The sequence below is a fragment of the Brachionichthys hirsutus genome, unplaced genomic scaffold (genome assembly GCF_040956055.1).
Source record: "Brachionichthys hirsutus isolate HB-005 unplaced genomic scaffold, CSIRO-AGI_Bhir_v1 contig_839, whole genome shotgun sequence".
NCBI lineage: Eukaryota > Metazoa > Chordata > Actinopteri > Lophiiformes > Brachionichthyidae > Brachionichthys > Brachionichthys hirsutus.
Window position 1 is genome coordinate 1 of NW_027180565.1, and position 72089 is coordinate 72089.

Consider the following 72089-nt stretch of genomic DNA (forward strand, 5'->3'; position numbering starts at 1 on the left):
TGTTGCCATGGAAAATTCTAGTCATGATGGAGCAAATCTGTTTTTTGCAGATCAGATCTTTTTCCTTGTTGCTTGCTGCTGGAAACAAAACATAACACTGTAGTTACTGAAATAATCTAATATTGAATTTAATCAAACTGAAAGTGAATTTATTGAACATTTATTATTGGATTTCAGTAAGGCAGAATCATTATCTTAAGTGCTTTATTCTTCTCTATTTATGTACATAGGATAAACTCAAACACCAAAGTGATCCTATTAATTAAAACAATTAATAATTCAAATGATTAAATAATCAAATGGGCAAAAAAATAAATCCCAGGAGGAATAACAGGCCAAGAACAGCTCAAGTACGAAAAGGGGAATAAACACATTAAAAAAATATTTTTATTTGTAAAGATCCATGCTTTCATTCATTCCCATCAGCAAGGATTCTGTGCTTTTATACCCATTTTCTTAAGTTAGAATGGAAAACTGCAAGGTAACAAGGAAAAAATCCCGGGGATCAACCATAAGTCCTTGTTTCAGAAAGTCAATTCAAGGTCAGTTGCTGGTTCAGGTAAAGATGTGTCTCACAAGCCTGGATACATTTCCTGTTCCTTTTTTTTTGTCTTTTCATTTTAAAACAGGCTAACTGATATGACTGTTTGTAGTCTATGCCAAGATTGATAAAAAAAATACACAATTTGAAATGCAATTTAAGACAGTTATTTTCTTTTATAACCCATATTGCCACCTATTTTTCAATGGTATTATTGTCTAAGTCACAGTTCCGGAAAAACGAGGTGCAAAAAAATCCTGGAGGATGAGTGCACATGATGAAAACATGTCCACTAAAACTGCATGACTTTTCCTTTGACAGACACAGTAAGTATAATTTCTGTAATGTCACAAAAAGGGGGTGTGACATTACAGAAATGATCCTTACTGAGATAGCTTCAGCATGCCAACCTAGTCCTATCACCATTCAGGACTTTGGTGGACACCAATTTGTGTTTGTCATCCACTGACAAGTTGTTTTCTGTCAGTATTACGATTTGAATTTATTTTAAATAAATGTCATTACATGCCCATAATAATACATATGATCATATTTACGGAACAATTCCTCCGTTATATCAAATTAAACAATAATAAATGAACCCTTAGAGAAATATGTGAAGGACAGGATCTGACACAGGAGGAGGGAAAGCACTTAATTAGTCAATATGACATGCTTATAAACGGATGGCAAGAAAAAATTGTGCACAGTAAACAAATCAAATTATACACTGGTAAAATAAATGCAACTGCAAATGGAAATTGGTGGCTTTATCAAGATTGATAGGAACTGTTTTGAGTTAAAGAAGAGGAACCTCGCTGCTAAACTAAAGAGGAATCATCCAAGTTGTTTGACATTCATATGAATATGTGCATGGATGGAATGGCATAGCACCATGAGTGGATTTACTCATGGTATTCTAGTCTTTGCAAAACCAAGAGGTCCCTATTCACAGCAGACTGGCTCACTCTAATTGTATTAATGGAGCAGCCATTATCAACACGACCACTTGTACTTTGACTGCAGTCAAACCTATCAAGCCATGTGGCTAATTTGAGGTTAACTGTTAGAAATATTATTTAACAGCCCACACAGATAAGGTGTTGACTCATAGTATATTATCCCTGTCACAGACACCTATATTACAGTTATAAATACTCCAATGGCTGAAACATGCATGACAAATTTACTGCTTTGATACACAGGGAAGAGGTAATTATCAACACACGCAATGCATCTCTGTGCCGAGACTGATACTGCACTCAGTAACATACAGATATACAAATGAAGCAGAGAAACAGTATAGACTCAGTAATTTGTGTAAGGGAGCAGGCCATTGATTGGTTCAATTGACAAAATAAAATATATTCAATGAAGTATAGGCAGAGGTGTTTTGTCATGCGCCCTGAAATACTTTTGAGCTGCTTAATCATCAGAGCAAATTGTTCACTGCGGAAAAACATGAATATTGGTGTCTGGCGTCACGATGATCTTTGGTTGATTGATATCAAAGAGAAATAGTAAAAAGTAAAATGTTTTGTGCCAATTAGGAGTTAGAGCTTTTTATCAGTATGAAAAATGCTTTATTTTTAATCCAACAGAATTATTAACTGAATAAAGGAACTGTTCTACCAGTATTTGTCTGAGTGGTTAACAGAAGAGCAGGAGTCCCAAGCCTCTCAGTACAAGTCATCAGCAAAGAATATACTCAACATTTCAGGGTGTTTTGACAAATCTGTCTGGACCTTGAATGACACAGAATGCCAGTCGATCCTTATTTAAAATGCGACTAAGAAAAACAAAGCCTGACAGAGTTGGAGAGATGTCTACAGAGAGGGAGAGAGAGCGAGAGAGAGACACAGAGAGAGAAGACTGTTTCTTCTCTACATGACTGTTCCTGAGACACACGTCATGCTGCTCCCCCCACAGTGGGTGACTCTGACAGGATACTTTCTGTGCAGCATTCACCCTCTGTGTGATTGATGAGCCTCATTTTGCCAATTAATGGAGAATCCCCTGTTGACTACCATCACACTGCCGTTTGTCACTGTTAGTGTTTCTGACTATCACAGACTCATTTTAAATAGAGATATCTATCTCCTGTGACTTTTCTGTTGTGTCTTGAATTAGCATAACTGAGTGCACATTGACACACTGGTTTAAAGAGTGAACTGAGCTATTTGCCTTCATTAATTTAGTCACAGAGTGCACAGCTTAAACTGTTTCTGGCCCAATCATTCTGAAGGAGTCAACTCGTATATCATATCTTGTAATCAGTTAGGAAACATGCACTTTATTTGCATAATTAGGCAGCTAATTTCTGCAAAGCACGTAAATGCAGTCGATAAGTTTGGCTAAACACTTGCGGGCAAAATGAAGGAGCAGGTTGCAGGAGAGGTGGCCCACAGGAATGCAGATACACTGATTCCTGGGTCCTGTCAGGGGCAATGAAGGATGCCCCGTTGAGCAAAGTTAGAACTAAATGGAGAGCTGTGTCACGAACAGCAGAACATCGTATTCACTTAATAGCAACAGCACAAATAGATCGAGATGACCAAAATGGAAACAGAAGACAGAAGGCGAGTAGAAAATGTTTGGCCATTAGTTTTAGTAGACATTTTAGACAGGGCTCCATTGGCCCACGAAGCAAATTCAGGTATAACGAATCTCATCATGGACCTTTCCATGGCTTTTTGGCATACTGCCCCATAGTACTTAATTACTATAAGGTAAAACAAAAAGGTTCTACTGTATAGCATACTGGTCTGTTCATTCATTTTCTTACCTAAATTGCATGTTTTTGGATGTGGGAGGAAACCGGAAAACCCGGGAAAAAAAACCCACGCGGAAACTGAGACAACATGCAAACCCCGCACAGACAGGATTCGGTACCTTCTTGCTGTGAGGCGACAGTGCTAACCACTGTACAATCACAAACGTATGTTCTGAACACAATCTGCAAGTTTAAAGCAAATAACAATCAACTCAGTTTACTATTAACGTCTGCTTAAGGGGCAGAGGCACCAGATGAAATCTGATTATCCCCCGAAGTGGACTTTCCTACTTTAATAGCTTCTTATTGGATGCCAGTGTAATTGCCTGGGGGCAAAATTTCAACATTCAACAATGTCATTTGTGTAGGTTAGCACTTTGTATCCCTAATTTAGTTATCTTAAAGAAAGTCTGCGTGACAATCAAACATTTTCACAACTACAAGTTGAGACAATTATTTTCTTATAACATATCAGCATTTCAAAATATGCTTGAACACAATTTGGAGAATATATTAAATGATGTGCATCTTTGCTTAAACCTGCAGAATAAGGTACGAGGGACTAACTTGTGAACTGTAAATACACCGTAATGAAGAAGCAAAAGAAATTTGCCTCTGAATATAATGTAGCCATTTTATAGCACCTGATAATAATAATGACGCTTGATTTTATATAGCGCTTTTCTAGACACCCAAAGACACCTCACACTGTGCATTATTCATTTGCACCATACTTGGTGGTGGTAAGCTACTAGCCACAGCTGCCCTGGGGCAGACCGACAGGAGCGAGGCCACCAATTTGCACCATCGGCCCTCCTGACCACCACCAACATTCACTCACTCACAACAGTCACACAGGTAATGCGGGTGAAGCGTCTCGCCCAAGGACACAACGACAGCGGACACATGTGCCGGAGCCAACCTCTCGATCATAGGACGACCAGCTCAACCACCTGCGCCACCGTCGCCCTGGTGCAGAGAGAGATCCTGGCAGGAGGTTATCAAAGCATGATTATAGCATTGTATATGCTATTATCCCTTCTTGTAATTTCCAGCGAGTCAACCCGTATCATTCAAGTCATCTTTCATTGTCAATTCACACACTGAAAAATACAGAAAATCTTCAGCGGCAAATATTTACTCGAAAATAACCCTTGTCACGTTTTTATTCCACTCATTACATTTGATGGAATAATTTGCCAACAATGGGCCTGTCATTCAAGGAGTCTCGAGGATTTCATTAAAACATCAAATGAAAGTGAAATCATGAGCCATAACGGTGGAGAGTGGGGATGGCTAAGCAGAGAAGCGTGGCTGGTGTCTACTGCAGGATTAGAGCTCAGCAACAAGTGCTCAAGGGGGGCTTTGCATCAAACCCAGGAGTCCATGACAAATGAGGGCGGCTGGCCCTCCGTCTATTACTCTGCACTAAGCCCAGACCTTTTGGGGAAGTAATGAGGTGCTTCTGCTCCTGCGTCCTCAGCCTAACTTTCTGTAGAGAAGTAATCATCAGAGGGGATCTTAGCCAATAGGGGTAAAGCCCTACAGCAGATGAGCAACAGATACATACTTTAATATAAACCTAACTAAAAAGAGGTTGTAAAAAGATTTGGAAGGCTCATACATTAGTTCTCCTCCTTCCTGAAATAATATACAACATGTACTTATGTACTGCATACCAGTACAGAACCCTGCATACACAACAAGCATCAGATTGTATCCAGTTGTGTATAAGGGATAATTTTTCAATTGCAGGAGGGTAACCTTGAATCCCAATAAAACTCAACAGATCCCAAAGGACATGACTGCCAGGCCACAGAGACTTTATCAGTGACATATGGATGTTGTTCACTCTGGAGCAAAGGGTTAGATCCAGTTTACATCACATGTGCACTCCCTGAACTCTAACAGGGTTCCCTTGGGAGCCACGGTCCATGTGGGCTGTAAGCTGTCGAGCTTAGTCAACTGGTTAATGGAGCTGCCACATCCGGCCGCGTGTCACAGCCTAACAAGATACTGATTGGCGAGCTTCTGGGGAATTCACTAATACAACACGAGGACACCGAACCGGTTCGCTCTGTCAGGCGGTGAACTCAGTTGTCGACAGTCAAAGCGGCTCTGACACACTTTTTTCTGTCTGAGAGGAATAATTGAGAGAAATAAATGCATGTGTATTTTGTTAACTGTTTTACCTTTCTTTGACTTCACTGGAGGTTAATATTTAGCTGGCCTATGTTGTATGTGGTTCAAAATATGCTCCATATGAGACAAATTCAAGCATTATGTGCTAAAACCGCAATATAATGTTTTAGTATTGCTTTCATATCTTACCCGTCAGTAGGTCATATTTCACACAGTGTAGCCAATCCATTGTTTGGTCAAATTAACAGTTAGTTATTCAAGCAATTTATTAAAGAAAATACAGAAAATATTCTCAACACCTTAAAATATGAGGAATTATTTCCTTTTTTGTCATGCAGAAGATTAGCTTTGAGTTTATTACACACATTAACGACCAATACAAAAGCATCTATCTAACCAGAGAGATCACATCTCAAGTTCCAGAAAACTGGCATTTTAAAAAGATGATAAATTGGTAAATAAAATAAAAAGCATTTTCAAAAATAATAATGATCATTAGCATAAAAATAATTAATTTCGCAAGATGGAAGGCAAAAGGCTAATGGATATACTGTATTTCTTATATAATCTATATGAATGTGGTTTTTAATTTATTTATGGATAATTTGTAATCAAAAGTCATTTACACTGAATAAAAAAACACAAATGAAATCCTGAAGAAACAGAATCACAACAATAACATATATTTAATTTATGTGTTTTTCTTTGCAATTATTATAATTAAAATGACAACTTTGGTTATAGCATGTCATTTCCAGACACACATTTATTAAAATTTGTTAATTAAAATCTTCATTTGTTAATTAAAATCTTCATTTCTCCTCTGGCATACAGAACGCAACATAAAAGACAGCTATTTGTCCAAGTGTTTGCAATTGTCGGCAGCCTTATTTTAATCTGGACATTCTCACTGAGGCGAGCGCTTCAGAAACATACCTCAAGCAAGGAGAGAGTTCATTTTAAGCGCCTTAACTTTATTATCTACATTGGTTTGGATAATTTGGAATTTTGGATAATTAAAAGCCTCCACGGTTTATCTGCTCCAGTTAATTGGCCATACAGTTTACAGTGAATTTTATTAAAATGAGGAAAACATTCCCTCTTTGTGGGGAGGGTGTGTGTGTGTCTGTGTGACTAGGAGAAAGAGCATATGTGTGTGCGAGTGTGGCAAAGGGGGTAATAATTGCATTTAAAAAAAAAATGGAAGCTGAGAAAGTGCTACCAGCATCTTTTAACCCAGTTTTGTTAAATGAAAAAATGCAGAAACAAACATGGTGATTCAGGAAACAATCTGACTTCTCATTGTAACACATAACTGTGTACTAAAGTGGGACACTTTCTAAAACAATACTGTGTTTTTCTCGACGAAGCAAACCTCCAACAGAGGATGTTTTTGCACTTTAAACTCAGCAGCTTAGGAAGTCGAACAATTGTTTGACTAGCAGCCATTTATTTAACCTAAAGTGCCTTCATGGTGTTGATATGAGAGAAAGCTATGCACACCTGTACAGAAACCTTGCCTGAAGCCAGCAGAATCTTCAAATGCTGCCGTTTGACAAAGGTCATCCAGAGCCACATCGCAGCGAACGTCTTCCTTTGATGTGTGAACTAAATCAGGTTGAAGTCTCTGACAAGAACAAAAAGGTGTTGCCTGTAAAAACATATGCATCTTTGGGTTTATAAGGCACAAAGGCGCTATTACAGGTGTGCCTTGGGGCTCCGCGAAAGTGTTTCCGGATCGACCCTGCGTGGGTGAACTCAGCTGGTGTGCAAAAGTTGTGCTGCTAGCTGTGTGGGCTTTCTCATATCCCTGGACTTGAGGCTTCCTGTTCGCTGACAGGTGTCGACTGGCAGGAGGGGTGTCGATAATGTGGATATTACATCATCTGAATTATCTCATGTAATTGAGTGGAATATTAAAAAAAAGAAAAATCCCCTGTTATTTCAGAGGATGGTTTCTCAAACACAGATAGATACTTCAGAAATATACTGTATCTCGACTCATCATTTCCACAAGGCTACTGAGAACTCAAATGTATAAAGGACACTCTTGCTTGGAATTCTGGGTAAAAAATAGAGACTATTTTCAAAGAAAAAAACGTGGTCATGAGCACTTCAAACCACTCGTATCCATTCATTCACAGGACTTCAAAAGCTACGAGGTACTTTATGAAGGAATGCATACGCATTGAAACACACAATGGTAAGTAAAGGAGCAGCAGCGTTATCTTAAGGGCACAGGATGGCTAAATTATTTGCCAAGTATTATTGGTTTTTTTTTAATCCAAATTGTGTTCTGACAGGAGAAAATTTATACATTGCATTATTCTGTTTGTCCTGTCTAATATACATCATGAAACTGCTCATAGAAGGCAGTTCGCTGTTACTCAATGTCCAAAGATGGGGTAAGAACGATGTGCTCTGACTCTGGCCTTCTGGGAAAATAAATGTTAATATAAATATCAATACATTCAGTTAAGGCATTAAGCAGAGGTGGAAAAGTGTATTGGAAATGTCCACAAACTCACCGAGGTTCACGCCAGGCTCTCATCATTCCCACTGAACCACTTTGCAACCATTAATATTCCAGCATGCAGAGTGTTGCTCTAAGGTCCCAGTTCCACTTCATAATTTCCAGTGGGAACTAGAAATGTGGATTCTCATAATGAAATGTGTGTGTGTGTGTGCACACACGCACACAATAGCCATAGCCTCTCCGGTGAATTAGGGCTCTGTCGGGGCTAGTGCCTCAACTTTACATCCTTCGTGCGATCCCATTAGTTGTGACAGATAAAGATCACTAAACAGCTGAACAAACAACCAATCTAGTCATTTGCATTTATTACAGTTATTATCAATACCTGCAAAGAGCTCCAACAAAATTATTTATTTTTCTCTCCTTTGTTCATGCATGTTTTTGCAAAAAACAAACAAACCTTTATTCGAAGTTTTCTTTAATTTAAACTGGTTTGAGTCGCATCACATTTAAAATGCATCCCGGTGATCACATCGTCCTCATTTCAGGCAAAATAGATTAATTCACAATTATTTCTTTTAATCCTGATTTAGGGTCTCCCCCAGGGAGAGGAAGCTGGGGAACCTGGAGAGAACCTGCACACAAAACTCCACACACAAAATTCCAAAGTGGTTTTGAGCTGAGGAACCTTCTTGCTGTGAGGCAACAAAGCTACCCACTGTGCCACCACGCTACCCCCAAAAAAAACGATTCACATTAAAAATAGGGTCACGTGTACTCACCTCTCCTTGCGCTGTAAATTACTCTGTCTCTCTCTCTTTGTAACACACAGACACACAGGCTGACTCATCATTCATCACAGTGCCCACCAGTCAAGACAACAGAGCTTCATTTAACTTTTTCAGGGTCGCTCGAGCATCAAATGCATGACTTTAAGCTGTTGTTGTTCCTCCATCTGTCACGCTTCAAGGAACAGACATCCTTTTTTTAATCCCAAAGAAAAGTTAAAAAAAAGAAACTGAAAAAAAGCATTTGTTTGCCTTGACACTGCTACAGTATCTTATGTGTTCCAAAGGAAATGTCAAGCCAGAATATAGCCTTGTATTTCACACTTGTCATTGTTACAACACATAGCTGTGCAAAACAGATTAGAGTGTAAGATACGAGAGCTACTAAAACATGCAAATCATGCAAATCATGCTCTTTTTCAACCCTTGCATGAAAATGAAATAGCATCTAATATCTCACGAGGTGTTTCGCGGCAAAAAAATACTGTTGTGGGTGTCGGACTTCAGAGAATAATAAAATGAATCACATACATGTATACATTTATCCTATTGAAACGCACCGGCTCAAAGCCACTCTGAAGGTCACAAAATGTTAGTGCTTACTTCTGTTGTTGTACTAGTAATACAATTATATATATATTTTGACTCATTTCTGCTCTCAATGCTGTTTCCCTGTACAAAAAAAAAACACCTAAAAATGGAACGCTATGCAGATGGAAGTAAATATATTCAGCATATGCTTTAAAGGGCTTTCCAAAGGATGGCTATATCGAATCGAACACACACACATTTGATTAATTCTCACTATATGTATTTCCTGACACTAAAACTGGATAAGGAGGGATTGGGAGTATAGGCAGAAGTGGGGCGTTTCAGGTCGTGGCCAGCTAGACTCCGCTTTGCTCTGGGGAAGAGCTCCAGACAGTGAGGGAGAGCCTTGCTGCAGTATATCTACACTTCTCCATTTCCTCTCACTCAAGCCTCCAGTTCTCGGAGGAGGCAGGGAATCAATACTGACATCATGGGGCAGAGTAGCTTTCTTGCCTGCCTGCTCTGCCTCTAAGCTGCCGGGGAGGTCCAGGGAGGTCCCTGTTTCAGTTTGCATTTATTTATTTATGTAATTGTACCATCTTATGTGGCCTTCTTTGACTGACAACAGACTATGTGTTTGGAGGCTATTAGTCTTGTATCACCCAAAGTTAGCCTAAAGAATCCTGACAGAGGAAGTATAAAACTAAGGTTAAATGCTGCCTCTGTAAGAGCGCCTAGCATAAGGAATCACCTACTCATTTGTTCAATTGCTCTTCATAAATGCTTTGTTAAATAATTCTGAAGACACTGATGACACCACTGGGGTTTCTTTTCACCCACAAAACACACCGTAGCCTGCAGGGTATTGGGTGATTTCCACCATTGATCAAACCTATACAAAGAGGACCTTTCCTCAAATAAAGGGCATTCAAGAAGGCACAGAGACATGGCTTAATTCAATTGGGGAGCAGAGATGCTTGGGTTTAAGTGAAATACTCTTTCATTGAAACAGGAGAGGTGCCATGAGAGAAGATTGTGCATGGACAGCTGTGTGGAAAAGCTCACGACCGGTCAGGAGATGAAATCAAGAATAGGCGATAAGTTGGTTTGAGGCACTAGAGCCCCTATTAGAGCCCCCCACCCCCACCCCCAAGAGAGACACAGCGGTGGGAGAGTGCAGTAAAAATAGCCACAAGCATAATTTCCTTCTTGGGGCTAAGGGAGAAGTGAAGAGGGAGAACTGATCAACATCTCACTGCAGGGCAGCCAGATCCATTCCCTGGGTTCCCTTGGGTGCCACCTATCACACCAAGTGACTTAAACTGCTTGCCACTGCCAGGCAGAACACAAACAGCATACAATGCTGTCAGCAAAACGGTAAAGATGATGTCAGAATATGCTTCAATAGCAAAACAAACCAGGTAAATAAAAACCCACAACAAAAAGGATATCGACATCTTTACCACAAACTTATCTTGTTGGTCGTCCGTTTTGGGGAAGTTCTCAATGTCGTTCTCGAGCCTCTGAATATGACGTTCCATCGTAGTCAAGCTGCCTTTTAATATTTCAGCAGAAACTGTAGAAAAAACAGAAGGTTGAAAATTAAGTACCGGTATCTGTGTGTGTGGTGTGTGTGGTGGGGGGGTGTCTTATGGACAGGCGAAGACAGATGTTACTTGATCTTGTTCATTCTTTGTTGTTTTATTTAAGATGCAGCATGGGAGCTAAGACTCTGTTTGTGATGAAGTTAAATATGACTGAAAATATACATTTTTGGGCAAGTTTGAGGTGAAATTTTGATTCAATTTTAAAATATTAAAAATAAAACCAATTGAAAAAAAGAACAACGTTTGTGGCATAGTCTCCATCAGACACCAAGTAAAAAATGTCTGTAGATTGTTCTAAATTTTTGCAGTGGCTCCATAATATCAGCCTGGATCTGAAATGAGTAACCACAGCAACAGAGACATGGACAAAGCCTTCGCTGACATTGACATCAGCAGGTTGAAGACGCATCACAATAGAAAATAATTAAATTCCCCCGAAAAATCTGAATATCCTCATCACAACTGATTTCAGTCCTTCAGAGCCTCGTTCTCTGAACTCCACAGGCTAAAAGCTGTGACTCTTTAGCTGCATGAAATACACTGCTACTCTGAACTCAGTGATTTGTTAAGTGATCATCTCAGAGCCACCTTGCTTTTCAGCTTGCTTCCTTGGACTGCGACTGACAGCACACTTACCATTTGTTTGAAAAATGTATAATAAATAATTTGAGGACAACAAGATTCACTACCCAGCTAGACTCTTTATTGTAAAATTATACATTATTGATTGACTGTATTGCTTTGTGCCTGCTAGAAAGGGGTATATGAGCTGAGTGGGTTTGAAATATCTTCTACTGCAAAGTCATGAGGATCCGTCAAAAAGAACACGCTGCCATCATCCCTTAAAAATCTCTTCAAGTCTAGGTTGGTAAGATCATACAATTTATTCACAGGTAGGTTGTCTGTTTTAGCTGGTTACATTCTTGTAAAGCCAAAGTGAAGCGCAAGGAACATGAAAGAGAAAAAAAGAAAGAAAAAAAAGTTGACTTGAGTGAACAGCAGACAACGTCCTTTAGTTATTGATAAGAGCATTGTAAATCTGGACTTCGATGCATTACTCACTCCTACAAACAAGAGACAGACAAATAGTATTTCATTTAGCTTTGCCCATTTCCTCAAATAAACTGCCAGGGAAAAATTCGGTATGCCTCACGGCACCAAATCAACGGCCATAATGTGAATATGTCAACTTTATATGCAGTCGTTTATAGACGGGGCCAATTTCCATCTTGATTTATAGACAAATAATACCACTCTTTCATCCAGTGTTCGTGCAATATTGCCAAAGGTTACAGAGGAAATTGAGATTTATTTTGAATGTTGTCTCCAGCAGAGAACAAAATATAAAGTTTTAAATAATTCAAACACTTGCGAAAACAAAGACAAATGCAGCATAAAACCAAAGAAGAAGGTCATTCATAAGCGCATTCATCACCTCAGCCAAGTAAATGTGTGTTCGCACTGGGTGCAGAGAGGGAGGTGAGGGGAGCATGAAAACAAACAGATACACAGACCAGATGCATAGGTGGAGAGAATATAATTATGCTTATATATATATATATATACATAAAGGCATTTTGCAATAGCTTATTTAACAGTAGGAAAATATTAAAAATCAAAGGGAGTTGACACAATAGTCTATGATAGACATTCACCCATTCACACTCCAGTGGGCGACTGCCGCCAGACCCACTGGGAGCAATTTGTGGTTCAGTGTCTTTAGTGACTGGACATGTGGACAGTCGGAGCTGGGATTCGAACAACTGATTTACTGATCACTGGACGACTCACTCTACCAACTGTGCCGCAGCCACCCCTTACCGTGCAGATATGGTACGGCAGGGGTCACCAACCTTTTTGAGGCCGAGGGCACCGATTCATGCAAAGGGCTACCAGTTTGATTCTGAAATAAAACATTTGCTCAATGTACCATTAATCATTAATGATATGAATCTATGTAAATACACTGATCATGTTTAATGATTACTCACACTAATTCTTAACAACGTTTTAACAAGGTAGGGGACAGATTTGACTCGTTCAGAAGTCTTTTATTTTATACAAACTCTTGAGAAGCCATGGCTCTTGGGCACCTCACAAGGTCCTCGCGGGCACCCCGGGCTTATAAGATTAGTTCTTTTGCATTTAGCTGTTAGTACCTTAAAGTAGATAGCAGATGAAGTGGGAAGCAGACTGCAGTACAACAGAGGAATACTGCAAAAGGATATTCACAACTCTATGCACTCCCTTTCAGCATGAATCGAACAAACTCCAACTGCAGGAGAAAATGTATTGTTGAAAGCGACAAAAAGTACAATTTAATATACTTCACCATCAACAATGGAGGTGGATAAAACCTCATATACAGTAATGATCAACATTGGGTTTACTGTATCTGCTTGGTTTTCAGTGCTGCACTTTCTAAGGAGAAAAAAATAATCCAGTTGGATTTCTATTTGAAAACTAGCTTACTTCAATTGATGAATAAAATAGAACAAATTATATTATTAATAATAATCAATAAACTATTGTTTCATCATGTTAAGAATTAGACAATGTCAGCAAAATACATTGTGATTCATTTTACTCAGGGGATACAAATGCAATTACAATTTCCCATAAATGCTGCGCTAATTGCATTCACATAAAAGGGCAAATCCTTATCACTTTTGCTCTATTTCCCATTTCAATTTGCTTTTAAGCTCTCCATGTAAAATAACTCATCATAATGACAGATTTGCAGATTAGAGCTGATGCCCCACCCGAGAGTAAAACCATAAGGTTAACATGCGCATACTCCAAATGCCTAACATGATAAAACATGATCTGGACTTTTCCAGAAATCAAAATACAATTACATTTATGAAGAAAGTTATGTATACTTTAATGTACAGAGAGAAAATATGGGTGACAGTTGATGAAGTATTGTGTTACATTACTATATAATTTCAGCAAACTAATGTTCTTATTCTATTAATGTTTCATTATTGTTCAATATTTGAGTTACAAGACCCGGCATGGAAAAAACATTCATAATGCAGTATTTACTGCACCTTTCTTCCAGCCCAAACTGGTATCTGCAAAAAACATATAAAAAAAAAAAAGAAATATTGGGAGAAAAGGTCATCTAACATTTTAAAGGAACTATAATGGAATGAATGGAGCACATGGGCATTAACCCAAGGAGAATAAAACACGACATGGGAACTATTAATAACATAATTTAGTTACAATATTTGAAGGCAACTTTCGGGATCAAAAGTACAGCCCGACACCGGGGAACAACAATTTACTGCACCTTCCACACTGGGGCGAGGTCTTGTTTACAATAGGGGTCATGTCTGACTTAAGACTTAATTGCTTTCGGCAGCCAGTGGAGCCGCAGCCTGGAGCCAGATCTCTGGAGGGACTATAAATAGAGTCTATTGTAATATATTCTGATTCATGGGAAAGTTTAAATATTGACCTGGGGTGATGACAATTACCCAGAAAGTGCTAAAGAAATCAGGCAGGGCATTGTACTCGTGCTACGTATGACTATCTGCCCTCTGTAATAAGATAGCATGAACAAATTACTATGGTTTACCTCAGGCATGGGCAAACTAAGGCCGGGGGGCCATATGCGGCCCGTTGAGCTTTTTAATCCGGCCTGCCGAACTTGACCAAACTACATCATTAAATAAAATGTTATTATAATTAAGCCTCATTCATTTTAAAAGGCCAAATAATTTCATGTAATGGCTTTTACATGTCATTTAAATTAGTTCACACAGACACTCCATCCATCTGTTCCTGACCCGGCCCCTCTGTCAAATTTTAGAACCCATTGTAGCCCGTGAGTCAAAAAATTTGCCCACCCCTGGTTTACCTCCTCTCCTGATAATCACCAAACTAATTGCTTCCACTCGAAGACGGTCATTTCTCTTTACCAAGATAGATTTTTCTGGGATATTGTTATGACGCCTTCCTGATGTCGATCAAACAACAAGATGGGGGGTGCCGAAGTGGGTGGTTATGAAGCCAGCTTTTTGAGGTAAAGGCATTCTGAGTGTGAAACATTGGAAATTAGTGACCAAACGTGCAATGGCATGTTTGGTCACTAATTTCCAATAAAAAAAATAAGACTGCTAATGTGGCGAGCACTTGGCAACAGGCTCTCACCCAAGAGGTTTATGGGTAGTGGGCGTGGTATTGCGGCCATAATGTTTTGGCGCTCTTCTTCATTCATTATGTTGCTGGTGTCTAAGGAGTAAAGAGCAGTAACCCACCTTCGTCTCTGAGTCATCCCTCATCCTGCCACATCATTATGTGTTTATTTAATAATTAACTCCAAACTTTCAAATATTAACTTAACCAAAAACCTAATGCAAACGGGCATCATTTCAACACAATTACACAAGTGAGTAACAAGTGTGTAAATACTCATAAGCAGTATATACACAGGTACAAGGAGATTCTGGGATAAGGAAAACATGACTAAGCATTGGAGGTGTGGTGGTCAGAAGAGCCTGCAGAGGTTGACTTGTGCTTCTAACCTCATTCACAACTTCAAAGTTGCACCTCGTCACAATTCCACCTGACACATTTCTAGATATAAGAGACCAAAAACCTTTTATTTATTTTTTACAGGCTTTCTGGGGATTTATGATATGCAGAGCAAAGAAATGGCACAATCATAGAGTAGAATAAAAACAGTAATTGTGTTAAAAAAGAAAAGAAATGAACTGGCTCATTATTTACCATAATGGAGGAGCCTATTAAGTGAAGCAATAACAAAATCCAGCTAAAACTACATGGGAATCAATGTAGCAGCTTCAGGTCATAAGGAGATGATTACCACTAATGACATCCAATCCAAGAGCTCAAAAAACATTTACACACAAATATAAGTGCACTCACACAGAGGAATTTGGCCTCACAATATCATACAAGACCAATTTAATCAGACAAATGGAATGTTAAGTTTAAACAGGATACAATATCAAAGCAAGATTAACTTATTCAGGCAATAGAAGTGGCACAGAAAAAAAATGTATACAAAAAAAGATATTCACTATTTAATAGTTTGTCAAGGGATGATTTGGAAGGTATTTTATTTTAATATTTGCGAGCGCAACAACATAATTCTTTGTTTATTATAATGCCACATGTTTGTAAGACATACTCTAAGATTCTAAGATACTCTAAGATAATTCAACAGTTTTTTAAAGTTTCATTTGAGACTAGATAAAACTTGGTGAACGTGGTGCTGCTTGAGAAAGCAATAACGTGTTTGTTTTCCGGCTTGATATATCTAATATAGTCTCTGAAGCAAACAATTATCAATTTATGCCTCGAGCAGACACAGGCCAGCATTAGCTTTCATTTGATGTGGTGTTTCTCACCACTCAAATTCAAGTCAAACATTCTCCTTTTAGCTCCTTTTAGCTACTTTGTTTACCAGCTTGAGGCTAATTCTGTCTGCCTGATGTTGCCGTACCTGCCTGCTTGGAAACAATGATGGCAAAATATGCCACAAAAGAAAACTATTTGTAACAGAACTACAGTATTTGGTTGATTGAGTCATATTTTTGATAATTTGATTGATTGTTACTGAAAACAGCGTCTATGCAGAGGACCACACACACACAAACACACACACACACACATACATAAGATAAAACTACCATGTTTATTAATGCATTAATTATTATCGATTCATGGGCAGGATAGTTTTCACATTTACAAAGTGTATCTGTGCAAATGCAGAGTAGCAAATAGGACTGTGTTAACGCACTTCACAAATTCAACTTTCCACATAGAATTCCCTCGCTCAGAGAACCATCTGGTTGGAGTCTGGAGGGATGGGATGAGAGGGATAAACCCACCCCTGCAGTCTCTTTAAAAGCCATAGATTATGTTAGGATTCTGCACAACTAATGGTTAAACTCTTCCACTTTGAAACTTGAGTAGTGCAAGTGCACAATTTACGTCACAGGTATCGCCACCTTCTACCAGCTGTTCCAGGTGACAAATCAGCGGATCTGCTGTTCATTGAAGACCATGATTCCTCTTCGAAATATGAAATTGAGGTTTACCATCAGGTCTCCTGATCTTGCATGCTAGCTTTATAGATTCACTTCCTTCTATGCTGCAGCCAATGCTACTTATATTTAAAGTTTTACACAATTTAAATATTAAAGCTCACATATATTTTTTATTAACATGCAATTCAGTTCCAAGAGCAAAGTCAGTGGAACAGTGGCGATGGGGTTACACTTACAGTAGATTCATCCTCATTAAAATCACATACTACCAATTCCTGAAACATATAAAATAAATAAATAAATAAAAACATAAATCTTTTTTTTCCTTCTCCAGTCTCCCTCTCAGCATATTTTAGGAACTCTTTGTTCTCTTAGACTCTCACTTCCCCCTCCCGTCATTTAAGTGTGTGATATTTCTATTTGAAGCTCAAGAGCTCCCTCTGTGAGATAATGTCGCAAGAAAGAGGAAATTACACAAATCCTACTACAGTGAAATCATTACCCAGACTAAAACGAAGAGAAATCGTAATACTTCAACTCCAATAAACCAACGGGGGTTGGTATGTGTTTGAGAATTATTTCATTTTACTTTTTATTTTTATTTTTTATTAGGGGGGCGGGGAGTGCTTTTCATTTGGAAGAAATTGAGTGACTGATTTTCTGTTTTAAACATTTGGTCTCTAAGATTCAATGACACCTATTAAATGTTACTGCAATAATTTACATTTATTATGTAAACTCTGCAAGACAAGGTCCATAAATTATCGCATTGTTCTCAGCATGTAATGCAGCAAATCCAGACATAATAATAGGACTGATGTAATACTAGGATGAAAAAGCTAAGAGTTGACTTTCATTGATCTCCCACCGAGATATTTCAGATTTATCATAAAATAAAGCCATTCAATTTTCTAAAATATGTCTGTTCACTTCAAATTATCACTTGGACTGCTAAGCATATTCCAGAAATTAGATTTGTAACGCTTAACCACCTGCTCATGTGCGGTGGTCCATGACTCACAAGAAGACTGATGTTGAGTGATGACACGATGACTCAATTTTGGCTTGCCTCCTTCATTTTCTTTTCTAAATGAAGCAATGTAGATATATTTGTTCCCTACATAACCATATTTCACTCACTAGATATATAAAAATCTTCCTGTGTCAATCCAGGATAAAAACATTGTGTTAGTGAATGACATGAAGGCATAAAAACACACATAAAGTACACATTACATACATGTGGCTTATTTTCCTTAGGAACTGTACAACAGATATATAAGGGAAATTCCTATATATATATTCTGCTGACATTACATCTCAAGAGTCCCTCGTGACCTCACTTGCAGTGAAAAATGTTGGTCCTTACTCACTCTGTTTGATTTACACCATCCATCCTCGCCAAAAGCAATGCATTATATTTTTCAAGCATTGCTCTGTGAACAATCATCTCAATTGCCCCCATCATTATCCTTGATTATTGATGAGATTTAGATGGAAAATGATGTATTCAGTGGTGCATAAAAGATACCCAGGCTTTTCTTGATTGGCTTTCAGCTGAGCAGTAATGAAGAGGCATCTGTTCGATTTTAGGTCACATTACCTCCCCACACTGGTTTTATCTTCCATCACAAACCCTGTTGGTTCCCAAACACCAGAAGTAAAACAGGAGATGGTCTCACATAGGAAGATCTCGATGCACAATAAATATATAAATACATTTCCACATATTTATGTTTTAATCCACGCTTGTACAGCACTGTGTGTCAGCTACGGTTGCGCTAATTATATTAATACATGGTTCCTCCAAATTGTCCATAGTCTATGAGTAAAAATTACATAAACTCGAAATAGTTATGCCTTTGGAAGGCTCTATGAACTTGATATCATCCTTCTGCTTGAGGATTGTACATGTCGTCGATGTACTCCGCTCGTATTGGTGTGCCAAATCATTTGCGCGGCCACAGTAATGGGTTTTTTTTTAGATAATTTCACGCTTCACCATTGTCATGTTTTTTTTTTTCTCACTGCCATCCTTACCACTCACTTTCTTTGGACCCATTACTTATAAAGTTAACACATACTTCCCTAGTTCCTGTTCTTTGGTCGCTAACTAGCGAGCATAGCCACATTTAACGGTTTAGATGACAAATAACACTTTCATAGTAGGAAAACAATCTCATATTGTCTTCATGATGCTGCACTACCAAAAAATGTTGGGATTGCTATGCCCTAAAAGCTTTACCATCCAGGGAGTGCTGGGAGGATTTGGCACCTGGCTTCCCACTGTCCGTATGTCAAAGTGTCCTTGAGCAAGTCACAGAGATACAAACAAACTGATCTGCTGCCATCATTGTGTAAATGGGGCAATCCATTTCCTGTGTCTCACTGACAAGTGAAAAGAAGCAGCTGGTGACTATGTGTGAACTGGAAAGGACACACAGCAGTCCACATCTTCCCAACGCCAACAGAATCGGTGAGATTGACAAGCGCTGACACACAGGGTGGCCAAAGGAAACGAGGAATGTGGAGTTCACATGGTACAATCTCGTTAAGCATTAAGTGCTCTTGACCTCAATACACGTATAAACCCCTGATCAGCCAAATACATACAATAAAGAAGTTAAATGACAACAATAATATTTTACAACAGCATGAGTATAACACCATTAAAGTTGAACACCATTAAAGTAAGACATATGGCTACTTCCATTCACATCAGTCTCGATCATGCTACAAAACTGTGTGGTCAGTTAAACATGCTGTTTGAACTGCATGCCACACAATCTCCAAACATAGGGAATTATAACTGCAGAGGAAATGGGGTGCTGTGCTGCTATCTTGTAGCCCAAGGCACCTTCATTGTGTGTTCCCACTTAGGGGGTTTGTAGCTTGCAGCCAATCAACCTATTGAAATAACCAACAGCTTTAGGGTTTGCTGAAAGCTGCCATTGCCCTGAATGTAGTTTGCTGTTCGAATATAGGACACCAAGAAAATGAAATGTTAACCTTGAAAGTACCATGAAAATGCTTGCGGGGCATTATTTTTACAAAATGATTTCAGTCGCAAGATAAACTTATTTTTTCCATCCATTTTTGAGTGAACGTGTGTGCATGGAAGAAGGGAGGGTGGGAGATGGATAGCGAGAACTGCTTTTTGTGTGTTGATACTGTAATGCTGGACCTGAGCAAGAGTTGGCTTACTCTTATGATACATGCTGGTATATTATTGTTGCTGCTGCATATGTCTCATTGCCATGTACTGTTTGAAGGAAATGCCATACTGTAGCTGTAGGTGAAAAGGAAATATTAAAACAACAGGATTTAATTTGCTTGGCAACTTTGATTAGCACCTAGCAGTTTGCTCGATAAGACATACCGAGCTGCAAAGCTGTAACATTAATGGCCTGCTGAGAAGTAAGGTTAATAATAAAAATGGATGTTCTGTTTTCAGTATGTGGGATGGTGAAGTGTTCATCTTAGAAGCGTTTCTTCTATCTGATATCCAAAGCAGCATAATCTGTGTCTGTGTGGCCAATCGGAGTAGGCCTTGGTTGCTTAAGGAGGACAAATTGTCTCTGCTGGGAAACCTATTTTAACAGATACCTAAAATTAAAAGATGAGCAAGGTAGCAGTCTCAAAGTTGTCCATTTTTCAATTCAGTTACCGGCAATATGTGATCTGCACTAGATGGTAAATTGAAAGGGAGGAACTGTACGTCACGAGAGACAACCAGGGTTCTGAGTGATGTGTGGTTAAAGTCCATCCAGGTTTATATCCACACAGTTAAATTCAGTCTCTCCCTGGATATGGCCTGCTCTCAAAGTTATTACTGTCCCCCAGGCCAGTCAGCTGAGGGTACCATACATCTAAACAAATCCTGGAGATATATATGTATGCCTGAGAAGCACCTCTGCTCTTGGACACATAGCTCAAGGGCAGAAACAGGGCATTCACAGTGTCTTCTCAACAGAGGAAATCTTAATTGTGCCCATAAAATCAGATGAGTCATTGCCATGTCGTGCTTATGGCCTGCCTGATTAGACACAAGACTTTTGTTAGCCTTCAATATGAAAAAGACAATGCTTGCTAAAAAGGACAATTCTGAAACACTTGATGCCAGGACTAAATCACAAGGGAGGTGTCATACACACAGAGGAAACCGTGTTGTAGGGCAAACTGAAGACTAAAACAATGTATGAGCAACTCACGAATAGCAAAAAAGTATAATCAACAGGACTTGTTCAAGTCTGATTGAAGACGTTTCACCTCTCATCCAAGAGGCTTCTTCTTAATACTTAATGATTATTTTGAAATCTGTGCAAACAATGGACCACAGCATGCTGGATGAAAAGCCCACCAGAAATAAAATAAATTAAAGTCAAGGCACATGACTCTTCAGTTGGTGGAAAAAAAAACTATGTAAAACAATCATGGGATGATAAACATAATCCTTTCACTAAGCCATTACATTGGCAGCCTCTCCAAAGAATTGTGGCTCCCCTTTTATGACTTAACACATCAAAATCACAGCATAGCACACACAGAAAAGGCCACCTGATGATAAACACTGCAGACAGTGTCAGAGGCTTTATCTCTTGCTAGCCTGCAGCTCGACACAGGTTCAATTTGGCCCTCAACAGTCGATTGTGTCCCTCCTTACCTCTGCTTCAATTGGTGGAATGAAAACATATCTTTCTGGAATAAGCAGAGCTCCGCTGGGAGGCCACAGCATGGCAAAGATTAGGAAAACCACAGACACCAAGTCATGTGAACTGTCGTTGTCCCGCCAGTTTAAGCTCGACTTTCCTAGTAGCATGTTGCGGTAGTTTTTTTGGGGTCAAAGCAAATTATAAATCAGGATTTGAGATTTCTGAATGTTGGCTTTGGGTTATGAAATTAGAGGAACATATTTAAATGAGCAGTATGAGAAAACTGCAAGTATGTTTAGTGAAAAAAAAATGCAATGTGTACTGTTCATATATCTTAACAGTGCTTATTTACATTTATAGGCACAAATTAATTACTAGAGAAATTACCATTAATAGAAAAACGGAATCCTTAACACTAAAAATGCTAATAATCTTCCACATACACAACAGCGCAGTTTGTTTTGTTAGATGGGCAGTTTTAAGCATTATGAAACTCTGTTGGGTTTGCTGCTGATTGTTTGTCATAACCTTGATGAATTTTAATACACAATGTTGATGTGTATTTTAGTTGCATCTGATTCAAGTTATTCACAAATGCTAATGCATCACTAAAATTAAATGTTAATATATCACTAAAATTAAATTTTCGTGATATATTAGATAAAGGGCTAGCTAATTATGTCCAACAACGTCTCATGTCAGGTTAACCATACTCCCTATTTGAGACGATTATTATAGCTTCCTAAAGAAAAGGATGGATAATATCTTATCAGATTCATTACATGAGGGGGACTTTTTTCTATGGTAGAGCACATTTAGATCATTCTGTTCATAAAATTTATTAATATTATACTATACTATAATTGCAATATAAGCCCTCACTACAGTGAAGGTTGTCAGTGTGCTCGAGACCTGGCTTCAAATTTTAAATTTTACATACACAGTGTGGCTTCATATCACAGGACTAAAAAAAAAGAATGTGGGAAATGAAAATCAGCAACATATAAGAGAAACGCCACAGTCAGGATGTGTTAGATTTATATTGGAAATAAAGGGCTGGCTGTTAAATTAAAATCATTCCATAAAGCCTGAGGGGAAAACAAACTAGAGATGAGTGTGATTAACACCATGGAGTCAAACAAATGAAATATGGTCTGTGCAACACAAATGAAGCAGTGTAAACTTAACAAACTTGTTTCTCAAATACACAACAAAATAGGAAAAACAATTGAGTTTCAGTGAGTCTAATGTCCCAAGAGCACTGTCACATCACTGTTAACATTCGGGAGCAATAGCATCACAATAAGGAAGGTGCAATGTGATATGCACTAGTTCACAGCAACTTGGCTCAGATTATTCTGAATAATTTCCAGGGATGAGAACAAAAAGGAAAATATAAAGTATGGTGAGAATGAAAAGCAGCAAGATGGATTTTGTGATAGTTGCAGATGAGTATGGTCTTGTCAAACCCTACACAAACACACAAGTGCCATACTATGTTTGCAATACTAGCAGTGAATGCCTGTGCACAGCCATGCATTTGCTCCTCTGGGGGTTATAAATCATTAGTGTTGGCGGAATCTTCACACGTAGCGGCATGCATGAACTGAAAGGGGCACAAGGGAACGCACCCCAAGTGGAGTAAAACGCCAAAGCCCTGAAAAGCCCTGCCTCAGGCCATGCTTTTAAATTATTTATTGATGACAGCCCATGATAAAAAATGACCCAATTTGATATCCAAAATCAATGTGCAGCCCAAATGACATGGAGAGGTTGGCAAAATCTGTCCAGAGTCTTATAAAAGCATATGTGTTTTCTCAAACACTGGTCAATAGAATAGAGCAAGAGGCTGTGGAAATGAAAGGAGACAGAAACAGACACTTTTCCACCTTCAGTAAAATGTATGCTCCCTTTTTGGGTGAATAGCTTTTCTGATACAACCAGGGGCGAGGGAGGGATTTCCCCTCCTACTTTATCCAATCAACGAGCGCCCATTTCAGCCATGTGATGCTACTTATAAAGTTTGGTTGGCGTTAGAAATTAGAGTGTAAAAGTCTGCTTGGTCAGGTGTAAAATCGATTTGAGTAATAAGAGGACCATGGCACAATTGCCTTTAGGTGTCATGACATATATTGACATCTTTGAATAGCATTTAGCATGAAAATATACAGGTAGAAGCAGATCAATTGATAAGAATGCAGGAGAGATTAGCTTAAATTGGCATTTGATGTATTTTTGTGCAGATTATTCATATCTTCTGAGTAAGGTGCAAATATTTAACCACCACTATTCAAACCTAAAAAGATGCAGCTATTTAGGATTCAAAATATTTCAGTGACATATTCAAGTCACTTAAAATGCATGATCCTGGCAAAATACATAAGAAAATTACCAAACTGGAAAATAATCCAGGTTTAATTTTCAAATTTGCATGTATTGTAGATGAAGTAATTATGTATACAGAGAATAATTAGCTCTGAAGTTTTTGCACAGTCAAAAATGAGATGGTACAAAAAGCAGCGATAAATAATTTAGCTTTGATCGAAAATCAGCCATTCTTCAAGAGACCAATTACAACCTCTAATTTAAAGTGAATAAACCCTGCATGTCTTCATCATCATATGGTTGCTTGCATTTCAAAGATGTCAAAAACAATTATTGGTGATTTAAAAAAATATGGAAATTTAGTATTTTGAATAGCCCTTGTGCATGAGATGCACCATTCTCTCTCCTGAAAAAAACATCCTCAATAGCTACTTTTAGTCCACTGGGATATTGCTATTCTGGGTCCTGATTTTAATCACTGCATGTCATTTAATGCCTTACTTGAGAGTTTTTGAGAGATAGAAATACTGGAAATATTAGCATTCTGGTTGCCAATGCAAATTGCTGCTAAAACCCAATTGCTAATAAACTATTGATACATTCTGAAAGCAACAAAATTATTTTAATCTATAGTGGTAGATTGGAAGTGGTGCAGAAAAACAGAGTTCACCTCAGTGCATGAAACACTCCCAGAATGGGAAATGGTCTACGTTGACAGGCTGAATTTCTAGGCTGGCAAACAGCATTATTCTCATTCCTGGTACCATTGTCAACTCTCATTGAAGTCTTCTGTCGGGGACTGGAGGCTGATGCTAAGCACGGCTGCTGGTCTCCCTGCATGTGTCTATCTCTATCTACACTCATACTGGCTGCCCAAAGGGGTGATGAAAGAAATCAGAGGTGGATGGAAAGAGAGATGGACAGAAATGAAAAAGAAAGAAATAGAGGGCTTCTTTAGTCTTGGAATGAACTAACGACTCACCATGAAGTAAGAAAGAGAAAGAAAACTCCCTAGTGTTCATCACTCATCCTTGAGATGGAGGCGAGGAGCAAGACAGGTCTGTTTCCTGTTCATAATATTATCCGTGACAGACTGTCCATTTAAAGTGCTGGCCTTGCTGATCCAGCTTTATCACTTCCAGGGTCCAGAGATGAGAACACCTTAAACAAACTTATGAGGAAATGTATCCAATTCCATGACACTGAAACATCTTTACCTTTACTAAATTAGGTATTTGTGTAAAAGGGTGATTCTTGAAACCTGCAAAAAAACGTTTTCTTTTTTTTTTGTCTCTTATATAAGGAATCTAAAATCATGTAAATCTGCATGTGGAACGATGCATAAAAGTTTATGCTATTATCTGTGCATTAATGAAGACTATGGCCCCAACAACAAAAGTAACCCTGTTGACAAACTGGCAGCTCAAAAGTACTCAAATGTGAAATGCTAACAAAGAAATGTGCTGTGGACAAAAGTAAATAAAGTCACTATTATTATCAGTAGTTCAACCATCTGAGACATATAAACTCCAAACATAACAGAAGTGAGATTACAGTAAAGTGTGTCTATCATTACTGAAGTACCGTATATACAATAGAAAATGTTCATGAATTATTGTCAAATATTGTTAATAGTTTGCAAATATACCAAATTCTATTTAATGGGACACTGTTTCTTATCAATAAACCAAAGTTTATCCAAGTATACTTACTTTGTGAACCGTATGTATTTTTAAATATTTCCTTTTAGTCAGGGTCTAAAATTATAGACAGAAAGCACCCATATAGGTTGTCCTTGTAGGTAAATGCACCCATCTGGCTGATTTGGCTAATCCATGTTGCGTTTATAGCCTGTGAATCCTTTTTTGTCGCTTCTCTTTTGTGGGAAATTCGGAACAGATGACTCAAATTTCAGGTCATTGTGCATGTAGGCCCATTCTCTCCTTCCTTGGAATCTCTCAAAATCTCAGACTTGATGGGAAGCATCAGTGAGCTTCAATCTTTTAGCACATGCTGGGCCTCTCGAGTGCATGCAGAGACAAAGCATCTCAATCTAATCTTCCAATTCTGAAAATATGTGCAGTCTGGAGAGGGTTTTCCATCTTCTTTGTAATTCTAGCAGGCATGACCAGTTTCTCTGCTTTTCGAAGAACCACAATGGCTTCACCTTGTGGCATTATTAGATATCCAACAGGAGATGAAACTGCATTCAATTAGCATATGCCATTGTAAAATACTGTCTTTATGGTTTTCCCTCCATGCAATTTGCTAATTGTAGTAAACTTGAATTATTGCATATTCTCAATTTGCATACAACACCCTATTAACTCCGATGATTAAATGGCAATAGAATTCCCATTGAGAATATTCATATGAGTCTGTATCAGACTATCATTCAATTATGTCTGATAGAGAATGGGAAAGTCTGACCACATATCCAAGAAGGGAAACTTCACAGATGTTTCATGATTATAATCAAAGCTGCTAATATAGACAGACAAACCAATACTATTAATTATACTGCAAGATATCACATATTTGATGACAATACATTATTGTGTTGGCAGTGGCAAACCAAAGTGAGAAAGTGTAGATTAAGGGAGACCGGCAATAGTAGTTATCAACTGTTAATTACTGGTGTTGCAATCTACAAGTCTGTGTACAGTCATCCAGGTTGAGGAAAATCAAGCAGAGCAAAAATAAAAGTCAATTAGTGTGCAAATACAACATTTTGACACAATGCAAATAGACTAGTCAGTGAAAGCAATTTGGCTTTTTGTTATCTTTATTTATCAGCTATAATATCATTGGTGGATAAATATTCCATGATGTCTTCTGTTGCAGTGTCAATAATTCATTAGCCCAATACATGCTGTACCTTTGTTCTGTCTTATGTCCTGAGACAATATGCAGGCTAATTCGCTACCTGAAGCATAACTAATATAAATAATTATAGTCTATTGAATATGCAGAGAAAAACATATCGGGATTAATAATAAGAAATACGAGAACATCAATGTAATATTTAACAGTACTTCTGAGCTAGCTGTTGGCCAATTTTGATGCTATTAAAGACAAGCTGCTAGCAAGGGAGATAATGTCTTGTCTTATTATCATAAAAAACAGGAAACAGCTGTGAAGTGAATGGAAGATCATAGAAACATGTCCTTTTCACAAAGAATATGGACGTCCTTTCAAATAAAATCCCATCTTGATAGATTTTTTTTTTTTGGGGGGGGGCATTGCTACAGCACACGTTTTGGCTTGTATTATGTACATTTTAAGAAGACAACCTCCCAGATTGGCTGGATAGCGAAAAAAAAAAAGTTCCCAATAACGCAATTCCCTGCAACTCAAATGCTATCAAAAGACAAACGGTCCCTTCTTTGTTATACCACATCAAGAAAGGCATTTTGTCTACGTAATACAGAGCCAAGCGCTGCAAGGAATTTAAATGGGAAATGAGCAATGCTTTATTATGCTGCAGAGCCTTGGAATGAATGTGGATAATACATATATTCACAGCGGTATTAATATCCTCAGAGTTCATCTTTTTCCCCTCCCTTCATTCTCCATTTTCTCCCTTCACAGGCTCCAAAGTACTTTGCCCTTGGCTATGCCTTATACTAAATAGATTTATGAGAACGCTTGTATCATATTTCCTCTTTTCCCAGATTGTCAAGACAGATTGTCAGTGCACCACTGATTGAGTGGAATCACCACATAGACTGAGTTCTCATTGTCAGGATGCACATATTCATCTCTGGGGGGTATTTAACAAGGCAAAGTGACCAATGACATTCTCTCAAGGCCTCACCAATGCTATGGAGATGAGGTCAGTGGTATGAAAATAAAGGATTCGATGACTGCATATGATTCTATTTCAAATGGTTATAGTCTCTCTCCAATACTGTGGCTATGAATGAATGCATGCAATACATCTGAAGTATTACAACAATATGATTGTCCGTGACTGTTTTCTTAAATAAGTAAAGGGTAAAGAACTAACATGTTGAACCCTTACAAAATGAGAACGATCAGTGTGGCTACTGCATTTGTAAAAAGGCATATTCATTTTAAAACCAACAAACAAATAACTAATCATCAGTACATGGCGCATATGCGTAAATATATTACATGCAAGATTATCTGTGATACCTTGAAACTGTTTAGTACAAGTGGATAAGCAGCAATGCCAAACCAGAGTCTACTTTATAATTAAAATAAGAAAACTGTGTGGTTCAACTAAAACTGTAGGAAAATAATGGTTTCCAGCAGCAATCAAACAATCACTGAAATCAAATGAAGGACATGTATCCTATTCCCGTTGAAAATGGAAACAGTGTGCTATTGGGTGTGACATTTTGAGGGAGATCGCTGAGAAAAAAGGGCATTTTAAATGAGGCCTGAGCCCTGAGCTCTCAAGACTCTCCTTCAACTCCTTCATCCCTCAGAGTGATTTATCAATGGAGTTCCAAGATGACATTGTGACAAGAGTGTACCAATCCCCTGTTTAGACAGAGATGCAGCTCACAGTGAAATATGGAAGTAATTTAGACACAAAGCCAATAAGAAAAGGAGGATTGCTCTCTTGGTGAACTAATCTATATTAAACTTGATAAAATAATCATTCACAGGGATATATGGGTCCATAACGGATATCAAAGAGTGGCTACTGAAATAAAATCACAAGAGAAATGAGAGAAAATAAAATAGGTCTGCTGTTTTTTTTCTTTCTGCAACAAGATGTGTCCCTATGTGTTGGTATGGCACTGAATTGAGATTGCCATGTGGCTTTTCCATGAGTATTTGTAACTTCCTGTTCCCGATGACCAGTTACCACCTTGCCTGATTCTCTACTAAACAGTGTGAATGCTGGCTTTGCAGGATTGATTGTATTTGGAAGGGCTGTAGAATAAAACACAATATATACCACAATATCCCTGCTAAAAGCATGGCCTGTCCCCGTGTCCTATCTGGAAGATCTGTAGCTTAGTCCCTGTGCGACATTTTATACAAAAAAGTGAATTTTAATCAAAACTGACCTTGGTACAGATGGGCTTTGATGATTTCTGAATCCTTGGGGAGAGAACAATCCCACAAGGGAAACTCCTTTGTGCTGGTCTCGGTTAAAAGTAGCCTATAGCTCCCGCCCTCACTCTTTCTGCATCAGAGCTATTGTATACTTCGAGCTTATCAATGTGATGCATTCTTTGAAATATAAATACAATGACCTTCTACTTCTTCCATGTCCAAGGCTTTCTTCATTCATCCATTCATCTTCTTGAATATCACACATTCGCAATCGTCTCATCTTCAACGAACGAGGCGGGGTACACCCTGAACGAGTCGCCAGCTCATCGCAGGGCAACACATAAACACACAAACATTCACACACACATTCATACATTCACAAAGGTTTTTTAACAAAACAAGACTCAGTAATACACAATTCAAAGTTAGAGAAATGTTGAATTAATGTATATGAATGAAACATTTTGAAAAGTTGATTGTCTTTGGAGAAATTGTACTTAGCCCGGCAGCCAATCAAGGCAGGTAAAGCTTTGATTTCTAAAGGAAATTACTCAGGCATGATTGCACTTTTCAGTGATATTAACTCAACTCACAGATATCGTATATGGCCATTTGATTACATTTGAATTTCTCAGCCAACCCGGAAGTCTGTAACAATCAGTAAGAAATCATTTGCCTGACAGGCCTCATAAAGTACACAAAACATAGTAAACAAGAATACACAAATGCCTGATGATATTCTAGCCATTGGTCAACTTTTCTTTATTTTACAAATATTTATTTAATTGTATTTGACTGATATAACTGGTTTCTTTATTAATTTCAAACATTATTTTTGTGGTCTTTGTATGGTAAAAGTTCACGTCTTTCACATTGTAGCTGTTTATATGGACTAATCTGACTGCAATGGTTTAGCAACCTTTTGCTTACTTCTAAATAAATCTCTTATAATTCACCTTCAGTCAGCATATCTCGCTATTTGTCAGAGCTTTAGCACCAGGTCGTGGCAACAGTGTTTTGTTTGAGATGAGAACAGCTAGATTTCATTTTCTTCAGCCACTTAATTTGACTGGTGACCAAAAGCTCTGGAGAAGGATCTGGAGATTGAGCGATAAATAATTAAGCAGCGCTCCGCTGTTTGACAGGCAATAAAAGCTTTCCAAAGATGTTGCCTGGTGCCTAGCCTGCACTCATGTTGATATTGTGTGCCTCAAAATAAAACAAAGGATATTAATATGAAGAAACCTGTCTTTTTGCTTTGATCAAACAAAAAAAAATGCATAAACATAAATATGATTAAAAAAAGAGCTAGCTTTTTAATCTTACTAAAAAAAACAACTTTGAAACTGTGCCAAGTATTCCGATTTTAAAAGCAAACATCTCTAATTGAATCAGGCTAGCTCAATAAATGTGTTGTGTGTAATAATCAATGAGATAAGTAATGCTGTTCCCAGCATTCCACGCCTCCTTTCAGAGACTTTTGTGAAATATACATTAATTTACTGTTCTCAGCCTAGTGACTGACTCTTTTCCGTGTAATGAAAACAAAGTTGATCTCAAATCGAGTGCATATAGACATCTAAGAATATACAGCACATACAAACAATTCCATCAATTTGCACAATGGCTGGCAGCCTCAGTGAAGTGCAGAATCAGTTAATGTAAATTAAATAACCAATTATAACACTAACAAAGAAAATAAGCCTGCATGGATTCCACCACATGGTTGAGAATAGAATTAGAGTGGAATTAGTTTAATGACAGCCCGGCACCGTGGGCAGATAAACAACTCTTTTCCTGTCACAAATAGATAACTGGCTGTCATCAAGGAATATAATATTTAAGGATGAAAATGGGGGAACTAAGGAATTAGTGAATTCATAATACAGAGCTGAGTTAAAAAGGCAATGCATTAAATGGTTTATATTGGTAATTGTTCACCTACAATGAGGATAGTGATGTGGACAGTTTAAGTTTATTAATGCATATGTATGTGAAAAGAGACGTACCTCTGCTGGCACTCTCCACATGCTCCAGTTCATCTGGAAACCTTAACATTGCTTCATAATTCTCTTCACACTTTTCAGCCAGGAAATGCAGAAGTGTTGTATTCTGACCAATGGATTTGGTGTCTCGAAGCTAAAAAGAAGCAAAGCAAATGTAAAAAAATAAATACCGTAATTAGAAACACAGTAATTGAAAAACTCTTTGCTTTATTATACAAGGTCCATACACACAAATAACACCTTAAGACAACCTCCCTCTCTTCTCACCGAATGTTGCTTATCTATTGCTATGAGTTAAATTTCTTTGTTCCACTAAGGATGGAAACAAGTATTAAATTTTTCTGTGTCTACAGGATGGTAACAACCATGTTACAAAGGAATTTAAGAAGTCAAAGTACAATGTATTTTTACACACCTAGGCATATATTATACATGTTTACCAAAAATAATACAGTGACGTTTCATCATAAGGCTTGGTATTGTATTTGTAGTGATATTCTCTCTCTCTGTGCGTGTGTGGAGCTTGTTCCATATTCATCCTCTACCATAATAGTCATGCCGTTTTTGAACGGCATGCTGGGAAAACTGATTAGCACGGCCCACCTATGTGAACTAATAACAATGATATTCTTGGGCTGCAGTCTCACATATGCAAATAATTGTGTGTACAGTCAAACAATTATGAGGCAAGACTATAATAGATTAGAAAATATACATATATTTAACATTGTTACAAGTACCGGTACACAAAAACATACACTTGGGCAGCATCCTGATTTACTTGTGGTTGTAGGATTTAATGCAATGGATGCAAGTAAAGAAACCATGAAGGTTGAGATAATAGGCTGTCCATTAAAATTGTCTGATGACATTATAAACATATTAGCATTGGGAGGTAATAATAATCGACATAGCATGAATATGTACTAATTTATAAACGGAGCTCTGTCATTACAAAATTAAACAAACATAATAATAATACAATATGCACGGCTGACTAAATGATTTGTACACCATAACTTGTGCTCCTCATTTAAAATTTTCATTTTAAAATAATTGTGGACCATTTCTTTTGTTTGTTTTCAATTTGGTGAAAACTGAAAACCACCACGCAAACACAACCATTATAGCACTACTCACTTTTAATTTGAATGTGCATTACTTAGAATAAAGTATGCCCTTATAGGTCTTCTTTGTAGAAAGAAAAACTGTTTATCCTGACCTGTTGCGAAAAGCATTTCATATGTTAATAGAAAACCCTTTGGTTTGTATCGGGAAGAAAACTCTTCATCAAAGCCATCTTGAACTGATATCTCATTATAAAAATAAGTACTTTTGACTTTAAAAGAGGTTTAAAGCAGAAAAGTTTAATCGGTTGGCAGAAAAGACCTTTAGCTAATACATGAGGATTTTCCTGCATGTTTTTTGCAAAGTGCAGATTTCACAGCTGACCTTGTACACCTTGAGCAGCAGATATTCAGGTTGTCAAATACACCCTATGTGACCAGCTTGGCTGTTGTGAGATGTGTATGACAGGCCAGGAGGGATGTTGTGACGGGCTGGACATGGGTCAGCCTTGTGCCCTTCTCCTTGCTGCTCATTCCCGTTATCATCTTCGTCATCCCTGATGAGCCCATTAGGTACTCTAGTCCTGCCACCATGGGGTCCATTTACTTGATTGACAAAAGCGAGAAAGTCGACTTGTTTCCTTGTCTATCTATAATAGTCCGATCAGCCCCCTAAAGAATTAGGAGACTGAACACTGACACACCACACTGATTCAGTCACCATGCGGAAGTAGAGAAGGAACCCTACATTCCCTGCAAGGTGGCTCTTTTTAACACATAGTTCCTGGCTTCAAAAGTGTGAAAGAAATTCACTTTAGGCATTCAAACTGTACTCCTATATTGCAAAATTCCATAGGGCTGTGTTTTCACATGGCCCGAATCATTCACTGGACATGGTCACTCAGGATGCACCTAAAAGCACGAGTTTGAGAATAATAAAATAAGGAAGGAAGGCGTTTTAGAATCTCTCATAGGCCACCTAAAAAGATGGATTTTGCAACTTAGTTTTTTTTTTTTTATGACCACAGCTTGATCGCTAACCTCATGTAGTGCTAAGAGAAAGCGCTCGGCCTCCTCAAGTAACTCTCAAAGCACTCCGTAGGCTGCCTAATAAATTTTCTCATCAGTTTTATCACCTATCACAGAGGACATTAAATACTGCTGCCTATGACACACAGTGCCTCAGTGCCAAAGCTTCTTCAAAGGGACCAGCCAACAAATCTATGTCTGGCTTTCTTCGACACTTGATTTTGCACCAAACTATTAACAACTCTGACGTTTTTAGAGACACCTTGATGTTGTGGTTGAAATGCAAATCTTAAATACCTGCTTGTACATTGACATGATTAAACCCAGTTTAAATAGCTGCCAAGTTCAAAACGTGGGTAGATTTTCCCTTCTGTGAATCCATTGCTGATTTAATTAATAGGGGAACAATTAAGGTGTAATAAATGATTTATTCATCAGTTCGTATGGTAAAGTGTGTGGAATCCAAAAAGGATTAATAGCATATTCGCCTGAACAGAGTTAATGTTGATGTCTGAACTCAAATTTAGATGATTTTTCCCCCTTTATTGAGAACATTTTACATTATACACAATGTAGTAGTTTTCAAGATGTTTCATGTGAAAATGTCCATTTAGCTACTAAAAAAATTATGATTAGAGAACATTAGAAATAAATTATTAAAAATATTTAGATAAATATATTTTATATTAGTGAGTTATAAACATTGCAAATGTATGATATGATACTGACATTGTATGTATCAAAGTTAGGCATTCAGATCCTTAATGTATCTACTGAAGTAAACCAACAAGTACAATATTGAAATAATCCTACAAACACTGCATTTCATTCCTTTTGTACCGAGATGCTGTTCTTCACAGCCAATCATTGCCAACTTTCTTCAATGTAATGCGGCATGTGATTGGCCCACTACCACTGCAAGCTACAACCCACTCTGAAAAGTGTGGTGAAGTTGAGCACTGTGAAATTGAGTTGGCATATTGATTATTTTCTAATAAGCCAATGTTTGAGACACAGAACCTTTTATCTGTTCCGGGTAATGTAAGGTGTTAAAGCGTCCATCACCTTTTGTTATCTGATCTTTAGAAGTGAAGTGTCTGTATATCTGCGTTTTTGTTTCTTTGTGTGTCTACACATCTCGCTCCCTCTGAACTGGCAGATATGTGGACAAATAATCAAACAGCAGTGATGTGTTCCCCAATTAATTGCAGGTGTTGTCGTGCAAGGTTTCCCGTGCAGCACGCAGAAATAATAGAACAGACACCAAAGCGACTGTCGCAGATCATGATGCCGAATGCGGGGCTTCATGGAGGAGAATGCTCTGTTTTAACAGCCTGACTGGTTAATGTTACCACTCAAACGAAGAGCCACTGCCACAACACCCTCGCATGCTGGATGTCCCTCGCATTATTTGTGGTTTCTTCATGCTGGAATAAAATTCAGTAAGGAGAATCCCTCACTGGGCACTTGATGGCCTCCCTCCTCCAATAATACTTACTTGCCACTGGCATGTCTCTCCCACTTTGTACCTGCAACCCTGTTTGAGTTGTATGAGGCACAACATGTAATGGAGTGTTTTGATCTTCATCACTGCATTGCTAAACACATGTGTGTAAATCTAACATATATCTAGAATATATTTTATTTATTTGCCAATGACAGTGGATGTTTTAGACATGCCCATATTGTGTTATGTTCTGTGGTGGCGCATTACCTTGCAGAGGAAGCTGACATTGAACCCAAACGTCTGGGCATTTCTCGAGCCAGCATTCATGTAATTGCCAACCAGCAACACCAACTCCAGGAATTTACTGAAGCCTTCACTCTTCTTCACTTCCTCACAGGCGAAAGTCACATTCATGATGTCTGGCCGGATGTTATTCACCTGCTCCTCGAATGTCAGCTTGAACAGAATTCCGTTTAGACGTGGCCGTAAGAGCTTCACCGAACTCATCTGTGTGTGTAAATAAGAAACAGTGCAAGTATTTAGCATTGCATTGTGATTCAGATGTTCCTAAAACTTTAAATGTTTATTGTAAAAACAAATAGATGCATAATTTCAGGTTCACTACAGATCACACATGAAATTGAAATTCATTTTGCACAATAGTTTTTGTGCTATAGATAGATCATACCCGAATCATAGGCGAGTATGAGGAATCTGACGTCAAAACTAAAATGTGTAAAAATAAGGACAATAAAATAACAAGTTAATACATGGATGCCTTTGATGTCCCTACAAAGATGTAAATAGACTATACCTCTAACAAACCAGTGATATATAGATGTACATTTAGATGGACAAGTATAACCCTCTCTGTTTCTGTCCTCCACCTGTTTACTAAAGATTAACACAAGTTGTGGCGTGCCATACAGGCAGATGCAAGTATAAAAACGTTCAAGTGTGACAGCTGTAATTCTCAACTAATAATAATCACTGCTTTTCATGAATTATACTCGTTACATTCTCACAGAGATTGCACTTTATTTTGTAGTATTTTTATTTTCTCTCCATTTCTTGATATAACAAAGGCATCTTCTTAAGGTACACCACCATGCTATGACTGTTCTGTTGAATCTCTGGAGTAACTACTGCTGTGGTTTTGATAAACTGAAAATCATCATCTTTCCTCTCTCCCTTCTGAATCCAATAGGGACAAAGGAATCCCCATTTCTACAGATTTGTCATAAATAACATAACAGCCTCAATCAATACTTCTGGGCTTGAGAGGCAAAAAAAAAAAACAATGGCTATAAAAATGTGAGGGAATTAAAACAAATAGAGTTTGGGCTGTGAGATATGTGGCAAAGTAGCAACCACAGATTGCTGCATAATCTGGTGCCTGACGGCAACATTCCGATAGAGCCCATAATGCTTCATTACTGCTCAAATTTATTCATGTGTATGGGCAAGTTGTCTGTCAAACACCCCTCCCATTTCACACACACACACACACATCGCCCTCCCCCTGTCCCCCAATAGAATTAATTTGGATACAATAAGAAGAAATCACAATGAAAGCGAATGTGTGAAGTGACAGCGCCGGCAGAGAGAAGCTTAAACATGGCTTATTTCCCGGGGGAACTAAACAGCTCCATAAACAGATCTACTTCATCAGTGGGGTGGTATATGAAAGCAAAATTGGTGCGATCGCTTGGGAACCTGACACCCCCTGCTTCATTACATTCCTAAAAGTCACAGTTAAAAAGTCTCCAACGCATGAAGAAAACAGCTAGGGAAATGGAGCACAGCTGTAACCCTTGGGTCTAATAATTGAACAGCTCTCCTGTAAAACTATGAAAGGTACCTACTTAATCTTTTTGTAAGTTAAAATATATTTCTCTCTTTCACAGTTCCCCAAAGTACTGGGTATTGGAGCTTGGCAAACGGATGACAGGGGTAGCTGATTAAAACTTAAATAAGTAGGATTCCTTTGTCATACTGTACCATTGGTTCATGGTACAACACTGACTTTAAAGTCACAGGTGGGAAAAAGGCTGCTAAGAAAACTATATCAGTTGGCTAAAATAGGTTGACGTAGGCTTTCGTAATTAATCATTAATCTTATTTTCACTATAAAATAAAAGAATACCTCAACATTGGGTGTTCAATATTGTCCTTACTAATTATAGCTAGTTATTTGTTCATTACTTACTTTTCTGGTGAATACCAAGGGTTACCCAAATAGCCAGTTATTGACCATACATAAAAAACAACAACTGAACTTTCAATATGTGGCAATATAAAAACAGTCAGTCATATTCTTGCGAATGCCTCGGATGTTTCCTTTGCAGCACACAGTAAAAATTAAGCAGAGGGCAAAAAGTAAGGTACCAGTATGAGCGCAGTTGCTATTGGACTTTACAGTAGTGTCCCTAATTGCATGAAATTGAGATTATTGGGAAATCCCTTGAGGATATTTAGCATATCACCCACACAAGAGAAGACTGTGCGAAGTCTACTGATAGCATGGTCCCGTATTGCGAGACATTTACTCGCCCCATTACAATATTACTGAGCTTTAATTTATAGCTATGGAATGCAAAAAGACAAGAACAATAAAAAAGGGGGGGCATGAAAATTACAATGGCATTGTTAAACAAGGGAAGTTTTGGATTATTAAGATTTAATTCATGACTGAAAACCCTCTAAATTATTCTTACTTAAAATTGTGGTGGCAGATTCTGAAGAAAGTTTATTGTTGAGTCTGACCCTCCGTTCTTACATTTCCTGGTTTCTTGCTCATCCAAAGTCCAAATCCATGTAGCTTGCAAGTGTTTGACTCTGGCAGAATGCTCGTATGATTGTGCTTGGGCCGACCCAGTAGTCACAAGGAAATTATACTCACCACGATGCCAAACTGCTCCGACTCCACTAGCTCGTCATATTCACCCTTTAGTTCCGCTAGCGCACTCAGCTCTTTCTGCTCTGGCAGGTTCTTTATTAGGTTCTGCAAATGGAAGAGCACAAACCAACAAACAAACACACACACACACACACACACACACACATCCAGGGAGATGGTTATAAATCCCATTTTCAGTCCATATCTCAATAAGAATCACAGACAAAGACAAGGATGACAGGATACCATAACCAGTAGAAGGGGGAAATAGTCAATATCCAAGCAAAGCTGCTGACTCTGTTCATATTTAACTTACTGTATCTGGTTAGATAAGAGTTGAAACGTTTTTGTTGTTGCAGCCAGTTCAAGAAATAAAAATGTCACAGACTACACAGGTAACAAATGCAGAATATATGGAACATTTTGTTTAGAATTTGTCCCTGTCAAAGAAAATAAATATTTTTTAGCCCATAGATTTGTCTTCAGGAGATTTGGATTTTGGACATGAAGAATGAAGGATGGCTGGTGGTCAGGTGGAGGATCAGTAGTTAGGGTGACATAATCACTGCCCACGATTGGCTTTTTAAGGTGATACTTGTGACCTTTAGCCATTGAATTAACATTGGACCTAAAGATAACTGAACATCTGCAGTTGAAATTATCTTTAAAATACATGAAACAGGTTTCCCCATTAATTTGCTACTTGTCTGTTAAATATCCCTTGCAGAAGAAGAAGGAAAAAAAAGGTTGCTGCTGGTCATGAAGCTGGAGATTAAGATGGAGATGAGGGAAATAATGGGAGGGGTTGTGTTTCCTGTAAATGTTAATTGTTTGTGTGAAGGTCAGCCAAGTTAATAAAATTGACCACAGCAACTTTCCCTTCTTTTTCTCAGAGGAAAAGAGGAGGAAGTCGTGCCCTTTTCCAGTTCTTAACAAAGCTTCTTTCCTAATTAGCTCCTCAAATGTATTCAGCGGGAGCAGACTGGCACAGGGTCACGAAGTGAGATGGGAGCCTCGACAGGAAAATCATAGAGTCGACAGTGCTTCTGGGCCACCAGTTTGGCTGACCACTAATACCTCAACAGCTACCGCAAGCCCCAAGGCCACTAATGATGACATCTCTTCCATCGCCTCAGGGATTTCAGCGATTTCAGCTTTGCCTGATTTGGAGGCAGTCATTATTTAAAATGTTGCTGGCTTTTTGTTGAAGCTCCAATTAAGAGTCTCAAGCAAGCAATAGTGTCATTATAACGTAGGCTTTTGATCATATCAGCGGAGGCAGAAAGGATTGTTGATGATATACAATGAAGCGTATTTGTGTAATTGGATTTATGAGAATGCATTTATTGGATTTGAATGATGACTGCGCACAGGATTAGTTTTTTCTTCTCCTTTTTGGTCCAGAGAAAAGGATACGCATGCTGCATTGTACTATATAGAAAGTGAATCATGTCAATTAAGCAGTCACCATTATTCACGTCTTTATAAAAAGAAAAATACAAACAAAAATAATTAAATAAACACAGACTTAATGTGGTTTGTAGTTCATCAATGATTTTTATAGAAATTACGACATAAAAGAGTGTTGGAAAAACCAACAAAATCAATCCTATTCAGACATGTACATATTTATGTATGTATTAAGTAAAATAATAAACCGAGTCGAGTGAAAAGAAATAATTTGATCTTGAAGAGAGTGTTCAATACACCAGGCTTAAAACAATTCTAAGGCATGGTAGCAGCTTGATTAGTAACAAGGTTCTTTCTCACACTGTATCATTGGTTTGGAATGAATCAGCATAAAATAAATCCTGTTATTATAGACTGTACGTCTCTGGCACAGCTTGCTGGGTAAAGAGGGTACAGGTCACCATTGTACGGAAGTCTTCAAGAGTGACTTTGCATTCAACTTGGGAATGTTTTGAAATACTGTACAACTGGAGTGTTCTTGGAAGTGTGTTTTTTTTATTAATTTGCAGTATCATGTTTCTGTCTTCCCTGCCACTTCGCAGTAAGCATGCAAAAACTCAAGAAGGCTTATAAAGGCATGCATTCAGACAGACCAATGACCATTCTTTTGATATGTCATTTCAAAACAGAGAACGTTTGTGTTACAATAGAGCTGGGTTTAATAAAAAACAGTGAACTAATTCTTGAACTAATTCTTTATATATATACAGAATTAAAATTATTAATTACATTAATGTATACTGCAATGTTATTATAAAAACAATTAGGTGACATAAAATCCACTCGGTGCTTGTTTTTCATCTTGTTAATTAGAAGATATCCCATAGAGCACAACTGACACAAAGGCGGCACCATATGTGGGTGGAGGTCTGGGTGATGATGCTGGGCCAGACTTCTCACCACAGGCCACCAGATTCACACAGCAGTGTAGGAGAGATTACTGGAATTATGACTGCAACACCACACACTCGCATATGGCCTTGAGCGAAGACATAGGTGCCACACAGAGCCACAGTTTGGGGCTCTTTAATAAACATTATAAATCTTGCTTCGTGTCTTACGCCAATAAAAAGATAAATATATTGTAGGCTTACTGGCTAAAAATGGTGGGAAGCATTTTTAACAATTTAGTAAATTTAGTATAAAACATATTTATACTAAACTTAATTAACTATCACATTTGTTGACGATGCAGTGCTGTAATGCATTGACTTTAAACTGGCTCTGGCTGGCTGTGCAAAATATGAACATCAACACATGTCTAGACTGGAAAATACAAATATACATATACATTAACATTATGATGGCCAGCAAACAGTGTCCCCAAGGTTTAATGGGTTTGGGTAACAATGGAAACGTAATGTAGTTTAAAGGGGAGCATTAAGGATATAATCAGCAATACTGCATGCTGTTAAAAAAGCAGGTATTATTATATTTCATAGTAAAAGTGATAAGCAAGACTTTGATAATCAGTGTGAACTGTTCTTGTATGAGGCAATATTGTATTGTACAAAATGTGTGTAAATCCTAAATTCTATTGTAATTCAGCCATTTTTTTAACATCAGTGTCACTTCCTTTGCTGAATTGTGACACCTTCCACAATTAATTCATCATAAAGAAAATCAAATTCAATTCAATTGATTTAGAAGTACTTAAATTGGAATGAATAAATAAGAAAAGAGGACCAATCACCAGCTGTCTGAAGGATTGTGTCAGTAAATTGTGTTCCTCTCAACTTGGTCTACAGAAGGTATACAACAAAGAGAATGAGCCATGTCTGCCATGTGCCTGACAGATACAGTTGTCATCTCTAAGGCTGTTTTCTTCTTAATCTTGAAAGACGGATGGCGATATTGTGCTGATGCTTTGTGATGAAGAGCAACATGGGACCTCCATCTTCCTGCAGCGACACCTCAGCAGGCTTTCTACTCGTCTCATTCCAAATCAGTGACGAGTTCAGTTTGACTCAATAACAGCATCATCATTTCCAAACCGATGTTTGACAGTTACAAAAAAATAATAATCTAGAAAGCCTTTTCTTTTACAAAACAAAGTTTAGGCATCACATTTTAAAAAGATAACTTTGCACCACAGTGTTTGGGTGTAATATGGAATCTGCATATTAGGAAAGAGATAAATGGTGCAGTGAAATGGCAAATGAAATGGCAAAAACAAAATGTCAAATTCCATAGATTTTGCCTGATGATTTTTTTTTACAAAATATGCTGTTCCTACTCCCTCAAAAAAAGGTTTTTTCAACATGCTAAGTATGTGCAATCAAAACACGTGCTTTATTTTACACAACGGTTTACTATTAGACACATTTACAACATTTGACCTCGACAACCTTTGACAACTTTTGAGAAAAACAAACAAACAACAATGATACACAGCAAATCTTGTCCCACAAGTAAATAAGTTCAGCAATCAACATCAGTCATGTGGTGTATTGTGGTCTTACAAAATCTATACTCTGACAAAACACACAAGCACCTCAGATCTCACAATGAGCCAAGCTACAATGACAGGCTGACAGGCAACAAACTGAGCGTGACAGATTCTAAAATCCCATTAAACTAGCTGAGAAATGCAGCCTGAGAGAAAGAAATGCAGCAAGAGGGAGGAATAAAGGTTGAGAGAGAGATATATATAAGGGGGAGGGATTAATATGAGTGTTAGGGTCGGGAAACTTGACAGAGTTACTGTGACGTTAAATTTGTCTTGAGGAAATATGGAGGAATTTGCACACCTGAGCACTTACATATACATTAAAGGAATGCAGCAGGATCTAGGGGGGGGGGGGGGCAGATAGGCAAGCAATAAACAAGATGATAAAGAAAAAAGAAACGGGCAAGAAAAGAGGAATAGCAGAGCTGGAACAACAAAAAAGTAAAGCATGGACAGCATGCTATAAAAAGTATTTTTCAAGCTTTTTACATATGAACCTGAAAAAAAGAAGACTAACTTAAAGGATAATTGAATACCATAAATACCGATAACACATTTTAACCCATACATGAAGCTACAGTTTATGCAGTGTATTTTCTGAATGTTGACTGCCCTTATAATCACACAACCTGTAGAGATCAGCTGTGGGTAGATGATCACTGAAAAGTGCATGAACTACTTTGATAATCCGAGAGAAGGAATCAAGCAAACACCTTGTGTATTACTCTGTGTATATTTTTCCAGCCTCAAAAATCAGCATAATTCATTACACATGCCATTGTTAAACCAGAATTTGATGAAGAGGAGCGTGTGCCAAAACCCACCAAATTCTAACCAAGGAGGACTCCATTTCTCCTGTGAAAGCCCTAATCTAACAGGACCAATGCATGGCCGCAGAGTACTTATCGCGTGGCCCCACATGCGCACTTTAACGCCATGCAAATGATGCCCAGCAAAACACCAGGCCGCTGCATTCACCTGTCATTACGGCTGAGAACAAGGCTGGCATGGGCGCCACCCGACCTCCAGCCAATGCGCTACAACATGCAATGAGTTCATGCATATGGATAAGCGTTGTGGTGATCCCGGTGATTGACAAGGGAGATAAACAACATTAACAAGCAAGGCTAATGCAAAAGACTCCGGTGAGACCTGGCAGGAAAGGTTGTTGCCATGGTGAAGTGAAGAGAAGTATTAATGCAAAACCAAAATCTGGCCCTGAAACCAGTGTTTGCTATTATTATTTTATATCTAAAAAATAATAGCATCCATGTGTGCATTTCCTGAAGGGACAACCTGTATACATTTCCTTTAATTCACAGTCCTGTTGGGTAGATACTGTTTACAACAGCAAATATATACCGTAGATTTCATGAGATACATGCAGTACAGGTGGTCCTCACTTAACGACGCACATGTTTAACGACGATTCAGAGTTACAGCGGGCTTTCAGAAATGTAAAAGTATGTCCTTAGCGGCAAGGAATCGCTGTTATGACGAGTGGAATGCACTGGCTGCAGATTTGTGCGTGAATGGGTACAAACATTTGACCACACAAAGTGTCGGCCAAGTTTTCGTTTCGTTTAGCGATGAAATCGTCTAGCGACAGGGTCTTCTGAACGTAACTCTGTCGTTAAGTGAGGACCTCCTGTATTTGTCAAAGTTTCTTTCTCTCAGTATCTCTCTTGTTTGAACAGATGTTTGACAATTCTTTAATATTCTTACTAAAAATGTTCATCAAAAGCCAACAAAAAGTTTTGCACTGTTTGTAAGTCTGCATTTTTCCTCATACATTTATAATCTCTATTTTTTCTCTTTTTGGTTCCTTAGAAACATGAAAATATTGAAGTCCACTTTTAACCTATAGCTGAACCTAATCATAGACTTACACAGCACAAGATTCTATGACCACGGGTTAACAATTACAAATAAATGACATTTACATTTTCACTGGTACGATTTACTACTTGAGTAAAACACACATATTGCTCGTTATACTGTACTTAAAAAACATATAGTATATTATATAGTAAATGACTGAACTGCAATCCAATGCAATAGAATTGAAATAGATTAAATACCCATTATCATAAGAGAATGTATGTAACACAGTCTAGGGTAAATTGTGGGTCGTACTTCTTTTGAACAGACGCATTTTATCTTTGATGCAACACAGTTAATTTGGAAATGAGTCAAAATGGAACGTCTGAGGTACTAAACCAGAACACACAGAAAGAGAAACAATACCCTGTGTGATATTGTTAAAAAAAAAGACAATGAGACTGTAAAAAGGATAATGGGAGTCAAAGTAGTCATGCAGAAATATTGCACAAGTAACAAAGACAAAAGAAGAAGCTTAGGGCGCTCGGGGAGTACACTTGCTACACATTAATCTACATTCCTGGACACCAATACAACATAATCCCTCCGACTGCAAGTAAGAAATCTTCCTAACAATGCCTTTGGACACAGTTCCTTGCAGAGATTGCCAAGAATATGTAATGCAACAATAACAGCATTGTCAGCCACGTGAACTTATCTAATCATTTTCCAGGGACCATTTCCACAAGACAAAAAGGGTTCCTGCAGTATTTTAACTGCTACAATGGGAAATGTTAATTCAGATTTTAGCCAAGAACTTCCCTAAAGACTATTCTGTCATTCAACCGAGTTGAATAATTCGGTATAAACCATCACTGCAGTTATAAACAATCGTTCATTACACGAACCTCCTGAGTAAATAGGGAAACGACTCAGTGCTAAAATGATTCAAATAAATGTGTGTATCTTTTTGTCATTTGGAACATAATGAGGATGAATGATAACATGTGATAACACAATAACACTATACATTACTGAAATAATCTTCAATGTGTACGGTACATAACTATTCATTCATTCATCTTCCTAAGCTCTTCTGCTTTGCGGCTCACAGGAGTTGCTGGAGCCTATCCCAGCTTGCCACGCGTAAGAGGCAGGGTACACCCCTGATGTGTTGGCAGAACTTCGCAGGGCAACACAGAGACAGACAACCACTCGCGCACACACTCGTACACTACGGATAACCAATTAATAACTGTTGCCGCTTAAAATGCAGGAATGGGGTCATAAGGAAATGGAATTCAGCATAATCTCTGCTTCAGTTTGACTGTTTTACTTTGTAATCTAACTGGTAGACAACAGAGAAATTGCAAGAAAATGTGATTAATATACATATACACTCATCAACAATACATTGTTGTGAGGTAGATTATGCACATAAGGGACAGACCTGAGAGGGGCTAGTTGTCCTGTCCTGCAAACACAATACAACCAGGACCCTGTAGCACAGAGCAGACGTGCTTGACTCTTCCTCACACAAACAAGGTCTACAAAACCTCCTCTTACCGTTTCTGTTGCCAGCAAACAGCAGTAATGAAATGCTTTGTCAGGCTGTCATCCCTTTAAAAGCAGACCTTTGCCAATATGTCAGAGGCTCCATATGGTTTAGCTGAGCCAATGTTCGTTATTGTCTTTCATTGTTTTCTTTATTATCAAACAGGGTAGTGGGGTGGCTGTAATGCATTATTGTTTTTCATGAAACTGGCCAAATAGATACAAGTGACCTCTGTCTGCTAGCACTATGAATACTGGAGATGTGTGTATGTGATGTGTGTGTGTGTTGGTGTTAGCACGATTGTATGGCCCTTGCAAATGTTTATTTGCTGGATGCTAAATGACAAATCCAGGCAGGGACTTGAAGACAGAGGGGAACGCACTGTGCCGTTAGCGTAGACCCGTATCCATGGAGATGAAAAGAAGTGTGGCGTGGGATTGCAAGGGTTAATATGAAGTCTGGATGAATGGTGGAAGCCAAGACCATCTGCCAGCATTCAGGAGTGCATGCTTCATCTCTGAGGTGCTGATGGGCCTTAATGCAGAACGCAGAGAACCAATCAATTCTATCTAGCCACTCTGCCAGTGTGGCACACCAAGGCCAGGACAATGCTACGTCCTGCTGGCAAATCAATGCATTAAACATGTCGATGAAGACGGAACGCTAATAAGATTGTGTTGCATAGATTTAGGTGCATTATGAACCCCTCTTGCCCCCCCCCCCCCATTTATTTGTTATTATTCCTTCCATGGTTCACTATTTCACCTTGATAATGTATTAAATCTGTTTTTGGTGCGCGCAATTATTCACTCCTATTCATTAGGAACATGGTAAAAGCATTTATTTTTAGCACTGCCCACACCATACAGACGCATCTTCCAAGTCCTACTCCCCACTCTTTCTTCTGATGTATGTGTGTGCAATTGTCCATGTGGATAAATGGTGATTGGAGTGTGGTTGAAGGTGGGTGGTGTAGAGTGATTAATCAGCATAATGAGTGTAGATGAGCACTGTGCAGATGGAGCCCACACTCAGGACTGTGTCACCCAGCAGGAAGTCTCTTTTCTCTCCTCCAGTGCCGCTGTATGCAGCACTAACTGGGTTTTCTCGGATCGTGTCACTCTCTCCCTTGTTTAATTTGTGAGCTCATTTCTGTATTATTTTCTTTTACAATGAAGCCTTATTTTGTCAGTCTCAGCTTTTATACAAATAAAACAATTTCTCGAATTCATGTTTACTGCCAGAAACTCAATATTTATCTTAACATTTCTGCTGCCGTCAAAACCAAATGAAATTGTGCTGTGAACATAATTTTCAATATGGAAATATTCTCATGGGAAGCAAAGACTAGTGGACATCTTTCCTCTTTTCAGAACTCATAAAAAAATGATTATTACTACTATTTTGACTAAAGTAGAAGTTATTGATGAAATTACAGCTGAAATAAACCCCTCAAAATGTCTGCACTTTGGTAATCAACATCCTAATCAGTTTTTGAATGCATGTTTGAACGAGCATGAAGACGTTGGGTGTTCTAGATCTGCTTCTGAAATTTAGCTCTTTTATGGTGTGTAATTACTTCCTGGATGTGTAGAGAAAAACCAAACACATGGCGCAAGGCACAGAGCAGTTCCCGCAACTATGCGACACGTGCTGAAATGCTGTCCGTCAAATAGATGTGATTAAATGTAGCCAATGAATACTGTTTATTTTTATTTTTATTTTCTTCTTGTTGAATTCTGTTTCTATTGGTCCTCGAATAGAACTCAGATGACCAGTTTAAAGCCCATGTATCAAAATGTTTAAAATGAAATTATCTTTTTTTCACTTAAATAATAAGAAGTTGCATTTTTCTAACAAATGAAAGATGTAAATGCAATGTATGAAATATTTTTATAGAAACTCAATAAATGTCATCACTGGTTTATGAGACGATTATAAAGGAGATAAATATAAACCATTTTAGTTCATTAGCTTCTGTGAAGCCGCTACATTTCTGTGTTTATGTTTCAATCTATCTGTTTAAAAGATCAATAAAACCAAAGACTGTATGGATAGGTCTGTAACTTTAGGATAACTATGAAGGTGGCTTTTAAACCCACATTAACCAACACAATAACTGTATTTTTAAAATACTGAAACAAATGCAGGGCAACTGAGCAATTAAAACTCGTACATACAACTTCAAGACACTAACACAGGTATTGGAAGTAAAGTACATTTTTTAGGGTCTCATCCCAATTGTCCAGTGCAGGTTTTTCTCCGTCTTTACCCAACCAGCAGTGACACACTTGCCAGATGTGGGCTCCTCCTGCACCGGCGAGTTAACTCTGTTTGCCCTGCCACTTCCCCATGGATTTCTTGACATTAGCTTGGTTCCCAGACGCCTATGCTGACTCACACACACTCGCTCTCATGGGCCTCATTGAGTTTCTGTTTTTTTAGCAGCCTCACTGTCTTCCTTCATATTTGTTAAATAGGGAAAGCGAAGAAGGTAATGCAAATCAGCCATAACTGATTTGCATTTTCATATGAAAACACTTATTTTTGTCAGTTGATCAGCTGCCACATCTGTAACACACCACAAACAAATAAATGAATAAAATAAAATCCTTGTACCTGCCTCTCTAGTTTTGTCATTTTTTGGTAAAACCTTTACTGTATTTGTGAATACTGTATTTATTTATTTTTGGTCTGATCAATGCCATGTCAGCCGTATTAGATTGCCTAGCAGCCGTGAGAAACTGAACAACCCTTTCCCCAGTTCTGTGTGAAAACAGGCCCCACTGGAGGAGGTGTGCAATCAGTTGCCCTCTCCAATGCTATTGCTATGGAACAACTGAAGTTTAGACAAGGTGAACCTTCTCCTTCACAAAGCAGAGGAGGGTCTGCCATTTTGTAAATGTATACTCTGTAGTTATGGTCAGGTTGCTAGCCAATTAAATGTTATCAGAGCCCAAAATAATAGTCCTGCAGTGTAGCTCTCCAGATAGGCCCTGTATAAATATATATCACCTCAACACATTTTATTGGGGTCTGCAATCCAAGCAGTCGGGATGAAACAGTCTAGCCATGTCGGAAAGGCAGCATAATATACCAGTACAAAGGTATTTCTTTTTACACTTGAATAGTGATACTACTCACTTCTTACATGTTGGAAGTATTGTTATTATTTTTATTTGGGGGGGGGCATTACAAGTTCTTATTCTGCCTTAGATATACTTCCCTCATTGGGAACATCTTGGTATGCATTGCTTAAGTTTGCAATTGATAAAGAAACAAGGGAACTAAAGACACGATGATATATGACATAATGTCCACATGTCTAATTGAAACAGAAGCTTTTCTTCAAATGGCAAAGAAATACAAATTGATCCTCACGTTCAACTGTAAAAATATCTGATATGCAAGTATTGGTGAAAAGTTACTTTTCTGATGGACTGTGTTGCTTATACATTACATTGTTCCATGCAACTGTGTGCGGTTACCAAGCATTGAGCTGTTGACATTGTCGACCTTTTAAATTTGAATAAATTAACACAAAAAAAGTTGCAAATACAAAAGCAATCAATAGAGTACATTTTTCTGCCATGGCCAGGCAGTCCATTAAAAAAATTAAACTCTACTCTAAATGCCATAAAGAATAGTAATGACAAATTGTCTTCTCTCAATGTTCTGTCAAAGCACGTGAAGTGATGCACTTCTATAACTCCTATATTTAATATTATAATATTAAAAAATCAGGCTGGAGCTGCTCATTGTTGAATCTTCACCTCAGCTGTGCCCACCCTGATTTCAAAGAATGCCTTCCTGGACAAAAAATAAATAAAATAAAAAAACAAGTAGCCTTTAGGAAGCTCATCAATTATGGTTCAAGACAAAGGAAGGAAGGAAGGTGGGTAGAAGCTGGGGAGACTTTGCCAAGCCTTGTCCATCATCATCCATTATAAGAAGATGAATGGGGGGTCTCTGTGGTCCAAATGTGAATGGGAGGATTGACTTGTGCCAAAAACAGATCATAGTACATTTAAAAGGGGGCTTTAAAAGAGCTATTCCTCCGGCACTTAAATTTGATGATTATCACTTCACATGATTCTCTCTCTCTCTGGCATACACACTGGACTGCACACATTTTTCAGATGGTAAAAATAAGTTTTTGTGTGTGTGTGTGTGTGAGTGTGTGCGTGCATGGAAGCACTAACAGACCAAACTGAACAACAGTCTTACCTGGATGAGTGATTCGCTCAGTCGTTCCTCATCTACCTCCAGCACAATGTCCCTGATCTCTTCATAAGGCAGGCGGAACGAGCCCAAGAAAATTGCTGTTGTGATGGAGAGAGAAGAGAGTCATTTCCCCTACTTTTTTTTTTATTAGACTGTGGGGTTCGCAGAGACATTTCAGAACTTATTGCTACTCAGACAAAATGACAACACACCTAACTTTGGAAAACTCATACGCTTTCTTCATCTTAAGCGGATAGTTTGTGTCACCCTAACAAAAACTGAGAGGGCAAACATCGAGATCCACTGCCAACAATGAAAGGTGGTCATTAAGTAATGCAATTTATTCTTGACTGTCAAGAAGCATGATTGTGACTGGGTGGACCCAGACAAACACAACACTGATTCAGAAAGGCTTGGCTATTGTGTAATATGTGAATCACTGTTTGTGTGTTTCACAAACTCCTGTCCCTTTTGTGGATGCCTGGTTCTTCACAATTATGAGGCTGTGACCTGAAGCTATTGTGTTTATCTGTGGAATATTGTGAACATATTCATATTTTTTATGCACTCTACAACTCCTTTCACTACTGTCTTTTTTTGCTCATGTCCCCATCTTGTTTTGAATGACATCAAGTTCCTAAATGGTTTTCCACTCATTGGTTTCACACGTGATCTTTGACTTAATTTGATAAAAACAAATTGTGAAGAAAGAAACAAAAAAGTATTATATACTGTTATGCACAGCCTACAGGTCGTCAAAGCAATTCCATAATTACTGATATTTCAAGGTCATAAATAATATATTGATTGCGGCTGATTAAATGAATTTTTTCTCAGTTCAAGTCAATACTTTCTAATTTGAGGTCTGCCTTTCAATACAAAAGGTGATTAATTGCACCATTGAAAAATGCTGCTAATAGGAAGAGTGCTTTTGTCGATGTGCCCGGCCTTTTTACCCCAGCTTATTGTCAGGTTCTCACAAATTGTTGTTTTGTCCAATACTATAAAGAAAACTGCAAAGTAAGATCACATTTCAATGGGATTTCTTTCATTCACTGCAAAAACTAGCCCTGGCTCAAAGCTTATTTCATTTTGACAACTATGATTCTCTTTATTCAGGGCTTAGACACAAATCAAATGCTCACACACAGCTTACTGAAAAAAGCTGCAAGTTGGTTTCTACTCTGGGAGACAGGTATGTGCACACAATCTGTCAGACAGAGGTGCGCATAATATCCACGATACATAAGTGGCACTGACATCACAATCACTCATTTTGTCCCACTATCGATCCCAGTCACTGGACCTTCAATACTAACACACATCAAAATTAGAAGGGAGCTTAGATGTCTACACAACAGGCAGGTAATATGATCTATGATCCTGTAGAATCTGTCAAGGCAACTCGGTGTTGTGGATGACGGGAGGGTTATGTTGTTGCGTAGAACCACATGCCTCCCCAGCCACCGCCATTCTGGAGGTGAGATTTTCTATTCTTATTCCGGCATCCTTGCAAATCCGAAGCCAATGTGCTGGGTCTGTAATCAATGATGGCAGGAACACCTATCGGCATTGTCACAGCCCATAAACAAGTGTAAAGACATGTGCATCCTCAAATGGCCATGCATGCTCATAGGCACAAACACATATAGAAATAGATGTGTCATCCTTGTGTTCATATTACATCTGACCAGAATAATTAGTCTGGGCATCGCATTTGCAAAGCTCATGCTGCAGGAAGATACCAAATTAAATAATACCAAATTAACAACCTGACGTGATGATCCAGCAGGAGGGCGACAGGACATCCTGGCTTTGACAAGTAAATGTCATGAACTATTGTCAACCACATTGCATCTCCAAGGTAAGGATAGGACGAAAATAAGGTCATTTGTTAACTCTATTTTGGAATTAATGATTGAATTGTTAGTCAGAATGTTTTCTGCAATTAACTCTAAATAATCCGTGACAAATATAAAGAAGTGACGTAAATAAAACTCACTGTTTAGACACACCCAGACTTTTGGGGCTTCAAAGCAGCTGCATTTAGTTTTAGAGCTCAGTTCTGATAGGTATTTACTTTACACATTATTACAGACAGGGAGCCTGGACACAATCCATATACACTTGTGGTGACTTTTAAATGATTGCCAAGAAAACACTCCCCTCAAGGGCTTGGTAAAATACAGCGATGTTTTGGATTTGGCAGAAAAAATATCCAGACATTGTATAGTTTTGTATACTTACAAAGATTCTGTGCCGTCTTGGAATCCAAGATGCGTAGCTCTTTAGTCTTTTTCTTGAAATGATGCACTCTGCTGTCATTCTCATCATTGACATTCTTTTTTACTGCAGAAAACAACAGTAAACAATCAGAATTAAAAGTTGTTTTACAGAAACCAATAAAGCAAATAGCAGATTACTGCCATGATATAAAAAAAACATACAGGTAATGAAAAGTCAATGCAGTAAGGCTTCCGATACCACAACTTGATTCACTTTTCAATATGTGAATTAAAGATTAAATTGAGTAAACACAGGTGTGTATATGCATCTATGCAGGAGACAGACTTGGTGAAGTAGCCATTGTATTTTCACCGGAACCATAAAAAGATAACTCCAAAGCTTGCTGATCTGCAGACTGCCACAAAATATCTCTGAGTAATACAAACATCTACTCGATTATTCATCCTCCTGACAGTCCAGCAAAGGGACTGCTGCAGATGGAGATGTTGATGCTGAAATGATAAATTGTACACCCATATTTGGTATTTGGATTAAAACAAAATGTAATTGTCACAGTACTCCATTGTAAATGGACGATCCATCCCACATAATAAACGAGTAGATCACAAACTAAACTGAGTCTCATGTGCCACAAAGCTAGAATAAGGCAAGCGGCAGAACTGCAGCTCAGGTAGATGGAAAAGTCTTGTTTTCTTTGTGGCTTGTCTTGCCTTTAATGAGCATATGTGGGATTCATATTTATTAAACTTTCCATTATTTTTATGGAGATTGTGATTTATGACAGCCTTCATTGAAATTACGAGCTATATAATGGGTCCAATAGAAAAGCTTTAACATCAGAGCACAGACTTTCACAGATAACTCAGCCTCAATGGTCAGCATTTGGAAACATTTCCTTCAAAGTGACATTCCGTAGATAGTTGATTCTTCCCTTTGGCCATGTCTGTCAATTTTCAGAAACAAAGGACAATTGTGTGGCGCATCACAATCCCATAAAATGGCTTTAAGTCGTTACGACATTATGAAGTCTCCGGGGAGACCGTCAGTTACACTTCAATGAGAACAAGGTTTAAAGCCATAGGTGAGCTTATAGTAAACAAAGGGTCATGATATGTTCAAGTGGAGATGCAGCAGTGATGAGGGAGGGACCTTTTTTTCTCTCCACAGAACTAAAGCCAGATGAATTCTAAAACCCCCTTTCCTTCTCCTTTTGCAAGATGCATGGTTTAGGCCAAAGGTGGGAATCTCTCAGGAAATCTAGAACAAAGAAAATGCTCCCCGAGCACTGGCTTGCATATTTAAAGGAAAAACAAACAACAACAAAACATATCTCGAACTGCCAGAAGAAACAATGTTGAAGACCCATGTGCAACTTCGGCATCTGCTGTTGCACATTACATCTGGAATAAGGTTGTTTATTCTATTAAGTAGTAGTTTAAAGAACCACAGTATGTACGAATCATACGTTGAAGGTGTTTCTCTGAGGTTGTACTACCTGTACATGTACTACCTGTACATACTCACCCAAAGGGGCACGAGTCGAAAAAGATGCATTTAGAGAAATAGGTTGGTAGCAATTTCATATTTACAATTCACTCTAAATAAAAGCTTAGTTCAAGCAACTTAAAGGGAAAACAGTGTGGTGACTTCTGATTTGCAATAGGCAGGGAAACCGAATGCATCGGTTTTGACCTCACAGGCACAAATTCAAGATTCAAACATTTGGGCACTTACTTTTTTCAAGATAATTACTCAGGGTAATTTAGAAACTAACTACGACTTAAGAGGGTAAAAACCCGTAAAACAATGAGATCAACACACTTCCTCAATCGCTGACCGCAATAACAATGCTATTTGTTTCTTTCCTAAAACATAATATTGAAGTTACAGTAAAATAACCAAGCTCACATATGTGGAGTTAGTAGTCCGTGAGGCCCAAGGAATCACACTGGATTCCATGTGGCGACGAGCCAACAAAAATACATGAGAAAACAATGATATGTGAAAATGGTCCAAAGAGAGAGGGCAAATTAAAGCGAGAAGGAGAATTTCCCTGCATTTTGGACATCGCTGTTTTCTTAGGCCTCCATTATTTCTTGAACTACAACTTGAATCTCTCACCCAGACACTTTACACTCTCAGCAGCGTGCTCTTGGCCCATCCATCAGTGCTTCTCTGTCTTCACCTTTACCCACAGGGCCCCATGATAGCTCAACTCCAACACAAAACAGTGCCCTTAATAATCTAAAACAGGTACGGTACTTTCTTTTCTGGTTCCATCCCATCCTTCGGAGAGCTTCCCCCTGGGCACTAAGTAGTGCCATCAGTTGGATGATTTCTGTGACAGTATTTGCTGGCCAACTCAATTATGCGACATGCTTCTTCCGAGCGCTGGATGTGAATTGATGGACCCTGGAGGGCTTGCACACATCTGAGCTGCCACACTACTTAAAGTGTCGGATACATGGAGAGGGGGGCTATAAGTAGCATGTTTACCTGATGATTGGTTACAACAGGAAGTCAAATGTAGGATTTGAACGCACAAAACCTGTCAGTTACTTCAATCCACTCCATTTGCTTTGTATTAATTAATTACAAAAAATCACTTGGGGGAGTAGTGTGTCCATTTCATTACATTTTCTGCCAACAAAGCTCAACCTGTCGCACAGAGTAGGTCCACAACAGCTGATCAAAGTCCTTGCTAATATTCAAACGTGTTTTATTAGTTGCCGAGTGGATAAAATGTAATACTGTGAAAACAATGCCAATCCTCTTGGAAAGATTTATATTTGTTTATGGACTCTCCCTGGCAATCACTTTGTAAAGAGTCAGTTGTAATGGACATGATGTAGGAGTTGTTTGGCCCCTCACCGGGTTTGCTGAAGCCATTGTGTAGAATGGTGATTTATCACATAGTATTACCAGCAACACAATCATTTCCTGATTGGTGTTGTGTGGAATGAGATCGGGATAAGATAAATCTGATTAATGTTTAAAGTTGGCTTAGATGGTCAGCAAAGGATGATACTGGGGTTGAATACTTTTGACTGCAAGGTCAACCATTTTATACAAATGATAATACACACATATACACAGATAAATAACTGCTAATAACAACAATTCATTATTACTAATAATCACGCAGTTGTTGAAATATGCTAATTTAAGATAATTTGAAATATGACTCTGAAAAGTATGCCAAGGGGACGTATTTAAAAATCAACCCTGCAAGTTGGAGCCAATATAACAGCTTGAAGGGGTGTCTCCTGTGAGCATAACTGTTACACACAAATATAAGATTTCTAGACAAATACGCATATACGACAAACGTGAATACATGAATGTTTGAGGAAAATCAGCTTTGGCTTACTCAAGTTGACTTGGCATCCATGATAAGCCCACTCTGTGGGCTTTGGACCGAGGTATACCCTTGGGAAGCTCTATCATAACACGCGTTCTCCAACACTTGGACAACAAGTCTGTTTCCTGGCCCAGATTTATTATCCTGGTTGCACTCCATGTGATATCTCCCACAAGAGAACCATGAAACCCAGGGCATTATAATATTAAACAGAACCACATGTTCACTACCGCATACAGACCATTCAACTGAGCCACACCAGACACTAGAAAAATGAACAGGCCATGAAAAGAACTAAAGGGAACTGAAGATGACAGATCTTCAACAAACTTATTTTTCTGAAAAGGAAAAGGAAATGAGAATGGAGCAAGCAACGTTGGTGCCCTCGAGGTGGCATTTCATTCCCTCAAATGTGCAATCTGTCTGCAAACATGTTGCCTGCGCTCCATCTCATGAACTGAGGAATGAAGTGCTCGAGAGCTGCCAACCTGTGAATAAACTTAAACCCTTCAGTATTAGAGACGCTGACCCCCTCCAGGCATGCATAAGAACCGATGTAAGGGGAAAAAAAATCAAACAACACGACGAGTGAGGAAATAAATAAAGAGTTATTAGGGGGAAAACCTAGTGAAATAAAGACTGCTATCTCTGCTAGCAAGACAAAAACTTGAAAGTGATTAGAAAAGTCTCTGGCACCATCATAATTGGAATAATGATGGAGGATTTAGAAAAACAGTGTGTTTAACATCTGAAAACTCACAACTGACCAGTGAAACACATCTGTGACTAATTTTCCCATTAATGAACACTAGATAAAGGTCTATTTCTCAACTCCCAGGCCAATTTGCTGTGTGGATATGCACTCCATACCACCCACTATCTTGGCAAAGCTGTGCTTCTACACACTAAGAGAAAGTCCCTTATTATTCTGAGTTCTGAAATCATTTCCTTTACATCCAGCTTGGCAAACTCACATTAATCATGCACATTAAACCTGAACACAAGAAAAGTGCACACATTTAGTTAAAATGATACGGAATGTCAGATAAGTGTTCCCAGTTCCAAACCATCAAAGGATCATCATTCCTATCTCTGACGTGCTGTGGGGGAGGGGGCTGGTAATGATGATGGAAACTATGTAGTGTGTGTGTGTGTTCACACACATTTTAAATATGTGTATGTACCTATTTAGCTGGGCCACATGGGCCTTGCTAACCTAAAACCACATGGTGCAGGCTATTCAATCCATCTTAAAAACAAGAAAATAAAAAAGGTGTGTCCCACAGAGCAACACTCTGACCTCCAACCTGTGGCCAGTAATGTTTTCAGTATGCAGGGAGAGGCTCGGCCTACAATGGAGGGTACACAGCTGGGCCTGGAGCAAGGCCCAGCGAGAAAAGCGCCTCCTCTTATAATCGAGAAAACACAGATCTCCCTCAGTGACTTTGTTCCGTGTTTCTATTCCAAGACTAGAAGGGAGGGACTGCTGCAAATGTTCAATGAAAATGGCTTCGATTAAAAATACAGAACTGCTGTAAGGGTAAGGGATGCCATGTTACACATGATTTGCTCAACATGTATATTATTTGCATCACTAGGAATCTATTCTTATCACCAAATTCAATCTAATTTAAGACAAAAAAAATGTATGTGGTGAGATATAGTTCATGTTTAAATCAAAGTGGACGCATCCACATATTAACAAAGTCTACAGGCTTTTAGCGAATGCATATTTTAAATCACAACTTAGCTTTTATACTAAAAGAGACACAAAAAAGAGATAATGTTAAACAAATAAAATAAAATCCCATAAATTAATAACTCTGAACATTGACAACGACCTGGGGCTTTGCACAGCCTTTTGACAAGTATATATTTAATATTCTCACATCTACACATGACTGCTGTTCTTGCTCTCAGTGGCAGGGAGTGTGGGAAGGCTCTGACTCGGCCTCTTAAATTGGTCATGGAGACATGCTCCTTGGGGCAGCAAATGGATAGAGTCTGACAGCCAATCAGTTCTAGGGAACCATTCTCTGGTGGTGCCAAGCCTGCTCGTTGTGACCCAATGAGGTTGAGCGATGGTGGGAAGGCACTACTAGGCTGATGGTGCAAATGGCTGTCCCTGCATGGTGTCCATTAAGGCTCTGCCATGCCACCCAACTTGAAACAGTCAGCACACAATGCTAAAGCCTGGCTCAGGTCACTATAAGGTGATACAGAACACAGATTTCAGGCCTGAATTGTTTCTTGGCCATTTGACAGGATAACTGATGTCGGCGAGGACTCTGTCAGACCAGATTAAGAAGCTTGGACTGCTAGGTACTATATGTAAAAATAATAATAGTAATTTTGTTTGATTATTTTCAAAAAGGAAAGAAAAATATTTCATGAACTGAGGCTAGAAAATAAATATTTTTTGGTTTATCAGTTGTTTTTAACTTACAAATCATCTTCGTTAGGACTTGTCTGTTATCAGCCAGGAGATTATTCAAAATCTGAGATGCATAATAAATAATTGCTTCGTAGTTTATTTGGTATTTTGACCCAGGCCCACGGTGGAATTTGGAATGAAGTATCATTTTGATATTGATTCTGTGATTTACTGGGAGCTGGTCTAAGATCACTGGTGTAGCATTGTCTTTTGGTTTTAGTTTTTTTTTTGATTCATGTTAGAACACAGGTCTGTAGCTTTGTTGGAGCTGATGTTATATCTTTTTTTTTGTGCTCCAAAGACAAATAACTCTGTCTTCTCTTAATATAAGTGGAAAAGCATTTGTTTTATCCCCATATTGATATGAGAAATGAAAAAATATATACACGGTAGGGTCACAGTAACAGGTTGTGAGTGAGGCATACATTGTAATGTTGTCATTAGTAGTGCTACTGCCATTTATTTATTTTGTCAGTGTACCGGTAGCCACCATTGCTTTTAGGAAATATTAAACCTACATGTGTGTCTAAGACAGTTAACATTTACCGACAGTGACACATAAATCTTGTCAAAAAAAAAATATTTATAAGAAATTTACTCAAGTTTTATCGCTCGTCTCATGAAGTTTAACCGAAGGCTTTATCCAATTTTTCAACTGAGGCGTGAAAGTACTTAAGACATACTTCACATTTCTGTCCTGTAAAATGTCAAGGTTTGCTGAGAGACGAAGACAAGAGGAGGGGGAAATGACTTTTCCCTCATTCTGGCAGCTTGACTCTATGCTTGTTAGCAGCAATAGGTTTATCCTTGGCAATCAACTGGGGGGACAGACGTATACAGTAAAACTGTAAGTATCCACTCACATAAAAGATGTCTGGTTTCTGCACAAAAATGTATACACTTCTCCTCAATGCTCATGAATACAAACCCAAACATGCATGCATGGTCTAAAATGTAGGGATAAACTGCACCAGATCTTTATCTCCAGTGAAATATTGTCAGATTGAGTACAGTATATGGATGTTGTGATTTACCTCTGGCACATGAAGCATAAGTACAAACATGTTAAAGACAAATTACTCAATAGAGACTACACATGTCACAGGAGGAAAAAAAAAATTGCACCATTGCGCCAGCTGGCAAGAACTTTGCCTGAAGTCAGGAACATATGAGGTACCTATATGCATACTGATGATGATTCTAATGAGCTAAATCATCTGTTGATTCCATGGTGCATATTTAAAATGCTTGATATTCTGTGCACAACATAGGAACGTTTAGTATGATGTGAGAAACAGTTTTGTTTTTTGTTTTTTTAGTAGCATGCCAGAGTTTTCCATGGGTAAGAAGGGGAAGTTGCCAGCCATGTTTTTCCACGTACTTGCACCATAGAGCACCATGACGTAGCGTGGAGTGTGTTTCATCTACACAATTAGCAATCGTTTTTTATACATGTTTCAGTTATCGCTTTTACAAGGCGCCAGTAGCTAAAATACTGTCATAATGGCTATTAAAGGCAGCAGTTGTGGTGACATGCTTTGGCATGTAAGTAGATCACTTAAGCCATTTTGGTGCTCTGAATGGTTATTGCTGCCATTCTATTAAGCAGCGACCTCTTAACTAATGGGCTCAAGCCTCCACCTGAGAAATGTGTCTAGGTGAATTAACATATACCGTGGCAAAATATGCACAAAATAAAAAAGGCCACGGCTGCAAAAATCGTCGACATTCATTCAGTGTGTTCAGCTACTAAACATTCATTGAAAACCGGCTGAGAAAAACAAACATATCTCTGAAGTCAGAAAAAATAGATGAATGTTGTTTGAACTGGAAAAATGCCAATGACCCATGACCTCATGTAAAAAAAAGAAATTGTACTGTGATTAAGTGCAGCAGTGCAGGAACTAAGGGGGGGGGTCACAGATCCACAGTACACACTGTCCTGCAGGAGGTGGAGAAAATGGGAATGGATAATCTTAAAAGGGACATAAAGTTCCTCTGTCAGGCTAATGTAATGCAAAACAGGCTGTGTGTTTATTTATGCAGGCCAGTGATTGTGTGTGTTTACATGACCAGGACTCTATGCAAGAGCACAAAGTTAGACATATTTACTGGATACAGGAGCCATTTTCCTTTTTTCCCCCAACACAGTTTTCCTGTTGATCCCCCCCCTCCCTGCTTTTATTTTGCTGTTATATGTAACATATGCTGAGTCTGGTGGGGGAAGATTACCTGTGAAAAACACAGAGGAGACCACCTCTTCATGATGACGTGTCTTTTTTCATCCTTCTTCAGCTATGTGAAACACAGTAATGACCTTTTTAAAAAGGTCTGTAAAATAAGTTCACCTCAACTCAGATGTGTGATGAGTGCTTCTTGCATTACAAATATTTTCAAAAAGTTTTTTCTCTCTAAGAAATAGGAGTATGGAATAAAAATTTGAAATGTGTTCGGGGGAAAGCAAAAATCTACCAAGTGTTCAATCCAAAAGACACTTCAAACTTCAGGGTGTGTTTAGGTCAGTCGGTGGAATGTGTGCCCGACATACAGAGGATATAAACCTCCAGCGGCCGGCGTGAGTTCAATTACGCTCACTGCCCTTTGCCACAAGCCCCCTTCCATTCCTGATACATATTTCCTGTTTTCTCCCCTCTTCAGCTGTGCCTGTCACACATTATTTATAAAAAGAAAAAAAAAGAAAAGTTTCTCTTCTTTCACAAGTTCTTCAAACAAGCATAAACATTTACCGGGAAGCATGCCGTCAGAAAATAACTCTGGATTACCTCGGAGTTGCCGATGCACTTCATAACCCAGCTAATTGCATGGCTGTGTATTTCAGACAACCAGGTGGCAGCATGTGTTTTCGAGGCTTATGACTTCTCATACCACCCACAATCGGTACCGTCCTCCAGGACTTCAAACACTCCCTCTGTTCTCAAAACCCTCCGGTCCCAACTCTCATGGGTAACCAAGCACCTGGTCCCAAATTTCATATTCCTCTTGGGTGCGCTTCTAACGGCGTTGCACTAGCCTGATATGCACGCATGTCAAGAACTGTATTGACATTCTATTTTTCCAATAATTGCCCTTTTACTTTCAACATAGGCAACCACTGAAGGACACAAGACCTTTTCTGCAGGCCAATTTCATAAAATAGAGGAGGAGTGGTCTCCATATTCCCTCAGGTTTAAGGTGTTTGCTTTTTTATGCATATCCAAACACAGAACATCTGGCTTATGTTCTTGTTAATCTTATTACCACATGCTATCCTTATTTTAACAAGCTACTCAAGTCTAAAAACAAAGCATCACTAGCTCACGGTAACTTTTTTCTCCTCCAACCTGCCTGAACCACATCTACACTGTCCATCCTTTATCTCTACTGCAGGAATCAGGAAGCTCAGCAAATTCCCAGTGGCAAGAGGACTCTGCCTTATGGGAGTCCACATAATTGAAGGTAGAAGTAGAAGCCCACACTCACTTCATTTCCCATGGGAACTCAGTGCATATTAGAAAAGAGTGGATTGATTACATATGTCCTCAACCCATTTACAGAGTCACACTGGTCAGGCAGGCTAGCTCCCAATGACGGCATTCGTAAAGGTTTCAGTACCAAATTATAACATTTTTTATTTTAAAGCATTTGAACTGGATATGTACACAGTAAGTCGAGTGAAAGTAAATACATACAATTTGGAAATAAGAATTACAACAAGGAGAAAAAAAAGCAATCGTAAATGCAAGCAAGGCCAACATGCAATCGATTGTATCAATTGATGGCATAGAAATGTCCTTTCACATACCGGTATCTTACTGATTCTTTGAAATAAAGAACTTATCCCCAGAAGGAGAAAACAATGTGCCACTGAATTCAAGTTCTTATTCAAAATGTTGGGTAAAAAGTAATATTGCTTATGCACGAATACACACACAGAAACACCTCACAGCCTCACTGTGTTTAAAGATGGTTACTAGTCCCCTTTTTTCTCTGCATTTTGGTTTCTTAAAGGTCAGAACAATCACGACACGACAAACAAATTGCTCAGCATTTAGAAACATGGGCAGGAATGAGAAATAAATAAGAAAGCTCTCGGTATTTGTGAAAAGTTCATTCTGAGCTGTTCATTTACAATGGATTCACAGGAGGGATTGGTTATGTGAAGTCAGATGCATAATCTCTAATGGCTCTTGGCATTACAGAAATCATGCTCAAATAGTAAATGGCTATGACCGGATACAATGTTCAGAAATGATTCACACTTGTCTGTGAACAGTGATTTTCTGCACTTTGACTTTGAATAGCCTGTAGTCTTAAGATGATTGTTTGGCCTCATTGACTGACAGGAACATGAAACCGACTGGCCGGTTTAACTCATGTATGTAATGCCGAGCTTTCTGAACATATGCTGCATGTCTGTGTTACACATTTGCTCACGAGCAGCAACGATCCTGCAAGGGGGTGATTGAACTTTCAATCTAATGCAGTACTATTACCCTATCTCCAACACGCTCCCTCACTTTCCACTTCCTCTGCCCATCACTAAAAACATCTGGATTAATTTTAGAAGGTCAGGGCGAGTGAAGCAGAAACTGTCGGTGTAAGTTGTCTTGATTTATGTCATGAAATGGAGAAGGGGAAATGCCACCCTGAGATGGACCAGTGAAAATCATTTTTAGTGATAGAAAAGGCAAAAAAAAAATATATTATGCTGCAAGACTTTTTTATATATACAGTAGCAAAACAGCTGTAGACTAGCTATAACAATTCTATACAATATTCATATTTTACAATAAAAAAGTGCGTAAAAACCTATAAAGCTTATATTTTCCAGCTGTAGTCAAATCAAAGCAAATCAAAAAAATAAACCAAAACTTCATTAATGGCAAACAAAAATATTCATGCACAATCTAGGTGCATAAGTAGCAGACTAAATCACTCAAATCATGTTTAATCAAGTGGGGCAAACTGAACCCCTCCATCTACAGTTGCAAATTTGTGACATCACAACAGAGCGATCCTGTAGGTGTAGGATGCTGTGGTTTCATAGCCCCTTCCAAAAATAACCAGATTTTTATTATGAGTATCTTTATTAGGTGTGTGCTTTTGGGTCCTCGTTCATTTCTTCAGGGGCAAACAAAAGTGAGCTAAGCACTAGATCCACAGTCCCTCCCACCATCTCAACATGCAATATCTCCCTCTTAATTTTCTTTCCCTCCATACTTCCCTTCCTGTCATGACTCCACCAGGATTAAAAGCTCTTAATTTTCTCTAATTACACAGACTCATTTCTGTTTCTAGATGTCTCGGCACTTCTCGCCATTTCCTCTCCATGGGGCTAATAAACATGTTTAAAAACTGGCTTTAATAAACCTGCCTTGTGAGAGTTTAGGGCCTCTAATGGACACAGGGTTTGTATGATAAGTCTCCACTTCATCACACATTTTATTAATTAAACTTTATATTACATTAGCAACAAAGTTAAAGCTATTTGCGCCCCACTAATGGTTTCATGTAGCTGCATATCCATGGCCAATTAATTGGAGTCCTGCCTAGGCATTTGCATTTTCCCCTTGTTCGACAAAAGTGTGTCGGGGTTAGCCTCAGGCAATATGTTGCAAGCAGTGGCAATACTACACTCTTGATGCAGAATTATCACAGTTAGCTGTAATAGTGATTTCAAGATGTAGTTAGGTTCTGGAATGCTTAACTTGTATGGAAAATACTGCCTGTAAAGCAAAATATAGTGTGGAGAATAAAATGTATAATTGAATGAAAATGAAACAAGATTAACCAACAAACATCAGCAGAATGATGTTGGCCACTGACACACTTGAGCTATGTGCATATGATATTATTGTTAAGGGTAAAAAAATAAATGTTCTTTCTATGAACAAAATTGAAAGTACTGCATCAGACTTGATGGTGGTGACCAGCTATCCTTTTTGATCTGAAGTTGCTGAATACTTCAGGTGTAAACATGCTCAAAAAGCTAAGCGGTTATGTAGGAGGCACAAGAGACAGCAGGGGAGGAGATTGGCGTGGTCTGTCAGATATAATGAGTATGCAACAATACACATAGTAATTGTGGACTGCCCACCATGTGTGTTTGTGACGATATGGGCTTGAGAGCATGCAAATGTAGACACCAACCCACGCACACGCACACACACACACACACAAAATGCACGTTTAGAAGAAGGGAGGGCAGCCAGGTACCTTTACAGAGTAAGACTGTTGGGAGCACAGAGGGTTATGTAGACTTTTTGTTGCAAGTTGATCGCATTGCACTATACGTGAAAAGGTAACAACAACAAACAACCTCATTTGTAAGTGAATTTTAACTTTAACATTTTGCATAAGGGGGCAATAAGATTAGCCGTTCTATCATTCCATATAAACACATACTGCCATTCCTTTCCTAGGCTTTGGCACTGGTCTTTCTTTCATTAACTATAAATACATATGCAGATGAGGTTGGCCTACAGTGGTCAACTCCCTGTGAGCACCGTGTCCTGTGTTTGACCAGCTCTTCACTGTGATGCCCACTAATCCAGACAAGGAGCGTGGAGCCACCCCGTGGGATGTGAAGTCAGGTCGCTGCAGTGTTTACCCCGTGTCAGGACACCAAGGCAGGTCCAAGGCAGCATTAAAATGTTTCTCTATTGTGTGTCGGACTTCCTTTGTGTGTTTGACAAATGACGCGTATAGCAATACAGGGTGGGAAAAGCAGTAAGGAGGGGGGGGGGGGCTGTCCCAGTGCAGCAGGTGCACTGGGACAGCCAATATTTGCACAACAGCTTCTGTGGCAAGTATCTCCCCCGAAAGAAAAGGGGCAACGGTCTCCTCATAAATGGCTCTGTTAGAGACTCATAAATCCAGGGTCGACTCCAACAACCAATCTGTATTCCACGACCCCATCCCTCTTCTTTTCCTCACAAATCCCTTCAGAGCAGGACAATTGCCGAGAAGCAGCTTGACAACAAGTGACATTGCAGAGGTCAGAGTGAAACCTCTTTTCTCAATGTGCTGTGTTCATGTGTGTGTGTTGTGTTGTGTGATATCCCCCCCACCGGCAATGTGCCAGACACACGGCTGGCCACACTTCAGCCTGAGTCACACTTAAACTGTGACGACCATAGGGTGACATTTTTCTTGCGTCTGTGGCGCAGGCAATTATCTTAACACAATTAAGCATGTCAACGAACAGGTCCTGGTGAACCAGGTGGACGAAGCGCTGGAACACCATTCTGGAAGGAACAGTCAGCGAGGAGCTGCATTACATTGTTTCTAAAAATGAATTAATGAATAAATAAACTAAAGGTCAAAAAGCCAGTAGGAAGGCAAGACTCAAGTTCCAGGATGTAAAAAGTTGGCAAAGTAGCATTTCTACACCCTATTATTGTCATTACTCCAGGAGATTTCTGCTGGAGTTATAAATCAATCAATCAATCAAACAGTGAATGAATAAATAATCTTATCTCTACATCTGTGCGTCAATTTCACGATTAAATAAACACATTGTTCAGTTGTTGCTGCTTTTTTGTTCTAAAACCTTTTTATATATTTGTTATGACAAATAGACGTCCCTCTAGCTAAGGATAAAATATATATAAACTGCCATCTTCAAGAAAATGTAAAGCTGAACACAGCAAGGTTTATTTAAAAAGCAGAATAAAGTTGGCCAATGGCTACATAGGTTAATATTTAAATCAATGGCACATATACATCTCCTAAGACTTGACGACAATATGTGTGAGTGAGGCAGGGACTTGGTGGGTGTGGGGCTCTGGCTCGGTCAATAAATTGACCCCTCCACCCCACTCGACTCCACTCCAAGGCAAGCTTACTCCTGTTGTGAGACAAGACTGTACCGGTAGGTTAATGTTTAACTTTCATGCAGTCAGCCAATGGGTCACTGCTACCTGACAACTTGCCACTCAGCGTGACATTCACCTATTCCTCAGTGTACGCTCACATCCCACCAATAAAAAAACAATCAATACAATGAACGGGCCTTCTTAGTAGCATCAGGCAGGACTAAAAATGCTGCACTCGAGAATTTTCGAAGCGATGTGGCACTGCAGGTAAGAAATTGCAGAGTTGGTGAAAACGACTTCTGCAGCTAAGGGTTTGCTTTCTGGAATAAAGCCAATAAATACCCAAACAGCTGTATCCATCCAGGAAGAAAAGGGAAGGAAACAAACTTTACAGCTGTGGAATCAGCATATGGATTACAATCTGACGCATGCTATCTAGCAGTTCACATTGGAAAATATGTAGGCACTCTTTTTCTGATCTATATGATCCAGACATCATAAAGAATAAACCAGACATGATCACAAATTCAGCATCAAATAGTACTAAGATTTCAATTGATGAAGCATATAGAAGCCGTTTAGAAGAAAATGTATTGACAAAATAGCATTTCTGCAATACTGCAGGTTCCCTGGAACCAGCCTCTTAAGTAGCATTTCTGCCAATCATCATCATCATCATCACTCATAGCTTCAGCTTTAGATATTCTTTCAAGACACTCATTAAAAGTGATAGTTCTACTTCACTTTTAGTTTTCTTGAACACATGTGGCATTTTTGACATAACCAGTGTCATGGTTGTGGGTTTTAGTTTATTTAGATGCAGTTTTATTTTCACTCATCATGTGTCCCGTTCTGCTTGCCAGTTACTGTCTTTGTTTCCTTCTGGAAATTATTTTTTCCCCAGCCAATTACTTTTACCTGTCTCTGATTAGCCTTCTGTGCATTTATTCTATTGGCTTTATCAAATGTCCCTACCTCATTTACCATGTGGCCAAAGTTAATTCTTTATTCAGCTGATGCCTTTTTGAGCAAACCCAGGTCAATTACATCAATACCAACTATTTTCTATTGTTTGGAGTTCAGCTTTATTATTTTTTATCAGGCTGGTGTTTCTCTAGTTTGTCTGTCTTGTGTTTGCATTTGAGTTGCTTGCTGAACTGATACAATTGAAACATTGAATCTGTAATTTATGAATTGATTATTTCATTATTTTTGGGCAGTCAGTGAGGTCATTTTGAAACATCTACTAACATTAGATAGCAAGCTACCCACTTAGCATTTGCTTCTGATTACTTGCAAGACACTGATCTCTAAATTAGGGCTGTGAGAGGGGAGATGAGGAGACAAGAAAAATGTATTAAAAGGTACCAGTAAGTGTGAATTTATTACACATTATTATTCATATCAATCATCAGAAAGTGTGTTATTAAAGCTGCCAAGCGCCACTTACACTCGGGTACACCAAAACCTACAAACTTATACTGTATGCAGAAATACATAGAGATTTGTTTTGCCATTTTAGACACACAGTGACAAATGTGTCGCAGGTGAGACTCAGGAGGTGATGAGATGGTGCTAACTAGTAGCAAAAATAGCATATCAAGGACAACGCAAGCAATTTTATAATAATTTTATGAAAGCGCAATAAAGGACCCTCCACTGTTGACTGGTCTAAGATGAGGGAGGAAAATCTCCCAGCCCTCCTTTCTTAGCCATAGAGTGACAAAAGATACATCTACAGTTGCAAATTATCCCCCGAATAATGCATGAGAATGGAGCCCTAAGGTCTTAATTGAATATTTGCAGGACTCATTTTGCTGACAAGGATGGATGACTTAAAGAAAAGACAGGGCCTAAGCTAAATCATAATTCATATTTTATCAGCCTTACATTAGACTTCAGCTGTGTACAGCTATTGATTGACAAGTGATGATTTCCCATTGTGCAGCTTAACTGACTGTAGCTCTGGTGAGGTCTGATAAATTAAAACCGTCTAATCTTTGAAAAATGAACATCAGTGCCGCACAAAATACATGTAGCAAAAGAGAGTAAAGAAATCTGAAACTGAATGCAGCTTCATGCATTTCGAGTAGTAAACAGGAATCAAACTGTACTTCTTGTGTATGACCTCCAACAGAACCAACGTGTGGCATCTGCATCCACTACTGATATATAAGTATCCTGTGACAAGAAAGACTTATGATAAGCATCAAAATTGTTCATGAGCACTACCACCAAGCTGTCTTTAAATCTCAAAACTCTGTTTTGAGACTGTTTATGATGCTTTTTCTTGTGACAGCTCTGCTATATGACAGTGAATGACTTTGAAAATGAGAATGTCAGTTCAAGCGTCCAAAAAATGCTTAAGAATTTGGCAGTGACCTTGTTTCGAATGCTATTTCTGAGGGAAAGCATCACTAAGCATGTTACAAGAGTAAGACGATTCTGAGGGGGGGGGGGGAAAGTCACTTAAGAAAATAAGTCAAATCGCAATGCCTGGAGCACTTTAAGGACATGCAGGATATGCACAATGCAATGCTGATCACAGAGCATACTGGGGCAAATCTCTTTAAAATGCTGCTGTATGAATGTCACAGCACTACTCTAAGCATATACTTATTCATGGGATTAAAAACAGCGCAAGGCGGTGAATTCCACAACTTTTGTCGAGTTCTAAGAACTGTGAGGAAATTGAGAAAGAGAGGGGGGGGGTGGAATATCTAGTTTTACAAATGGGGAAAAGGAGGTTTCAAATGCGGGGATTTTGATGGGCTTTCTCTAACCCGGGGACTGCTCTACAGCTGTGCTGCAAAGTAGACGCAATAAGCACCTAACTGAATAGAATGCCTGCAGATGTGTAGAATACCATAAAGCAAGACAAAACTAATTCTAAAATATATTAAAGTATGACAGTTCCATTCTGTCAGAAATGAGTGAATGTCCTCGTTTATGAAAGTATGATTAAAAAAAATGAATGGTTTGAGCTTGCCTTAAATAACTATCACTATTCATGCACAGTCGGGATGCAAAGATCATCATGGCTCACATAGTAAGAACGTAGAGAATAAAATAAGAATAAACAGAAATGACTCCATTTGCTGGCTGAAGTAACTAAAACAAAGTCAACTGAGAGACTAGTGACAATTCTTACCTCAAAGTCAAATCTTTTTGATTTCATCCACCTACGACATGACCCTGCAGCTTGAGAAGAGTCTCATTATCTGGAACAGGTGTGAATTATGCATTTATTCAGTCATATTTAAATCAGGGGAGGCCATGCACAGCAAGCGCCGCCTTGCAATAACTTCATCGCGACGCATATAAGAATAAAAAAAAGCATATGCAATACATACAAACAATTTTACAATACAGGCAGGATAAATGTATGTGAAGAATAAAGTGAAAGGTTACACCACAAACAGACTAAGAATAAATATAGCAATGAGAAGAAAGGAAATAGGTTCACTCTGCTCTAACTATCATAAGTATTGTCTCATTCAATATTTTTGTCATAGTTCCACCTATTATGGAGCATATAATTAGTTTGTAACAAATTCCCCAACCCCAGCATTAACACTATGGCTTCTCCATACCATATACCACTGGGAACAAGTGTAGTGTGAACTTGACTTCCAATTAATAAGACATGAAAGATACCCAGGCACTTTGCCAAGAAGCGGTTTGTAGATAAACGTAATGCAGTGTTGTTATCTTGTCACCGTCAGTGACTGCCACCCAGCTTTCTGATATGGCAAACGATGCTGCATTCAAAGCCATCACCAGTTAAGAATCTAAGGCCAGACTGATAGCATCTCGATCTTTAAGAGCTGAGGCAGGAGAAAGCTTATAAATATCATCAAAAATCATGTTAGAAAAAGAGGTGACTTTTAGCTTTTTGCAGTACAGTCATAATTCTATAAAAATGACTCGTTGCTTTATACAAATTCATTATGGGCCATTTATATGTTTTTTGAAGCAAATGGATGGAAAGTTAGACGTTCATATTGATAAAAGGTGCTTGTGGGTTCATGATGTGTGTGAGAAAGTACATGTAGGCGGTTAGATGGGGGGGGAAAACAGAGCTGTCTTCGGCACATCATGCGCTGGGAAGCCCTACCCTCCCGCCTCCGACCGGGAGATGAAGGACAGGAATGCCTCTCTTGAGTTCGGAGGCCGCCAGAAGCTCCCACTACGTCTAAAACAACATGATCTGCCAAATGAACAGCCAAAACAACCATATGGGACGAGATGATAAACCTAGTGAAAGAGGTAGCAAGTATAAATTGCATCAATCTATCTATCTATACAAATAGAGGGGGAAAAAGAGTGAGAAAGAGGGAGAGATTTTGAACAACTTCCTTCTGATGTCAAATGAATATTGATGGTAATGGGTTCAAATTGCAAATATAATTTTGCATGTGTGACGATGTTTGTATTGCATGTGGATTAAAACTACAGTATATGTGGAGAAGCCGTCTTTGATCAAGCAACCATTAAGTGGGCTGCAGCAATTAAGTTTCACATCAGCACTGGCAATCTTGCAAATTGCAACCTCTTTTATGCGAGTTACAAACATTATTTTTTTGGTCCATCCAGCCAAAACATAAGCTTGCCTCTCAAAGTGAAACATAATTATTACATATAACTTCAAAGTGTATAGCGGTCTCTGAGCAGACAACAGTCTTCCCATAATAAATTTCATGGATGTATTTTTCTAATTTTTAGACTGACAGTGGAAAATGTTGCTATAATGGATGAAAAAAAAATTATATATATATATATATCCATAATCTCCACAGTCACAAATGTTGAAAATTAACTTCCTCGTGTGGAATCTTCTCTCGGAGACAAGTAAAATTAGATGAGGAAATTTCTTAGAAATATGTGTAGCAAGTGAGCCATTCAATTGACCAATGGGACACCAGAGAATCTATAATAGATTTACCCAGAAAAAACAAACAGCTTGAAAAAAACAAGATTTTACATACAAAATCAACTTTGGCATGTTTTCAGAGTGCCAGTGACTGCAGCTCTGTGAGCAAACACCAATACGCCCGCTGCTACATTCACTCTGTTCATTTAATGGCATCCACACCAGATGGAGCTTGGAAGTGACAGTGGGAGCAGACTTGACTTTCAAGTTCCTCAAAACAAAAAGTAAACATACTGTAGAAATAAACCAAAATCTGCAGCTCACAGCCAATTATGTGACACTGTTGAACAGAAACAGGCAGTAGAGTGAAGTAAATGAAATGTGCAAACCTTACAAGTTCGGACGGTCGTCCTGAATGCAGTGCGGTTATAAGTCAACTCTAAGTCAGCGCCTACCTTACTCAATGCATGCAGCTGTACACCGTTTAAGATACCCTTTCAAGGCAAAGTGTGATTGGGTGCAATTGCTGTGAAATTCAGCTTTTTGTCCAAACAGAAAATGCAGCATCTCCTCTTCAATCTGTTAGTTTTCTTTTCTGAAGTAACTGGGGGTTTTATTTTGTGGAATGATTTAAATGTTCATTTAAATCAAGGCAGAGTGAAGAAACTGCACTGGGTGTAGTTTGTTTTGGTTTTGACCAAGAACCATTTAAGATGCTGCACTTTTATGATGAAAAGGATGGATCTCTTATAAATGTGTCACATTATGGGTTCCTCGCATTACTTTCCTGAAACCAAGAATGAGAAGGGCCCTTCTTTCCTGCTCATGTGTACGGGGTATAGCTCAACTAATTGCCTCTCGGGGTTCCAAATCAGCTTGCGAAAGGCCATATTCGTTTTAGTGTGCATTCCACAAAGCTATTACATTAATGCCTGTATATTAAAAAGAGATCATAACCACTTCAAGGTAGCTGTGATAGCCAAATATATGTTTCTGCATGTGTACGGAATTGCTGCACATTTCTGTAAAAGAAAGCACTCGTGTACTTTATCAAACATACTTCATATGCAGGCATGTGGTGTCACCCAAACAGATGGCCTCAGCTGGGGCCTGGCAATAATCGTAGAAGAGAGGAGCATACTGTAACTGTCAGGCCAAGTCCTTTCAATCCCAAAGCGTTCTGCTACACTGATCCCAGTCACCGTACACCTGCTCTCAATCTTCTCCACTTTCAAACTTTAATTGTAAAACAGACTGGGCGATTTACGGAAGATCTGAAAAAGGGAAATGACTTTCCTTGACGGTTAAGCCCCAGCTTTAGACTTGAAGTGAAAACTGATCCGAGACCAGTACGACCAAAACAACAACTTCTGTTTTTTTTTTTTTTGCTGAACACAGAGACGGTTCATTTATGGCAGATAACCCATCTGCCTACTAGTGCTAGATTGTGAATTTTATGTTATGAAATGTATTATTTCACATGTGCGCTTGTAGTATGTTTTTCTTTTAATTATTTCCATTATAATGTCCTTCTTGGTGAAGTTTAAATACAGTGCAGTGTCATCAACTTCAACTGCAATCTTGAATTTGCACAAAATATGCTTAAACACACAAATTAATTAAAGATGTTAGTCAGACTCAGCAGATAAAAACACTATGGTAACAGATGTTATATTACATATGCAACAGATAGGTTTGGGTTGTACAGGAAGCTGTAAGGATATTGTCTTATGTAAGACTGGAACCAAAGTTTGTAATGTAAAAAGAAACTTTATTTTAAGGAATATTCAACAAGGCACCTCCAAAACACAGTTTAGCAATTTGCCACATTTAATAATAGTAATAATAATAATAATACTATTATTACATATCTCCTGATATAATAGAATTGAATATTGCATTATACTATACTATACTATACTGTACTGTAAAGATGGACTACTAAATACAATGTATGTATTTTTTTCTCGTCAGTTCTACATCCATAAGTACAGTAATGTCTTCCCCCACAGCCTGCTATGAATTGATTGGCAGTGGATCAGTGAATTTCCTTGGCTACAATAATTAAAGCTCTCGCAAAACAAGGCCCACACTGGGTGAAACATCCCCTGTTGTTGCCATAGAATCTGCCTTTCCACACTAATAAATAAAGCAGAGGAGGGTTGAGACAAGTTTGGCTCTCCCACTAGCATGTCCAATCCATCCTGCTGTTGTCATCATCATAGAATTAATGTTATCTCATAGTTGTGAAAAAAGGCATATCCCCTTATGTGGATTGGCATCTACCTTTATAATTCCTTTCTCCCTCTTTTTTCCCCTCCAACCCACATGTACAATGCTTTGGGATCAATTTAGAGGCAGTGTAATTGCCCTGAAACTATAGTAGCATCATTAGACCAGAGTTCTAAGATGGCATTTTGAGGGAAAGAAAGGGCACGGCTAACAGCTTCTCCATAGCTCTAAAGGTTACCTTTAATCACCCAATGAGAAATCCT

General features: G+C 38.5%; 1 long non-coding RNA gene across 1 annotated transcript; it reads right to left on the reverse strand.

The window, feature by feature from the left end:
• Positions 1-10810: 10810 nt before the first annotated feature.
• LOC137915978 (uncharacterized) lies at positions 10811-34815 on the reverse strand. The gene is made up of 3 exons (XR_011106452.1): positions 34712-34815; positions 30905-31034; positions 10811-10827 (listed from the first exon to the last, which is right to left on the reverse strand). It is a non-coding gene; the product is annotated as an uncharacterized lncRNA (long non-coding RNA).
• Positions 34816-72089: the final 37274 nt, after the last annotated feature.